At 32.8% G+C, this 72,089-nt stretch overlaps 4 protein-coding genes across 7 annotated transcripts; 3 read left to right on the top strand and 1 right to left on the bottom strand.

Moving 5' to 3' along the window:
- The first annotated feature begins 30,953 nt into the window (after window positions 1-30,953).
- On the top strand, window positions 30,954-33,374 carry RpL26 (ribosomal protein L26). The gene is made up of 4 exons (XM_068777713.1): window positions 30,954-31,032; window positions 31,262-31,440; window positions 32,062-32,202; window positions 33,201-33,374. Exons 2-4 carry the CDS (start codon window positions 31,273-31,275, stop codon window positions 33,336-33,338), a joined length of 447 nt encoding a protein of 148 aa, XP_068633814.1. The 5' UTR covers window positions 30,954-31,032; window positions 31,262-31,272; the 3' UTR covers window positions 33,339-33,374.
- A 3,128-nt stretch (window positions 33,375-36,502) lies between these two features.
- On the top strand, window positions 36,503-39,082 carry NO66 (Bifunctional lysine-specific demethylase and histidyl-hydroxylase NO66). The gene has a single exon (XM_068777760.1). It carries the CDS (start codon window positions 36,740-36,742, stop codon window positions 38,507-38,509), a length of 1,770 nt encoding a protein of 589 aa, XP_068633861.1. The 5' UTR covers window positions 36,503-36,739; the 3' UTR covers window positions 38,510-39,082.
- A 3,518-nt stretch (window positions 39,083-42,600) lies between these two features.
- Window positions 42,601-44,584, bottom strand: LOC137933752 (protein PBDC1). Its single transcript, XM_068777789.1, has 3 exons — window positions 44,425-44,584; window positions 44,249-44,347; window positions 42,601-43,198 (listed from the first exon to the last, which is right to left on the bottom strand). The coding sequence occupies exons 1-3, from the start codon at window positions 44,425-44,427 to the stop codon at window positions 42,809-42,811; spliced, it is 492 nt and encodes a 163-aa protein (XP_068633890.1). The 5' UTR covers window positions 44,428-44,584; the 3' UTR covers window positions 42,601-42,808.
- Window positions 44,585-45,773: 1,189 nt separating this feature from the next.
- Window positions 45,774-67,393, top strand: LOC137933751 (nucleolar protein dao-5-like). 4 transcript variants are annotated; one of them, XM_068777787.1, is made up of 10 exons: window positions 45,774-46,095; window positions 46,314-47,568; window positions 52,690-52,805; window positions 55,639-55,802; window positions 56,355-56,416; window positions 56,987-57,101; window positions 59,190-59,293; window positions 60,490-60,627; window positions 65,233-65,356; window positions 66,103-67,393. In XM_068777787.1, exons 2-10 carry the CDS (start codon window positions 46,357-46,359, stop codon window positions 66,189-66,191), a joined length of 2,124 nt encoding a protein of 707 aa, XP_068633888.1. In that variant the 5' UTR covers window positions 45,774-46,095; window positions 46,314-46,356; the 3' UTR covers window positions 66,192-67,393. The 4 variants fall into 4 exon arrangements, with proteins under 4 accessions (XP_068633888.1, XP_068633886.1, XP_068633887.1 ...); XM_068777785.1 differs by having other exon boundaries at window positions 60,490-60,657; XM_068777786.1 differs by having other exon boundaries at window positions 59,178-59,293.
- The last annotated feature ends 4,696 nt before the right edge of the window (window positions 67,394-72,089 follow it).

The raw sequence follows: 72,089 nt of genomic DNA, 5'->3' as shown, positions 1-72,089 counted from the left end.
TCCAGGCGCTTTGAAGTTATTGCAATCGTAAAAAGGATGGGATCATCCTAACATTCAATGTTCAGAATACAATAATGAACCTTTACATAATATATTTCCGAACAATGGTTTTGAATGTGAACAAAAAGAAAATATATATCCTTTGATACGTTAGTGTTCAGTGTTGGTGAGTTTCAATAATTATTTAAAGCGAATATAGAATGATTACTTATATATAAATATAGTCTAAGCTATATTCAATTGATGACGGCTGATGATTGACTGGTGGTTGCCTTAAACAGCCTATAACATTGGACGCCATCTTAATAAATTAAATTAAAAAAAAGAATCTATTAAAACAAATGAAAATGCTTTTTTATTCTAAGTTTGAATTTTTGTTATGTATATTGTTGTTATATATATAAAATCTGTATTTTAGTTTTTCATAGTGAACCCATAAATAATTTATATAAATCGCAATTTTGACATGTTGCGTTGTCAAAATGTCTTCCTCGTTATATACAGGGTGATCGGTTATAGTTATGAAAAGCCTTAATGTATTTAATGTATAGATTTATTTAATGAGCTACATATTACATATTCAAATTAATTATTATTTACTATTTATATCTAAATTACGTATGTTGTATCAAAATTATGTGTAGTTATACAAATCATGTACTGGTAGCAGTTATTGGCCTGTAGCATTCCAATACAGTTTCAGTGTGATGATTTTATACTCGGTGATCGGATATAGGTTAAAAACTTTTTTCTTTCAAATGACATTCAAACTTTTGAAGTTTTTATAGATAAAGCCAAACACTCTGTATATTATCAAACTATTTGAAACATTAGTAATAATGCATTCTAAAGGATGTATCATAAACATCACAGATATATAAAATATGAGAATACTGATGCAAGGCCAAAGAATTTATTTGAATTACTTCCCCTCTTGCCTCATTTCTCATGCTGAGAAGATAGCGGGCCATCCACGTATGCAACGCTCACCTCGAAACCTTCCCGGTTGCGGGAAATCGCGCAGACGTCGCCAGCATGTGCGATTTGTAGGTCACTAGGTCACGAAGTAAAATAAAAACGGCGCAATGGAACGCTAACATTTAAATTTTGTCAACTAACAAGATAAACATAATGTCGTAATATGTTCGAGACGAAATTTATTATTACCACAGTATTTATTTTGTCTTCATTTAGTTAATTGCATTCAAATGTGAAAAATGGAAGATCATGTATCAAATATGAAGGAAGAAACAGGAGAAAATTAAAAGAAATTGAAACCCGAAAGTAATTAAATTATTTAAGAAATCAATTTGCCCTATTTTAACTGTGATAGTGGGAATGAAATCAATCCAAAAAAGTGGCTATCTCACCCGCGTCTACTCGTTGTTACTCGAGAACCTTCGAACAGAGCGAAAGAGAAAGACAGAAGAATTGTGGTAAGAATGAAAAGAATGACAGATCATATGATGTATGAAAGAAGATAATGAAAATAAAAAAGTATGTGAAAAAATTAAATATATGTATAAATGTCTCTATCCCACACCAGATAGGAGGTACGAGAGGCTCCCAATAGCGGGGGCCATAAATAAAAAAAACCTTTGAACATCCTTCGATTACTGAAGATGTCAGGACCTGATATAAAATATGATAAATCTACAAAAATATTAAAAAATGGAAAATCGTAAGCAAAACAAAGAATTCTTTTAAACTATCACCTCGAACGACATGGCATAAGAGCGAAACTGTGGAAGGTTTATGATTCTTTCTTTCTTTTTTATATTATCTTATTTCATGTACTTTCATTAATTTACCTCTGCACTGCCTAAACGGTTAACTAGTAGAGAATGCCTTCAGCAGTAAGTTCGCCGCTATAAAGACATTGTATTAGAAGTGTTAATTAAATAAATAAAACGACTACAACTTATATGATGAAAGTCATCATCATTACCATTTTAGCCATATGGCCTTCACAGCTGGATATAGACTTTCCATAAGATTGCTATTAGGATCTTTTGGAAGCGTTTTTCAAAGGTAATAAGGTCCCACGCTGTTAGCCCGTGATAACTCTAGAATTTTAAGGCCCAAGCTGCCATCTTTTCAAGGTGCTATGTCTGTCTACTGTCCTCTTTCAACTTGCCATTCTACTGAGCTATGTAAGATAGTTTCTTTTAAGAATTTCCTCATACGTGATTCCAGCTCTAAAAGAAGGTAGGACGAAGGTAAATAAAATTATTTCTCCACCTACACACGAGGAAAGCATTTGTACATTTTCCACGTCTTTTTTTCTAAATCTATTTAAGCATCAGGCGACTGCGACACGATGTTGTTAAGTGAATTTCAATTACTGTCTCCGATGCAGCTGTGAGTAAGCGACTGGTATCTATTATCTTCATTAAAAAATCTTATATTTAGATTTCCAGTACTTTTAATATAGTTTTATTATTGTTTTATTATATAAAATATACATCAAACAATGTAAGACATCCTTCGTCCTATATATATATATATATATGTATGTATATATATCTTTATCTATATATATATATATATTACCGTACACAGTTTTCGCACAAAAGAGTCAATAAATTTAGCCATAAAGCCTAGAGAAAGTTCCAACAAACAAATCTTTATTTTCACTACTAACCTTATGTGTATCGCAGTTTATCTTAGTTTTTTTTATATTGTTGAATGGGAGAGATCATACCTTATATATCGATATACTCATAAAACATATCGACGTATCGAGTTTGTACCGTCTTATTTTCTTCACTTATGTTTTATGTCATTAATAAATAAATAAAACTATGAAGAAAAACCCCGTACTGACATACGAAAAATCAAAGCAAAGATATCTATCAGGGATATCCCATAATCGCCACGCTTAGCAGGCAAGTTGGTGATTACAGTTTCGTATATGGTACGCAAAGGACGCTGCTGCCCACCTTTTTATTATTAATTCTAATTGGTATCGCTAGTTTTTTTTTTCACAATATTTATTTTACGCTTAAACTAAACGCAGACAGTTGGGAGAGGGTTGCCGCTAATTGATACGGATCCTTCTTCTCCCAGCTGCGAGGCACGAGAGCGTTTTATAATTTTTTACAATTTTTCTTACACAATTTTTTCTTATGGGTGCTGCCCACCCTGTGGAAGCTTTTTTATAAGAAGTGGCAATCCTATATAATTAATGCACAGTGAATCGTAAAAGATTGTATAATGAGAATCGAATCCGAGACCTACTATCGTCATCCTTGTTCCTCTACCGTTGGGCTATAACTGCATATGGATCGGAATTTAATGGACTAAAATCATAGGAGATTGTCTTGAACTTGGACCTTGTCTTTTTACCAAAGTACTGTATGTTCTAAAAAGCGATTACACCTCCTCTTATATTCTTACATATATAGGATATAACAGAGCAATTAAGCACATGTCTGATTGATTGATAAAAAATAAAATTCGTGCAAGTTATAAAAAACATGACATGTTCTATTAGCGTAGCGCTGCTACGAGGCGTAGTGCTACGCTCCGTAGCACAATGGCTACGTTTTCACCGGGCCACATTTCCGCTCGTTGGACATGAGTTAGTATGAACTTTATACCTCTATATAAAGCATCATGCGTAAATAGAAGCAAAAATATTACTCATTACATTGCGTGCTATTGATGACTTTTTAATTACTCTACGCTTTACACAAAGAGCAATCGTTTAGCTAGCATACGTTTTCTACCGTTTGAAAATATGGTATAAAGGAATATTAATAGAACATTTTGCTGTTTACATTTCATACTGTTTCTTTATTATATTCTCTTTCTGCCACCTAACAATGATAAATGTTAATACGTAATATGCGATGTTTCATTTAGTAAGATCAACCCGTTTGGACCTTCTTTTTTTAACTTGGACAAGTTTCGTATAAGTGGATCAATTAGATACCAATTTCTATGAATTTATAATCTCCTGGTATTATTTCATCGATTCTCTGGACGTATACAAGACCACTATCAATATGACTCTAAATTGTTAACATTAAATTCTGGCAGCACAAAGTATCACAAGAAAACATCTTATTTTCGCCTATGGACGTTCACTACAAGTCATAAGGCTCTCACAAATATCCGGTTCTACGCTGCCTGCATCCAGAGACTTACCTTAACTTTGTTATCGGTCAACCAAGAAAGGGCCTATCCACACTGCTTGTGATCGCAATTGTTGTTGTGAATCAAAAAACTTGTGAATCAATTGCAAGAGTAATATGCCCTGATTACTGCCACTACAGACAAGCAATTGTTCGAGCTGTATCGATGATCTTGATTCTATCGCGGATCTCCTCATTCGTGGTTCAATCAAGGACATATAGTAAACAATAATTAATTTTAAAAGGTAATAATTCTAATTAAAAATAAATACATTTAAAAAACTTTTAAGTTAAACGGTTTTTTGATACCCCTATTGTGGTGGTTTTGGAAAAATATGTATCTAGTCCGCCATATTGAAACGGCGTCCATCTTGAATTTTAAATTTTGACATAACCATCGTGTTTTACTAGGGTCGCCCTTTCATTTGATACCCATATTGAGGGGGCTAAGGAAAAATATGTAATCCGCCATTTTGTATCGACGGCCATCTTAGATTTATAAAGTTATTGATTTTATTATATTGTATTGTCATCTAAATTAAGTGTGTGTACCAAATTTCAGATTAATCTGACAACGGGAAGGTGCTTAAATTTTAATTTCTACGGGTCGAACTAAATAAAACCGTTAAAAAATAGATTTTTATTACCATATTATTACGTTATTTATTATTTATAAAACAAACATCAGTTTGACGTCTTTATCCTTACAACCAATTCCTTAGAGTATTTTTTAATAAGGATAATCTCAAATATCTTTAATAAGTATGTAATCAATTCCGGTAATCATTCGGTTAGTAGGTTCTAAATTCAACTCGATGCTTTACCCTCTCTTTCTATCACATACCTAACCGTATCTTTTTAGCGTACCGCCATATATATATCACTACATTCATGCAAAGTCCATTTAAATTTTTCCTAATAGATATCAATTAAAAACTATTGTAAGTATTTGATATCTACGGTACTGTTTTTTAAAACATTTGCATGGCGGATATTTTTTCAGCATTTTTGCTAAATGTAACGGTGTTCCATCTGCAAGGTAAACAGACATTCTTATATCCCCGAAGACGCGGAATACAGGCTGCTTTGGAACGATACTGATCCAAATCTATAAGATAGGTCTACGAACTATATTATAACAAGCTATCCCTGCCAGTGGCATTACAAAAGTAAAAATAAATTTAATGAAAAATATTTCAGGTGATCACTACATTCATTGAAAAATTTAAAATAAATTAATTTATTTTATGTTCTATAATTATTATTGAAAGTGCAGCGCGTGAGCTGTAAAACTTGTGAAGTTAAATGAGAACTGTCAAAAGCGCTATTTAAGGCATGAAATTTTCTAAACTTTTCCGAAGTTTCTTTGCAATTTTTTTTGTAAAAACTTTGCACAAAGGTTAACTTATATAATGAAAATGAAGGAATTCTGTTAAAGTTCTCAAGTATAAATATGTACATTATTATATATATAAGGGGAACCGGAAAGTAATGTCGTTTCTGTCGACATATTTTCAAGAAAATCCGATTAATTTTTACCGCTCAAGCATTGAAAACTTGTATTAGATGGCAAAAGGTTGATAACTAAGGTAAATATACAGTTGATTAGAAATAAAAACTTATTAAAAATGTAGTCGTGTAAATTTAACTTAAGAAAGCGACATTACTTTCTGGTCTATATGATACAAATAATAGATTGATAGGCAATATCAGTTATTTAATTAAAAAAAATTCAGTCAATTTCGTAAAGGAAATGTGAATGAAAAGCCTTGCAGGGGGAATCCGATTTTCATTGATCGCACGTTGACACCTCGGCGCACCGGTAAAGACACGAGACACGAGTGCGACAACACTTTCTATTTAATACGGACAAAATATCGGTAGCCATTTTCTTATATTTATTTTCATCATTTTCCATATTCAATCAATTATAGATATGACGAACATATATCAAGAGAAGAGAAATTAGAGAGACCCTATTTGATTTAAATTATAATATAATCAATTGACTTAGTATTGCTATGTTAAACTTAAAATAAAGCTACTTGTGCTACTAACGCGTCGCGAGGAATTTTAAAATTTCAGTTAATTTTTCATAAAAATCTTTAAATTTTATTAATTAGTGATACCGATATCAAGTCAACGCAAGCAGCGCCTTCTTTATCTTCTTCTCCGCCCTCCCCCCCCCCCCCCCCTGCACTAACAGCGCTGTCATATCGTGGTGCAGCGGTTTTCGCAGCATTATAGTAGTTCGTTACCAAGATTATATGGATAAAAAATCCTTTACACTGTAAAAGGATGTTCTAATTATTCTTGTTATCGCCTCTTCTCACAAACGAACCTTTATTAAAAATAGAAACCTCTATGGGCATCCTTTTGCCACTTCACCCCGCACTTCTATTTTTCATCGTAGTAACACGATCGAATCGAATCTTCCAGTCCAGTGAAATAAGTTATGTTATAAGCAATATGTCCAGCAACGAACATTCTTTATGTAACAGCCCGTGTCAAGGTTTAACAAAAAGCAATTCGTATTAAAAACTTATTTATTGTAAAAATTTATAGGTTTATCACCAGCGTTTTGCCCCCTCAAAAAAACCGTGTGAACGGCATTTGTTGATCAAAAATAATAGATAAAAGAGAACTCTTTCTAACGATACTGTTACTAAAGCGATTATTTAGATTGGCTAGATGGTCAATATACTCTGCCTCTAGAAGGAGAACAGGGCTATGAAAAATTCCTACCCACTAAAAACTTCTTCGGTGGTAGTCCTCTGTACTGTGTGAGGTAGTCCAGTATCTCCTTGAGGATCTCTTTTATTATTCCCAAAGCTAGTCTAGTACTAGCTATATGCGTTGTTCACGCTACCCCTGAAATCCTTTCTAAGATATTGCCTAAGCTGTTTTGAGAATATTTAGAATTTCACATTCTAACTTCCGCCTGTATATCAAATATCCACTCCGCTGTCGCCTGTCTCCTATCTACCTCTGTAGCTTTAAGGTTCTAGTGGACACGGACCAGCAAGCGCAGTGTATGAGGTCCAACTACAAGACTGACAGGTGACTTTATAAAGGTGGTGGGAGACCGCTGGGACCAGGCCGGTCCTGTCAGACCTTATTGAAAATCTATGACTAATGCCAATGTTAAGGATTGAAGATTCTATGGCTTAAATGCAGGAAAATTTTAATAAAGAACTATAATTAATAGATGAATATTAAAGGTCACTTTCACTAATCGAAAGATGTAATATGTGTGAAAAAATATATACCAATTTTTTTACTTTTCAAGAGAAAGTGATGACAAATATAAAATATGTTGCGCAATATATTATGCAATCCGAAGTGCCCTTGAGGGAGGACATCCTTTGTAAACTGTTGCATACTTAAGTTACAAAGACGGTGAAATTTTATTATTGGATATTTCCTTTCGTAGCTCTACTTTCATGTATCGGATGCTTCTAAGGCAATGAAATGTTGAATCCTTGAGACAGATAACTCATCAATTACCTACAGTTTATTCAAAATCTAACTGTAAAAAGAAAACTAACTGTATTTAATTACTTTAAATTTTCAATAAGACTAATTAAAAACTTTATATTACACGATAAACCAGAAACATTACATGGAAGTATGTTGTCTAAAAAACATAGGTTCTACAAAAAGTACTGACATTATATTATAAAAACCTAGAGAAAGGCATTTATAAATATTTTTCACTTTTACTAATCTCAAGTTTCCGAATCACTTTTCTTATAACATTTTTCAAACAAGAAAATATATTTTCAATTTTCTCTTTCAGATCTGAAGATATAGTGACAGCTAACCCATTTTCAATTCGAGAAGAACAAATGTTACGAGAAATTCTATAAATAAGTTCAAACTTGCACGTCTATGCACTTCGAATTCCGAATAATTTGAAAAGCAATAAAATATATTCCAAAAATGAACACGTCATTAAAATTATAAATTATTAAAATGTTTATTTATCTTGGTCACGCCATAAATTGAGAATTATTCTACTAATGTATTATTAAATAAAACTACTTATATATTAAAAAAGGTTTTAAGGTAAAAGAAAAGATTTTTGCAAAGAAACTTAAAAGAAAAAAAAGAAAAACTTTCATGATTTATAATGACTTTCGAGACTTTCCACATTTGACATTTCGCTCTGAAGTTCGCGAGTGTGATCGTTTGACAGCTGTCAGTATTAGGCAACAAAAGAATTTAGTAATTCATTTTAAATTCAATCAATAAATATAAAGATCACTCTGGAATCCTGTACATTTATTACAGGATTCTTTATGGGGAATGCAATGCGGAACTTCACTATCTTATCCCTTATTCCCCGTTTCTACAGGACGAGTGGGAAGTCTACGTACTACTACCCTTACACTGTGGAGTTCCATTGACAGCGTACCAAGCGACTCAACGTTTCTAATCCAAACAGATCAAATATGGTACAACCTGCCGGCTTATATATTTTCCGAGAATTGTAACCCAAGTCTTTAGGATCAGAGTACATAGGTTTCCTACAGTCTGTTTGTTTTAATTTCGATCCCATCGTCACTTTACATCAGGGGAATTGGTTATACGCGAACAAGAAAGTATTTAAAAAAAAAACATTAGTTATTTTTTTTTCTGGACAATAACTTTTGACAGTATAATATATTGACAGCTAGTATTAAGATAACAAGTATGTAATAGTTGACTAAAAAAAAGCTTTAGTATTCGTGTACATAATTAAATTCAATTCAATGTCTTGTACACAAAACGGTTCGTAAAAAATTATTAATTTCAAATATATACAAGGCAAATGTGTCGAAACGGGGTAAAAGGAATGTTTCAAAAGTAAATTATTTTGGAAATAATAAATAGCGTAACTCTGCAGATTTTGTACTGCAAGAAATTATCAGAAATATAATGTTACATATATCAGATTGATCACTTTATTCAGAGTGACGTATCACATCGATAGACAATCACTCTGAGGCAAAAGCTTCCAAAAAGTCTAGCGCAGCCCGTATCAAGCGACTTGGCGCTTCCTTGATTATGTCGATATACTAAGTGAATATATATATATATATATATATATATATATATATATATATATATATATATATATATATATGTGTGTGTGTGTATATACATATATATTATTTTTATTATTGGTCAATTACACCACCATCCCTTTAATTAAAAATAATGAAATAATCTCATTAGAACTTTGATGATACACCTACACATTTAAACTTCCGTTTATATGAGACCAATGAGATATTTCATTTCGCGGAAAGGACGGAGTTATGAACCAGACTGTCCGAAAACATATTTCACCTGATAAGGGTCTCTGTCCATCTGGATCACTCGCGACCTTTTGCGAAATTCAACTCCTTCATCATTAAATCAATTTCCAATACACGTCACAAGTGTGTTGCCACCTTTATAAATGTATCAATCAAAACTGAATAGACATGATAGAAAATGTATGTTATTAAAAAAATATTAAATCAATTTATTTTATAAAATAAACGATATAATAAAACAGTTACTTTATACAGCCTAACTGGTTATAGGTGTTAAAGTTTTAAAAGTTTAAATGTACATCACATTTGCATGCAAAAGGCTTTAAAGTTCTTTCACTTATTTTTAATTAAAAAGTAATCATTTAGGTTGGACGGACGCAAACTGCTTACTTATCGGTATATATACGCAATTGTACAAGGTACATTTATATCGTTGATTTGTTTTTATTATTTACAAACAAAGCATTTGAACTCACCTGATTTTAAGTGACGAAGTCTACGCTGGTAAATGCTAACATAGAAGACACCTATTCACTCTGGACTTGGAGACTCCTGAGTTATAGCCTACTGTGATATTTTAAGAGGGAAAAAGAAGCAAGAAAGGTGATGTATAGAAGATTTGTAAGCCAAAAGAATGTGAGATGTTAGAGAAAATAGAGGAATGTATGGCTGTGATTGTGTCGGAAAAAAGAAAAGAAAAAAAAGTCAAAACAGAAGCGAAAAAATATTCGATTGTAAAAAATCCTATTCCTCCTAAAATAAGTCCAACTAGAGGAGACATTAAATTAAAAAAAAATACCGAAAAAAAAATATGACGCAGTTAGTCTAATAAATAAAAACTCTCAAAAATTGTTTTAATAATTCGATACGTGTTGAAATGTGTTTAAATTGATACGTCATGCCATTGATGACGATTCGCACCAACTTCTGATTTGTTCATTCCCAAAATTTACTAAATAGATAATATCAAATAGGCTTGGTTTTCACCTCTGAAGCTAATAAAAATGGGCCCTTGCAATGAAAGGGATTCAGAGACCCTAAACAAATACACTTATAAACTTATGTGTTACGAAAGTAAAAGTAATTAAATTATTTATTTATCTAATCTTAGATCCTCCACTAGTTGGAGTGACGATATAGTTAAAGTCACGAGAAGACGCTGAATGCCAGCAGCAGGGGACCAGTCACCATGCCATTGGGTGAGGCCTATACCTTGCAGTGGGCGTCCATCAGCTAAAAAGAAGAAGATCTTAAAGAGCGAGGCTGTAGTCAAGGAACCACATATCTTAAGACACTGACTTCTTCTTCTTGAAGTGCCTCTCCAACTAGTGGAGGTTGGCTATCAGCTTCCTGCTCTCTTCCTTATTTTTGATTCTGCGTAATAGCTCAGCAGCGCTGGCGATTCCGGTCCACTCTCTAATGTTACGACAATGACAATGGGACACAATTCATGAAGTCTCCATGCTTATTTGTGAAATGAAAGCGAAATTAGATATTCTCTCGTATGTTATTATAGCACTAAAATAAATACGAAAAGTTTTTTTTTCACAAACCACACGAGAAATGAACTAAAAACAGAATGTATGTTTTTTTAATTAATACACTCAAAATTTTTCCAGCCCGAAAACGTCGCACTCCGGTTCAAAAATTGTATTTTCACATCAAGCTCGCACCGGAGGCTTCACTTCATGAAAAATTCAAGTCGAAAAGTCTCGACGAATTTACATTTTAACTTTAGAGGTACGACCGACGATTTCGCGTGTGCGGAAACGGAAGCAGGATTAACTGGTTCACTTAAAACCTCCATCAATTGTTTTCAGGAGTCATTATCACGTAAAAAGGTTGTTTTTGAAGTATAAGTGTGGTCGACTTAGAAACAACTTTTTTATCTGATAATAACTTCTAAAAAAAATGCAATAAGTTATATCTAAGTATACATTAAATATTATATATTATATTAAGTATTCTATTAAAGATATATTCATGTATATATTGGTGATTTGTTATATGTATAAAACCTTTAAAGAATCCACCTCTTTATAGCTCATTTGTTAGCAGTATTTTGAGTCTTTTTTTAACTTTTTATAAAGTGTTCACTTTGAAATATTTCATATAATTTTTTATTTTCCGTACGAATTTTACAAGCTAATAACTTCTTATAATACCAAGTCTAGAGAGATAGATTTTCGTTTCAGCCCATAGATGCCCACTGCAAGATATAGACCGCCCAGAACGATATCTATGGAGGGATAATAAACATATCTGTCACTGATAGTGATACAGACCGTGTGGTATTATAATATGCAAAGGACTTTGCTGCCTATCTTCTGAAAACTTGTTTATGAGTTGTAGCAATCCTTTATAATTAATGTACAAAGTGTGAATTTTATATAAGACTTTATTACTAGAATCGAACCGGCAACCTACGATCACAAGTAACAGTCCTCTACCGCTGGGCCACCACAGCTTACTGACCTATTAAAGTAGATTAATAATTAAGAAAAAGACCAATATTTAGCCACTACCGCACATGCAGCTATAGTCGTGCAACAAAGTACATGTAAATGTTACACCGTTTAGTGCCAAACACAGAGTCACTTATCGGTGTAACATAAGTCCTGAAGATGCCCCGTGGAGGGGTGAAACACGTGTTGAGTGATTTGACGATGGCAGTTGTGTAATTCGCATTGCTTGCCGCATACGCATTTATCAGCGGACTGGCGGGCGGTGCACTTTGTTGCACGACTACCACTGCATGTGCGGAAGTGGCTAAATATTGGTCTTTTTCTAACTTAGGATGAACTTCCGCAAGGTAACGCCAGATTCCATTAAAGATTAATAATTTTAAGAAACTCAGCGGCTGTTAGTATAAACTTATATGTTCCATATTCAATAGATGCAGGAAGGCAACTGGAACCCCGTATATTTATTAGAGAAAAAGTCTGGGATCCTCTGGTCTAGAATGCTTTAAATAATCGCATATTTATTTATTTCCCTTAGAGATGCACGTGAACAAAAAGATACAGTAGTACAGTCCGTCGTGGATGTAACATAACATCATTAGCATACGCAAATAGTGGACAAACAATATCGTGTAGCCAACCATTAACCGCTCTCTATTCCCAACGACGAACGCGCTGTAATTAATTCGAATCTAACCAGCCGTGGAATCGGTGTAACTGACGAAGCACACAATTTACAAACGATAGCCAAATAACCGTATGTTGTGTAATTCGGTGCGCCGCGTTGATTTAGTTAAGCGTGAATTTTAAAGTAAATATTATTTTACCGACTGGCAGTTCGGACTTAGGTAAATAAGGTACAATTTCACTAATTTTAAATGAATTTACTTTTTTAAAATTCAAAAAACATGTTATGTTACTTATACGGAATGAACTTAAATCTCATTTTGCAACCGAACGCAAAAGCATTTCCGTGTTTTAGTTCGAAGGACGCCGTTGCTAATAAAATTTCTGTTTTATACTTTTGAAGGTGACACTATCGACATCTTAAGTGCTGTATTAAGTTGCGTATAGTTTAATAATTTATTTTATATCCTGTGATCGAATTTGGATCTCATAAATAGGCTCAATGTCACAGAGTGAGCAATGGAGAGAATAATGCGTGGTGTTTCTTCGAAATCGAATTAGAGATGAGATCTGTAGTAAAACCAAGGTCACCAAAGTAGATCAAAGAATTGCTCATATGATGTGGCAATTGGTTCGGTACATCGCTCGTGCAACTGATGGCTGTTGGTGTCAAAAGATTTTCAAGTGCTGGTAGACGCGGCGTGGGCTGACCTTCAACTAGGTGGATCATGACATAGTTAAAGTTAAGAGAAGTCACTGGATGCAGGCTGCTCAGGATCGCTCATCGTGGCGATCTTTGACCTATGCCTTTCAGTGGGCGTCTATTGTCTGAAAAGAAGAATAGGTAGAACAATTTGAAAAACCCGGACATCATAAATTCAATACATAAACTAAAGCATGTATACTTGTTTTCTTTAAGTTTGTTGTGAGTGGGAAATATATCTTGATTATGTCAAAACAAAACGTTTGATAATATTAGAGGCTTTATAGAAATCCTCGAACTGTGTTTCACTGTCCGTTCCATTATATATATATATATATATATTTATTACAACTATGAAAAGTAACTTGAACTTGTCATATAACTCCCGCACATTAGAAAGGCAGATATTTTATTCTAGGTTGGTAGGATTGATTTATCAAAAGGTTTAATTATCTCCGAGTTACACGTGTTTAGGTCAAATGTATCAATTTGTCCAACTCATCAAGTATCAACTCATATCGTTCCGCAAACACGGTAATCGCCTGATTTGTCTCCGTGCGACTTCTCTCTACTCAGCAAACTCTAAAGTCCAATGATATTTGACATGATTGGGGAGATTAAAACTAAATCACTGTAGGTCATGAAGGCTGTATCGGTAAAACACTATTCCTACTGTTTTTTGACGGAGATTGCTTTGAAAAGGAACTAAATTGATTTAGAAATATAAATAAAGAAATTACATTATATAAACAAATTCACTTTACTTTTTTAATAAATACATACATATTACATTTTTTGGTTTTAATATAGATTTTAACTTAATAAATACACTTACCTTACTTTACTTACCTTAGTTTTAATTATCTGTAACTAAATCTTTATTATTTAATGGAATCAGGCGTTACCTTATTGAAGTCTATCCTAAGTAAGAAAAGGACCGATATATAACCACTTCCGCACATGCAGTGGTAGTCGTGCAACAAAGTGCACCGCCCGCCAGCCCGCTGATAAATGCATATGCGGCAAACAATGCGAATCACACAACTGCCACCGCCAAATTACTCAACACGTGTTTCACCCATCCACGGGGCATCTTCAGGAGTTATGTTACACCGATTGTGTTTGGCACTAAATCTTTATTGTAATCTAATCTTCTTTGGTGACCAAATCCCGGCAAACGCAACATAGGTCATCCAGGACATAGTGGTCAGATGATCATGCTAAGATCGATGGAAAACAATGAATGCAGGCCACTTCTAGCTGGTCCTATTAGAAATTTATGGAGAAGACCTATGCCCAATAGTGGAAATTTAGATTAAATGATAATCTTTAATATATAAAATTTCCATGTCACAATATTAGTTACCGTACTCCTCCGAAACGGCTTGACCGATTTTTACCAAATTTTATATGCATATTCAGTAAATCTGGGAATCCGCTACTATCTATTTTCCATACCCCTAAGTGATAAGGGTGGTCCACCCCTAATTTTATTTTTTAATTTTTAGACATTTTTTGGTTTTTATTATATGTTACAGCATACGAAAATGCATACAACCCTAAATTTTCACCCCTCTACGATCAACCCTTATTTTGTATTTGTTATTAAAAAACTTTCAGCTAGTGATATTATATATTATACTTAAAACAACTTTAGTATATATTTTTATGTTAAAATTCTGAGCCGGTTGTAAATAGCACATGAAAATACCCAGCCCTTTTATACTGTACAGGTGTCGATGTTAAATTTACCGGAATGTAGAAGCTATTAATAGAATGTTAACTCAAAGCTTTATTTATAGTATAAAAAGCGAATGATTATTTTTCACGTCCCATTTCCTTGGATCGTATCAGCTATCCATTAAACAGAGATAGATGGAGCGCCGTGAAGTGTTTGCGCGAACATTATCGACCTATACCTCTCCCTTTCCCTCCGGCATCTATTATTCAAAGAGAAGTATCTACGGAATGGTTTTAAAAGTATAATGCTTTTATATTCTTTTAAAAATAAAGAAATGGCAACACTCCCGTTGTGGAATCATTAGAACTATTAACCTAACTTTTATAGCAGATGTTAGTGTTGCCGTTTCGAGTTTCACATTAGTGAAAATTAAAAAAGTAACTGTCAATATTGACATACAATTTTTGGCGGGAAGAAAAACATTTCAAACCAGAGAGAAATATTGTATTTAATATAGTCAGATGAGGTACTACAAAGTCTTTACCAGTAAATATAATGCTTCAAAAATCAAATGATCAATCTATATATATAAGTAAATTTATGTGTATATATACATAAATATACATATATATAGATAATAAATGAATCACTATTTCTCTAACACATGTCATAAATTGAAAACGACTTTACCGATTTCATATATACTTATTAAATGAATTTTCTAAAATGTAGTATAAGTTTAATGATAAAAAAGAATACGATAACCAATGGTGCTTGCTTGCAGTGTTAATAAATAAATCGCAAGGGCATTCGTTGAGAAAAATATCAACCTTTATCCTACTTTAAATTTTCATTTTATTATGACTGCTAGTTTTTCTTTCTATTATTTGAATACTAATTAACATAATAAATAGTTTTAAATTAAAAAAAAATATATATAGCTACAGGTCTTAACTTAAGATTGTAATCAAAAAGGAAAGTGAATTTATTTATAAAATGTAAATTCTTTATTCTTCTAAATCAATTTTATCCCTTTCAGAATAATCCCCGTTCAATTAAACGCACTTTTGCAAGTGCTTTTTGCCGTCCTCAAAACATTCGAAATAGTCTTTCTACGATTCGGATTTTATCTCTTCAATCCTGTCAAATAGCGTCCCCGCATTGGTCTTTTGAGTTTGCTGAATAACCATTAGTTTCACTAAGTCAAATCAGACGAATACGGTAGTTAGGAAACAATATGAGGCGAGTTTTTGGGCAAAATTTCGCGAGGAACCAATGCTGTATGACATCGATCAATCGGGACTTGAAGTGTTTAAAACACAAGTCATCCTTCAAAATGATTGAATAGATGTAGTACCGTACCCTAGTGAGAAACTCTGATGCTATACCCTTTGAGCTCGGTCCTATTGTGCTAGAGCAGTGATTCCCAAAGTGGTCTATATCGACCTCTAGGGGTCTATGACAACCTGCAAGGGGTCTACGTCAGCGAATTTTTTTTTTAGTGTTACATATATTTTACATAACAGATACAAAATTTTATTTTGAGTAGTTTTAATTTAAATTCAATTAATAAACGTATAAATTAACATGTGTTTTTACTTTAAGTTTTTAACACTAAACTTCACTACAGCTAGAAATTTACAGGAAATCAATATCAGGTAAGTAGGGGGTCTACCTAACACGAAAAAACCTGGCAAGGGGTCTACGACACAAAAAAGTTTGGGGAACTCTCTACTAGAGCACCTTCACGAAAATGTGTCTTCATTTACGCGAAGTAAGATAACCCAGCCTCTAACAGCGTTGTATTCTGTAGATACTGAAGTCCGTGATCCCCAGCCGCTGAACTACCAAGTCCGTACTAACTGGCATAGTATTTTTATTTTGTACTTCGTCAGCACCATACATGAGCGAGATTTTTTTACTTATCTCCATGATGTCGACGTTACGAGATAATGCGTCGATTTGTTGTTGCAGCAAGTGAAGAGAGACGAACTCCACTACTAACCTCGAAGTATCGCCTGGCGTATTTGGCGCCTTATCCTGATCACGTTCAAAAGAGGCTGTTCTATTTTAAAAATTTAGTTTCAATTCTCCAATATTGGCCCGTAAACCAGACTTCATTTTAGTGGAAAAAATGAAGCAAAAGTGAGATCATCAAAGGTGAATAAAAAGGGATGATTTAACAGAAGATAAACACTAGGCTCGACAGGTAGACTCATTAAACGATATCTACACACATAATAAGTACACTGTTTTACTTTTTACTAATTCAAATTAAAAATAATTACGGAGCAAAAACTAAAACCTTTCGTTTTCATAACTTAGTAAACAATTTATTGTTTAAACCTATGTGGTTTTTAAATTAGTATGTTATTGTTATATAATCAGGTATATTGACACATTATATATGTTATAATACAGAATGATATTTAGTAAAACTTATACAAAAACATTTTAACTTAAGTAAGAATATTCATGAATATTTCATCTGTTTCTAGAAAATTCTATTAATAATGCGACTATATAGTTTCTTTGTATACTTTTTCTTTTCTTGAACATTTATTCAGTAATTCATATCATTATTCACTTATCATCATTTATAAAGTTAGCATATTGCGTACAAAAAAAGAACCGCTGAAATCTTCTAGAACATTCTAGAATGAAAACTACAGCAAGCACGGCATACAGCATCTTAGGATACTGGATGCTACAATAGGTCGTTTCTGACCTATAGTGATGGAACAGATAACAGTGGATTAAACAGAATCAAAAACAGAAGTGAATAAAACTTATCCAAATGTCAAGACACATGCGCTAATTAACAAAGCCTGTCTGTTTGTAATATTATAATAATCGCTTTTTACTACATGCATATATGGTACATATGCCAAAATAGCATTTTAATTTTTATCTGTGTGTTTATTCCAGCTAATCTGTGAAATGGCTGAACCAATTTTAACTAACTTACACTTATTGGTAGTTGGGTAATTCGCAATGTTTGCCGCATGCGCATTTATCAGCGGGAGGGCGGGCGGTGCACTTTATTGCACGACTACTGCTACATAGCGGAAGTAGCTATATATTAGTTCTTTTCTTACTTAGGATGGACTTCCGCAAAGTAACGCCTGAATCCATTAGATAACTTACACTGGCAAGTAGCTGATGTAATAAGGAGTAACTAAGAATACTTTTATTTAATAAAAAAATCATGTTATATAATAATATTAATATCATTAATTATGTAAATACTCTCACAAAGCAGTTTGAGTTACGAAAACAGGCGCGGGATAGCAAATTAATAATAAATATGAAACGAACTTTAATTCAAAGGTCAAAGTAATCATTTTAATTATTGAACATCAAATTACAAGCCGGTAGATGCAGCGTGGGTCCCTTTCTAGATGGACCAACGACATAGTGAAGATCACGGGATGGAGGGAGACAGAGTCTTTAAATTAACAAGATCGGTGGTCGTGGCCATTTATGGAGAAGGCATTGGAATGGTCCTCTATTGGCAAAAAAAAGAAAAGAAATTACTTGTGCAGCATGTTAAGATACACAAACAATCCTTTTAATGCACATCCTGCTGTTAAAAATATTTAATTCTTTATGCTTTGTAAACAAATCTTAATAAAACCGAAACCACCAATCAATAACATATACATGTTGCTTATGTTGCGTTCATATTCCGTATTGCTTTCCACTACGGCTGCAATATTTTTATGTAAAATCATTCCTTTGCATTTGAATTTGAATTTCGAACGCCGATTTTATTCGAACTCCATCAGATATGTGGTCGATGCCGTTGTTAGGTTTCGTGTAAATTATAAATAATCTCTGTACATATGAGTATATAGCATTTCTATCACTCCTGGCTATTATCTTCCTCACCAATGTGTTCTGGAGGTAAATCAGTTCGTAAAAACGCGTGTACTTCATCTAAAGAAGATGAGATGCACGACATCACCGACGGCGTCTAAATTCAAAATGGCGTTCGAATTTTAATTCAAGAATGACTACACATAAAAGCATTGTGAGCGTAGTGGCCAGCTAAAAGGGTATGAATTGATAGTGATTTTTTATGCGGCGAAGGTAGGAATGAGAGGTATGACAGCAACTCTATCATCTGCTGAAGGATTGATTTCTGTTAGGAGGAATATCAGACCTCGGCCTGCTAATCGTGTACATATAAACCTTCAGAAAAAATATTATATGAATCATAATATAACGTTTTATTAAGAGGACCGGAAAGTAATATTGCTTTCTTAAATTAAATTCACACGACTACATTTTTAACAAGTTTATATTTTTTGTCAACTATATATTCACCTTCGCTATCAACAATATTTTGCCATCTAGTATACAACGTCTTTTAAGTACTAAGCTACTAAATGACAGTTAAATATCTACATGCGCAGAAACGACATTACTTTCCGGTCTCTCTTATATATATTACATACACATTAAAGGTTGTGCAAAATTAAAAAAACGAGTTGTTATTAATTACGTATTTAATGATAAAAATTGTATTAAAAAATTATGTACAGTATATATATTTATTGAAAATATATAAATAATAATACAAATTTTGAATATCGAATTTAGACATTATTTTTTTTATTCTCTAGAAATTTTTTAAGTAATTGGTGACAGGAGTACTCAGTGACTTTTTTTAATGCTAGTTCGTTGATATCGATGTTTAGATTTAAAAGAAAATCGAATATTGATGTGATATTGAAAAGCCACATAATCCAAAGAGCCACATGTGGCACGCTTGCCACAGATTGCTATGATACAAGTAGTCGCTTAAAGCTCTGCAGCAATTGAGAAATGAAATGATTTGTATTGCATTGTATGATATGCATTTTATACACAGGTCAGGCCTAATAGAGACCAGTGCTGATTAAAAAAAAACACCAATAAATATATAGCAGATGATGATAGTTGTAAAAGCTTTAAAGGAATCAATGCCTCTAAAATATTAATTAATTAAAATATAATTAGGAACTGTTAAAACATAGTATCATTTGATTCTTTTGATAACTATTTACATTCTTTATATAAAATACACGTTTTTTTATAAGTGGTACATATACACTACCATCCAGTAATATAATAAATAAAGGTTCTTATTTATTCAATACTTTAAAAGAGAAACATGTCTTTTAAGTTGGTTTAGGTTTCTAACTTTAAGGCGATAGTAAACCTATTTTTTTAAATATAACTCGGGTTAATTATTTTCGAATTCTTCTCACGTAATAGTTCTCTACGGATAGAGTTATATACCTTCCTTTGTTTTATTTGAACTTCTTTTTCAACTGATGAACGCCTACTGCATAGTCCTCACCTTCAAAGACACCAGGGTAACCGGTGCCTCACTGCTCGTCGTCCTAGTGGAAGGCCTACCCATGCTGCTATGACATAGCCTAATCTTAACTAATGATGTATGTTATACCTTCTTTGTTACATATTAAAGTCATTAGAGAATGTTATAAATCCTTCTTTGTGATTAAGCAAACGAAATATTTCATTTTACTTTTTGTAACAAAACATCGGGTTATCAATATTGTTATGGTTTGGTGGTATTTTTAATTACCACATAATGCAAGTAATACTTTGGATATATTTCGTATATTATTCCGCCTTTGACTACCAACTCGCTGTTGAAAAACGGCGATGTGGTCAAAGATGAAGCAAGCCGACCCAGTAAATATCCGTTCACTCTGACAAAAAAAAATAGTTTAGTTTAATATAGTTTAAAATAATTTAAGAAGAGACAAGAATAACTTGCTTTGTAAACAACACTAATATCTAAAAACGTGAGCATAAAAAAAATCGGAAATATTGAACGTAAATGTAAAACAAAGACACGGACGCTAATGTCTGTGAAATATAAATCTTAATAATTAAAAAAATCTTCCTTGCACCTTTCAGTTAAAATCATTTTTAAATTTAAATATAGAATACGAATTCCGTTTACGATTTAAACGTACACGTTTCGAATTAAAAATTATGTTTTAGACACTAGTCAACGAAATCTTAGATAACCTATTTATTATCTTTAACTATATGTTCTAAAATCAAATCCAAAGAAATCAACGCCAATGGAATTTTTATTGTGTATTACCTGTAATACATATTTGGCATTACGCCATATTTAGTTTACGTCATTGAAATATCCTGTTGATTAATATTAACCCTTTCCTTACCGAAGTCCGTTCCGCCGAAGTGACGCTACTGAACCGAGCATATGCGCCGCGAAGTGTGCACATTGCATGGCGGTAAGCTGATGTTATAATTTTCTCATTTATGTTACATATTTAAAGATTTTCCTGGTATATTAATTAAAAACAGAAATTAGGATAATTCTTAGTAATTTATTTGGGTGTGATAAATCTTAAAACAGGGATCTACACATAAGCCCACATTACAAGGTGTATGCCGCCTAATTCCGGCACTGGTAACGAAAGGGTTAAATTGCATATGATTATTACAGCATCATTCAAATATCTCATTTATGTTTTTTTTATTCAATTGGTTTTAATAACTTTTTAAATACATTTCACAATGGTTGTAAGTCATTTCACAAAGGAGTTTAATTTCAAGGCGCCCATAGTTACTGCAAAGTTAAGCATTATTTCTAATGTTAACAATATATATATATATATCATAACCGTTCTTATACATATAGACAAGGTAATTATATTTATTGTGACAGTATTTACTTTGAAGGAAATCAAAGTAGGCATAACCGCTGGATGTAAAGGTTACTACGCGTGTAGTTCAAAATTGAGCAGGAGGCTTTTAGCTGCCAAGTCTAATATAACATAACCTTTTTTTTGTATCGAGGAGGAAATTTACCAAATTTCCAAGATACTTTGCCTCTGAAGGGATCGCCTTCTGCGCGATGTGAGAGACCACGGTATCTCCCGGTCAGAGATCACCATGCAATCTTCTCTCGCGCTTTGCTATCTTAGATATCCCGTCCCGAGGTTATGCGTAGTTCATGCTATCTCCGAAACGCTTGTGGTGGATCCGTTGTCCACCCCAGAGTTGCTAAAGTTAGGAAGTTTAGGGCTAATATAACCTAACCAGTCTACAAAAACAGTAATCCGCCCAGTTGTGACCTATGCAAGTGAAACTTAGACGATAACAGAGAAAGACGAAATAAAACTAGCGAAACTAACTTAATTAAAATCTTAAGAAAAAAAATTAGACCCTGCACGAAAAGAAAACGGCTTGTATCATGTAAGGATGTGTCAGCAGCTAAACGATTCACAACAAAATAATTTTCAGGTCCATCAAGTCGCAAAGGCTTTGATGGCTAGGCCTAGGAAGAATGACCAATACCAGAGCTTTGAAGATCATCTCTTAGTAGACCGCGCAACAAAAAAGACCACGAGAAAGATAGAGAAGGAGTGGCTGGAATGAGTAGAAGAAGATCTAAGAAGTATCAGAAGGAAAAGAACTTGGTAAAGAACGACGAAGAACAGAGATGAATGAGGATCGTGGAAGAAGCCAAAACTCCTACAAGATTGCAGCGCCACAGGAAGAATAGTATATACTTCGGTCTTTTTATAAAGAGAGTTTAAGTGTTAAAATCTATAAATATTACTTACTTAAGTTTTTAATAAATCATAACTAGATAGTTCAATGTTGCCAATTTTTAATTCTCCTAGTGTTCAGAAACCTTATTGTAATATATTGTTATGTATTTTCATATATATAATATATACATGTTATATATTTTGAAATACAAAAATCTATTAAAGTAATTTTACTACATAAATTAATTAAATAATAAATTAAAGTTATAAATTCTTTATCGATTTTAAATTAACATTATTTACACAAGTTTTATGCTTGAATAGCTGTCTAGTAATAGATTTTATTAAAATAGATATGCAAGTTTTATTCCTATTAAGATCACTCTGTATAAAATGATCACTTTTAGAATATAATACATTACATTGATATGTTACTTTAATTTAGTTTTTCTACTGTAATGCGATAAAAAAATGACTTCTGGCAGTATAAAATCTACATGGACAGATTAAAAATTAAGACGCAATGATTAATTTTAACATTTCGTAATTTGAATTTTGAAATTACTTTTTCTTAATATCTTAATATGTCATAGTACCATGAAGTTTTTGGATAAGGTGTTTCATAGACTAAATAACAGAAAACAAGCTATGCATTCACCTTTTCTTTTACACCTATCACCAATCCAACCATGTATATGTAATAAATTTGTTTATATAATATTTAGAAACGCATGAATAACATTCTAGACGAATTCATGTAAGCCTTTTTTGAATATATAGCCTTCGTTTAATGTAAAATAAATGTTGTTGAGTAATTAATAAATTTGTTTAATTAAATAATCAACAAGTTTCGACGATTGCACGCCGTAATGAGCTTTGAATATGCGCGTTGTTATCCTAACGACATAATTCAATGTTCATCGTTCAAGGATCGTTAATAAACTCAGTGGTATAATTAAAAAACATTGCGTCGTTTCAAACGTCCGAGGTGGATGATCTCTGAAAGCGTGTGGTCAGGCTGGGTGTTGTTTATAGGGTGACCTTGAATGACTCACCTATAGAGTAGCACATGGTAGGTGGTCGCCGCGCTCAGAGGAGCTCGCGGCCATGACTTCACTCACACCAACCTCACCATCACATCACTCACGCCACTCATACTAAGTCCCGAGTATCGGAAGGGGAGTAGCGGTCTCACCCCACGACGGCGCTCCATTCACTGGCCGGCCCGGGCGACACGTGGTTACTGCGCAGGCTCGGACTCGCCGCGACAGTAGCGCCCTCTGCCCACCCTCCGCCACACATTGCCGGGTTAGGCACACTGCCTCAGAGGTCACAAGGTCGCTGACGGCCTGTGCCAAACGATCTTCCCATGTACCAATTATTTTCGACAACATTCCACCTTCCATAACCCCCTTAAAAATAAAATATTTCATATAACCTTACATCAGTTTAATTTAGCAAAAAACAATTCCATGGCAAAAGTATAACATTGGGATTTGTAAATTAAAACTGAATCATTATTTACTGGAGATATATCTTTCATTAAAAAAACTCTTATATTATTATTTTTTTAACCGAAAGATAAAGTATCAAAAAGGTACTTGTATATGTTACAAGATTGACAGGAGCATAATTTGATAGGAACAAAAATCAAATTGCGCCCTCCTGTAGTGGCGTGCCTCAGATTAAAGATACAAGGGTTCCAAACGCGAACAGATCTGAGAAGGGCGTACGAAAAACTCGGACAAGTTTTCTTTTGAAGCGGTCGCTTTTATAAGTAATTTAAACCGGAGCTTTATAATCACTTAAAATCCTTGACAGCCTTACAATTTTTCGTTAAATAAAAAAAATTGAAAAAATTATTACGTAATAATTCAGATATATTACATAAGACTTTATTGTAATATCGTATTTAAAAAAAATAGTAACACTTTTGAAGGCATTTGTAAACGGTAATACAGTGTAAAAATAACCACATAAAGTACATGCTAGTTTGTAGTGTACTTTTCTCGAAACGTTGAATCCTGCCTTTAAATTGAAAGATGTTGAAGATGAGCTTTACCTGGCTTTATCTTTCTTTTCACCCGATAGAAGCTCACTGCGAGGCATAGTCTTCGCTCAAAGATCTTTAAATACAAAATAGATACGAATACAATAAAGTTTAAATATACTAATATTTATAAATAGTATTTAATAAATAGTATAATATAAGATGATAATTACAGAGAAAATACTTGTTAAATATTTGAACAATAAATAATGTTGCAAAATAAAATAGTAAGGAAACCTAGAATGTAGTGGTTGAGGATGAATGTATGGCTAATGGAATGAAAGAGAAAGACTGGGAAAATTGTAGAATGAAAGAAACAGTACGACAGATAAGATGATAGAGAATGAAGATATGAAAGAGAAGAATGATAATAATAAAAAAAATTAATAAATTACTAGAATTAAAAAGTCCCTGTCCCACACGAGATAGGGGAACGAGAGGTCCCCAACAGCGGGGGCCATTTAAAAAAAAAAACTAATATAAATACAGTAGGCTACATCATGTTTAAAAACTTACTACACATATAAATACATAAAATAACTTATCGTTATTTTTCTTCTTTTCAGACAATGGAGGCTGCTTGCATGGTATAGGCCTCCCATAAAGATCTTCACCATGACCAGTCCTGCGTTACCTGTATCCAACGACTCCTGCGACTTTAAATATATCTTCGGTCTACCTAATGGGGTATATCGTTCTTATAATCTCACTATTGAGACACCTAGTGACTTTGACCGTGCACGCTAACTGCTTATATATGCCTGTAACTTTCTTGCATACTTCAATGATGTGCAGTTCAAAAGATGTACTATATTACAGTATCATCACTGTTTTAAAGCGGCGTCATTTACAAATGCGCCTTTAATATTTAATGGAATCAGGCGTTACCTCGCGGAAGTCCATCCTAAGTAAGAAAAGGACCAATATTTAGCCACTTCCGCACATGCAGTGGTAGTCGTGCAATAAAATGCACTGCCCGCCCAAGTTTATGTTACACCGATTAGTGCCTCTGTGTTTGGTACTAATCGGTGTAACATAACTCCTGAAGATGCCCCGTGGAGGGGTGAAAAACGTGTTGAATGATTTAATGGTAGTTGTGTAATTCGCATTGTTTGCCGCATGCGCATTTATCAGCGGGCTGGCGGGCGGTGCATTTCATTGCACGACTACCACTGCATGTGCGGAAGTGGCTAAATATTGGTCCTTTTCTTACCTTTAATATTCAGCAACTGTCATAATTTAAGCCGCAGATAAAAATTAAAACTAGCTACTGATAAACCTTCATCTCTCATTCATCAAACATATCCTTACGAAAATACTTTTGGACATTTTAAACTGCGTAACTATCTTTCCGTTTGTCATTGTTACCATGACGTGTCTACTATAGTCTATAGTCTCGTATGAAGTTTGTGCTGTTAGCCTTGCGGCTTTTACAGCTTCATCGGTAATGAGTTCACGGAACGGAGGGGTCCGTGAACTATTTTGACGTGTCTACCCGGATCCAGCTACCTTTATTAAGTCGCCAGTCACTAGAGAACCTTTTCACTCCAACGGCCATCGGTTGGCTGAGCGATCTGCCCCATCTACTGCCACTTTAGACGAACAATTCTTCGAACTATTCTGATTCCATCTCGCAGCGAAACACCGAACATAGCCCTCTCCATCTGGCTTCAATTTGCGAGTATATTGACTTTATCTCTTCTGATATTTACAACGTACTTATTTCACTGTAAATTATCCTAAATTAATATTAATATAAATAAACAGTTAATAAGTGACATAGAAAATTTATACAATTTACCGTAGAACATATTTTTAAATGGGTATTATCCGCACGAATCAACGCAGGAATGAAGAGCGATACTATTAAATTTCGTAGCGCGCTACGAGAGGGTCTACGCCGTTCTACATTGAATTATGTGATCTAATTCAATTTGCATATGATATACATCCTTGATATACAGGGAGATAACGAAGAAGGTTTAACATACATTATTGGTGCGTGTTTAATAATTATTACAAAGTATGTACAACGAGTTTTGCGACGTGTGTAGGACCCATTAGTCGGACCCACGATATAGTTAAGATCATCGGAAGACCCTGAATACAGGATGTATCTTTGAGGTCTATACCTTACAGCAGACGCCCAACAACTGATATGATAGTGAATAAAACTCTCACCTGGTTCTCCCATCTGGTTCTCGTTGAGGAAAAACACCAATACTCTGTAATTACATTTAACTTTATATAGCTGCTATTATCATTAAATCTTTTTAAACCATTAAGAAACATCTGTAACTTGATTTAGCTCTAACAGATACAAAATATAATGTAATCGAAATCGATTAAATAAGGAAACAAAGGTAAGTTAGCGATTATGGAAAACCTTATGTTATAAAGGAGAAAGAAAAGCTGTCTATGGGATGAGGTTCTTAATAAAAAGAACCAGGCAACGAGAATTGGGAATGATGATCTTAAAAAAGTAGGAGAATAGTGAAAAACCTAGAGTAATGAAAGACACGAGAATGCTTTTATATTCAAACTTTTGGAGCAATCCGATCGTTTAATGAAAAATAAAGATTATGTAAGAGGTAATATGTAATAATTAGAGTAACATTGAATAGGATAAACATGGTAGAACTTCATATGTTAATGATATCATGGGAACAGAATGACGCCGGCAGCAAGATACAGCCTCCCTCCTTCCCAAAGTTCGCCACAATGACCCGTCTTCCCCTGCCAGCATTTCGCAACTTGACGTACAGAACAGCACGTGGTCGGAATTCAAAAATCTTTCAGCTTCAACAGCAGTCATCTGTTCAAGAAATGTGCCCCATCCACTGTTACTTTTTCTTCTTCTGCGTAACTCCTCGTTTCTGGTTCGACCTCACAGTAAAGTTCCTAGGAGAGTGGTAGATATTGTGTATTGTTTTAAAGTTCTTAAACAGAAATGGTCAAATAAAGAACAAATTACTTCTCAACCTTTTAACTATCACAAAGCCATACTGGTAGTCTGTTAAAGTAAGCTCTTGTAAGAGTGTTAATTACTATGGGGTCGTAGCAGGGTTCTTCTCTCAACATCTTTTCCAGTCCAAGGAACTTTGTATTTTTTCAGGATCGATTTCCTTATCTGTTATGTCCATCGGATATCTGGAAGACCTTTGGATCTTGATACATTTACTCTGGACACTGGATTACCATGTACAATAATGAATGGAAATTTTAAGATTAAATATTTCGTGATAGAAGAAAGGAAACGTATTTAAAAATTGCATTCATTGTTATCAATGAACTGCGTTAAAAATCTTGTGAAGTATCTTGGTTATAACTCATTTTATCTCACTGAAATGATCTCAATCTAATACGGATGCTGCGATGACACTGTGTAAAGTATTCCGGAGGCTGCGAGTTACCGGTCGCGACTCCGAGACGTCGCGGAGAGAAACAGATAACCGCGAATAATCTGAAACTGTTTCACCGATATCCGAGACAAGTGTAACTCGATGGTACAAAATTACTTCAGTATTTGAATTAAAGAGAGGTATACTGATATAAACGCCCTCTAGATGGACTGACGACATTGTTAAAGTTATGTCAAGTTCGCTGGATGTGGGAGCGCAAGATCTGTCATGATGATGAAGGCGATCCTTGGGGAAGGTCATCATGTAAATGGTGAAATTTCTTCTACGAATTAATTCCTCTTATCAGTAAGAAAGCGGATGGTAGGAAATTTCAAAAATTGTAAATTCTTCGGACCAACACTTTCAGGCTTGTACATACTTCGCCATAAAACTTTAACCCTTTCCTTACCGCAGTCCGTTCAGCCGAAGTGACGCTACTGCACCGGGCATGTGTATGTTTCTTAATATAGTTTTTTTTTTTACTTTTTAGTTTCGAAATACGCACTTCACTGCCAAAGAATTGTTTTCAACTGAAAGCGCATTCAATGACGAAATTGATTGCAACCTAAGAGGAAACAATTACAATGCAATATAAGGAACGGCAAATGTATGTCACCTAACTCCGGCGCTGGTAAACACGGTTCATCTAGTGGACGTCATCTTGTAACGAAGGGGTTTATCGCGTATCATTATATTGCAGTAAATATTAACTAGTTATTAACATTATTTACTGATCACAATAAGCGTTTTATCGAATGAGAAATGAGGAGATTCGTAGAAGAACCAAGTCTGATGTGGCAATGAACAAGACACTTCATCCCTTTAACTGGCAGCCCTAGGAGTCGAACACCCTTGTGGTATCACACAACAGTATCGCTGTTTTACAGCGGCATCGTTTATTACGGCACTAGACCATGTCAGTTGGCTTAAACAGCAGTTCCATATTAAAATCTTGCTACTTACTTTTATCAGTTCATTTACATCAGGTAACTTCTTTAAAATAATCACTTTTGAGCACAGACCGTGCGAACTGTATAATGGATTAAGTAAATGAAAATAATAGTGGTCATTCAATTATAATTTTACAAAACTATAAAACAGTAGACTAATACGTAACAGACTGACAGAGAATGAACAAAAATAAAAAACGACAAAAACTGTCAATATATAAAGTATAAAAAAGAAATAAAATATAAAAATCTATTCTCTAAAATTCTCGTGTCACGGTGTGTGTGATTGAACTCCTTTCAAACGGCTCGACCGCTTTTCGTGAATCTTAGCGCTCCCCTGCATGTTAAGGGTCGTCCACCCCTAAATTTTTAATTATTTTTTAGACAAAATTTTTCTCTCTCTTTATGATACAGCATGCAAAAATACATACAACCCTAAATATTCACCCCTCTACGATCAACCCTTATCTTTAATTTGTTAATATTTTTTTTTTTTGCAAAACAACGTTTGGGGGATCAGCTATTTATAAATAAAAAAAGAGTTTCTCAGTCACTCGCCTACAGGCATTTTGTGTCAACTGTAACTTTCCGACTGCCATTTTCAAGATGACAAGTCTGTATTCAGCTACTTCTCGCAACTTGTCGTTGGTCCAGCTGGTAGAGAGATTACGAACGCCGCATTTACCGGCTGGTGGTCACCACTCAAGATTAATTTTGGCGCAAACATCCGCCGGCTGCAGGAACGTTGTGCCCGCTGCCACTTTAGACAAGCTATTACTCGACTCTAGTCGATGACCTTGATTCTTATGCAGATTTTCTTATTTCTAATTCGATAAAACACAAGAAATATAAGTCTTAAAGTGATATAAGGAAGTCCAAGACATTGTGGCCCGTAATTTTGGATATTAAAATTTTCTACCACCCGTTTTAATACTGATAAGGGAAATTAATTCATAAAAGAGAATTCACTAGTTACAAGACCACGGAAATTATCAAGTCTTTTTATAATTTTTTAAAGCTGTATTTATTACTTCTTTATTATTCATTAAAACGGTATATTAGTTCCAAAATAAAAAGAAGTGTTTTGTAAAAAAAATAATTAGACGCGATAATTTTATTGCTAAAAGAATGTTTAAGCCATTTTCACTGATTTATTTTACTAATATCATAACATTACGATTATGTTCTATCTCTATATATCAAAATCAGCTTAAGTAATAAAAGAATTTATAAAAGCGTCACCTAGCGGAATCGTATTAAACCAGTGTGGCGAAAGGTACTTTGTTTTATTTGTTAATACTAATTGATAAATTTTAGATACAGGTAACTTAAACATTTATTTTTCAAACTAGTCTTTCCGTTAACTATAAAAATAATTTTGTGGCAGATATAAATTGTTAAATAATATTTGATTGTATGAAAATTAAGCTTAAACGTTTTAATAATAGTAAAATAAAGTTGTGGAGAAGTTTTTCGCCCGAGTAAAAATATCATGATTAATAATATTCAGCCTGAAATAAGAATCTAAATGTTATTTTTAAATAAAGTACAATAAAATTAAGTATTTGACAAGTTTGACCAAAAATTTAAGAAAGTTGGAAAATGGGTTTAATAATTTTAAGTAAACAATTTATTTTATTTAGCAGAAATATTAATAGGTAAACATTATATTTTTTTTTAACTTTGATTAAAATGTAAGTACACCACTCATATCTCACAGTAAATTGAACCAATTCATAATACTTGTCACATAATTAGTTTAATATTGAAAAAGTTAAGTATTTTTTTGTTGACGGCTGAATTAACCTTTTTTTAATCTACTAATTTATTTACTTACTTAGTGCGGATTTTGAATTAATTATTATTATCCTTATACTGCCCATATTAAAATAGTTACTTTGTACAAGATACTCTTGTAAAGACTCGCACGATGTAGGACTAGTGTGAAGTACTTGGCAAAACATATCTATAAATAAAAAATAAATCGATTTAATACATAATAATAATTTTTTTTTTGAAGTAGTATACATTAAAATTTTATATTTATTTAAAATCTTTGTTGATATAAATAATTTTTTAATTTTTTGCACTGGCAATGATACGAACTGTCTGTATATGTTTGTAGTCTATGAGTCTTTCTTAACTTGATTCTTTGCCGTGTTGTTTCGGGTACGTTACTAAATCTTAAAAAATCCTCGGTCTCACATCTATGTAAATTATAAAGTCACTTGATTTCATCTCTTGTGTATATTTACTGTTATAAGTCATGGCTATTTCACAAAAATTGTATATTGGTGATCAAAATAAACGAATCGGCAGTTTGACGTTTCGCACGCAGAGACGGGGTAACCTAATGTTTTGGGATAGTGAAATAAAACGTGGTATTTTGGGTTTTCAGCAAGTGTCAGGATGAAGTACAACAGGCAAGTGACCTCCTCCAGGAGGAAGAACAGGAAGAGGCACTTCAGCGCGCCCTCGCACATTAGGCGAGTACTCATGTCCTCCCCACTATCCAAGGAATTGAGACAGAAATTCAACGTGAAATCCATGCCAATCCGTAAAGACGACGAAGTTCAGGTAATATATGCAGTGTTATAACAATTCAACTTTAACCTATTGTTTTACTATTGACAAAATTGATGTTTTACGCATTCGGTTAATCTTGGTTAGTAATAAAAAAGGTAACCTCTACATTTAAAGTTTTGTTACCTTTTTTCACACTACTTTGAAAACTATTTAAATTATAAATATCAATATACTAGTTTATAATTTGTTAATTAATTTATGGTCAGTGCAAAACGAAATGATGAAGACAAACCATTCACAGACCGCAGATGCAGCTTCCTCGGTGCTGATAAACTTGAGGTTTTCTCATGTGCGTCAATACCTTGGTTACGCAGCTCTGTGCCATGGTTCAAAAATTGGCTCTGATTGTTTTGCCTGACTACCTTAACTCTTACAAATACCATATGCTTAGTGTTTCTTTGTTAAGCCACTACTAGTGTTTAAAAACTACTCAGTCAAACTTAACTTAGTTAATACATTGTATTATCATTATATTAAACTAATCATCCTATTTAAAATAATATTATGTTCATATGTTAAAATATACCTTTGTTCTGATATTATAACTAAACAATACTTTGTAATACCATAAAATGGTATCCTAATGGTTCAACATTTTGTAATTGCTGGCAGGTTGTACGTGGTCACTACAAAGGCCAGCAAGTAGGTAAAGTGGTGCAGGTGTACCGAAAAAAGTTTGTGGTCTACATTGAGAGGATCCAGAGAGAGAAAGCCAACGGTGCCAGTGCGTATGTTGGCATCCACCCCTCAAAGGTAATTATCAAAATATTAACGGATTTTGTACTTAAAAGTAATAACATTTAGTTATATGAACATTGTAAACTAAATCAATATTTGCTTTAATCTTTCGAAATTTTTTAATATTTCAATATATCCATACTGAAGTCTTCAATCAGTATTTTAAAGGACTTTCCTTGAAAATAATTATATGCCAGGAGGAACATTTTCACATTGAGAGCTCTTTTCATGTCTGAAGCTATAAGCCAGATGTTTCCTCTTTTGTTTTGTTTTTTTGAAAGTTGTAAATTTTAAATGTATCACCTAAAAGAACCATTATTGATATAGCAACTTATGTGTACTGCTGGTGTACATAAATAAATACACAAAAAAATATGTTTGTGCATTGGTAAAATTTCTTATTGACATAATTCATTGTTTTAGAGATATTATTCACCTTTAATACATACAGTATTTATTTATGAATATTTGGCTTGTAAACCATCTTTTATTATAATCTGACAAAAAGTCCGAAAAGATATGCAATAGTTAATTATTAAATTTTGTTGGCTTTCTTCTATGTCTACATGTATTTAATTTTTTGCTGAAATACATTCAATTTTATTGATACATAACTTGCAATACAATAAAAGTATTTCAACTAACTTGTCTAAATTATGGCTCATTCAATAACACCTTGTTGTGTCCATATAATTTAGCCAGTTGAATTATTATATCATATGACATTTTAAAATATTATTTACGTATCAAAATGTACTGACAATGAAAAAGCAATAATGAAATAAAGATAAGAATTTTTGTAGATATACAATATGTATTTAGTATGATAGGTTCAAATAAAAATGATGATAACTTTATAACTTAGACCCCATCCAATCTCACTTGGCATTGTCTAGGTTTGATTTGAGATGCAGCTACTGCGGAAACACTTCCATGGCTCTGATCCAGATAAACTATTTAGTGTTATTACTAAATCCAAAGATCCAGTTACTAATAATGTCCATTGATTTCAGTGTGTAATTGTCAAGCTAAAAATGAACAAGGACCGCAAGGCGATCCTAGACCGCAGAGCAAAGGGCAGACTGGCAGCCCTTGGCAAGGACAAAGGAAAATACACAGAGGAGACTGCCACTGCTATGGAGACCTCGTGAACGTAGGGTTAAGAACATTAAAAAATCTAAAACTCACTATTGTGTATTATTTTTGTATAATAATTGAATATTTAATATACAAATTCATAAAACAAATATCCATTGTGTGACAAATACCATTGTCCAATATCCATCTAGTGGATTGGCTGTAGGCAAAGGCAGATTAATGAATTTGCCGCCATATACCCTGGTATTACGCCACATTAATACAGAAATTATTTTTTAATCTTTTAAGATAAATGTGGGTCCACATTGCTTTTGCCAAAATCCATCCATGATTATATATATAAAAGCTTTATATGGTAAATGTATAGTTCATTTTCCCAATTTATCTTACACTTAAAAATCAAAAGCTTCATAAATAATATAATGATAATGAAGTTAAAGCATCTTAATTCGAACTAGATATGAAAATTAACTGTTGTTTATTATCTATCCCTGCAGACTACTGCCAGAAGTTACTGACCAGTCACATTCTAGTAGAAAAAGTTTTTACTGACAAATGAGTTATTTATATTTACCCTCTTTAATAGTTTAAATGCCGTTCTGGATTCACGACGAAGGGAAGGAAAGCACGGATCGCCCGTCTCGTCTTGAGGCGGTCTCGCGGCGTTATGATTACTACGTTCTTGTTCGCTATTGTTTATTTTATAATTAAAATTTCTAAATAACTTCATCTCGCCCCAAGGCGAAAAAGGCATCCAGATTGACGATTTCATTCCAGACGCCTAAGGCGTGTTTTTAAAAATTGTATTATGCTAAAAAACAGACAAAAATACTTGAACGGCTCCCAACTAGCGGAGCCCTTATTGATCGGCAGTCAAACTGTTAAAGCTTCTACATTTATAACTTTGTCCTGGGATATGTATAGGCGAAAGAAATGAAGATATCGTCGCCTCCACCGAGTAAACACATATTATGTTATTACGGGCTTATTCCATTTCAGTCAACTTCTGCATCTACAGGTAGTCAACCTTGTGTTTTTTTTTTTGGAATTTTTATGTAAAATAAAGGAAGAGAGATTATCGCGAGTACGATATTCGCGGGTAAAATGGTGAATAGATTTTCAGTAATGGGTATAACTGGTTACTTTTGTACTTTTTTATGAATATATTTACTGTAACGTCTTATTACCATAGCTATTTACTACACACTATTTTAAAGAATTGATCACACTAAGTCAATGTGACTCGATAAAAACCATTGCGTTGATAGAGTTGTCATAAATGTACACATGAATTATATCGTATTGCAACTTTGCTAATGACGGTCAATGTAAAATTTCTCTCGAATAACATCGAAAAGGACATTACTGTCAACAATCACTCAGATAATTTCCAAAATATAAAGTTAGGCATAAAAATAGCTTTGATTTGGTATATAACTTACTCTTGTAAGTTATAATTAAAGACATTAAAGAAATTCGGTTTTTTGTTTCTCCTGTGTAATTTGATTTTTGCTGTTACGGATTTATGCAACGGAGTCGATGATATATGCCTATATGAATGCTCTAAAAATATATCATTATTTTAGTAAAATTAATATCTCCATAATTAGAAAAAAAAATGTTGTTATTAACAGAGTAACATACATCTATGATAAAATTTGTAAATTGAATAATACGTAATTTTTATTAGTTTACAGTAGACGTAAATTTAAATATGTCAAAACTAAAAATCTTAATAACTTTTTGTTTACACTTTTGGGAATATCTTACTTCATGTAATCTTCAGTTGTTGAGCCAATTAAAGTTTTTTTGGTCTTTTACCGTCGAAAACCTATCGGACGCCATTTGCTAAAACTATTGCAACGCTTTCACACTCACCGCAGTTTAACATCGCAAAATAGATCGGGAGCCCCAACCGTCGACCTTTCAAGCAAAAAATGAAAAGTCTTCTTGTTCACAGGCGACGGACTTCAAGTAACGACTAAAGTGCCACTCGGCTATAACTCGAGCATCACGCGATTAGAAAACCTTCATGATATTATTCCCGCAGGAGTAAAAATGGCTATATAACAATTAAAGCATTTCGTCTCAAACATCAAATATTCCATTTGAACAACAAAGCATTCAGTATGGAACAACCAAGCATTCAGTCCTAGCTATAGAAATGCCATTGTCTTATTATTAATAATGTGTCTAAATTAAAAAAATACAATAACAATGATTCATTTTATGTTTGATACTTTATTTATTATATTTAACTTTACCATTATCGAAAATCGTTAGTTTTTAAGTTATTAATTCAAATGGAAGCGCAAGTTGCTTCATGAAAGCTGAAAATTAGGTCCCATAAAGCTGAAAATGAGGTCCCATAAAACTGTTTTATAAAAATTTATAAGAAACCGATTTTAAGGGGCGTTTTAATTAAGACAAACTATAGAAAACGTATCCAACTAGATTAGTAAAAGAAAACCATAAAATAATATATTTTAAATTTATTCTTTTAATGGCTTTCGTTGTATTTTAGCAAAGACGAGGTGTGATGCAGATCTCCTTCAACATAATCATATACTTTTATCATAGTGTGTACAGCTTCTGTATAGTTCAGTTCCAGTTTATGGACTGCAAATTAGCAAACCTTTAGTTGTATAATGCAATAAAGTTCGACCGCACCAAATTTGAATAAATAGCAAAAAGAAATATTTTAACTAAGATTATTAGAGTGGAAACAATAGTTAAGATAATATAAACACTTTATCCTGCGCACCCTAAATTTATGAAATCTTCACGAACCTTAAACATTTTAATAGGACTTTTATTAAAAGAAATAGCTGTTTGTTTTTTTCATGGGCTATGAGTTGAACTATTGATATACAAATAGAGTAATGCTCAAGTTCGAATTCGACTTATTTATTTAACTGACTCTTGAAAGTAGTTTAGATAATTCGTCTGTGTACGCATCGAAGTGTTAATGATTTTTGGTCTGGACCCCTATTGAAATTTTGAGAATTTTTTAACTCGGGTATTATTTTCATTTATGCACAAAAGAGTACGAATTTGTTATTTAGGAATGATATTAATGGTTTTATTTATTAATATATAATTTTAAAAGATAGTAATTTATGACTATTAAATATTGGATTAAATTAACAAACGAGCAAACGATTGGTCTCTTTACTTTTGCCCAATTAATATTAAAAAAAAATCAACATGCTAAAATCGATGAAGTGTTTTCCGAAAAACCAGATGTTTTTAACCTACACCGGAAAAGTAATGTAATATACCTGTTGGATAGTGTCGCGAATAATTAAATATTTTATTATAATTCATATTGTAGTGGTTTAATAGTTTAGGAAGGAGTCTTTCATTTTAAATTAATGAAAACAATTCGATATAGGAAGGGGTTGTAATGTCTTATATATCTACACGCTTCTTTCAATAGATAATAATATCGATCATGGATTCGCCGGTGTCGGCATTTGCTATGTACAAAGCCAAAAATCAAATAAAGAAAACTACAACGAAACGAGACAAGAAGAAAAAGAAAAAAGCGTCTATTTCACCAAAGCCGCTACCGCAAAATTCAAACGAAAACGTTATTAAAAACATTGCTCATAAGGTGAAGCGCAAACAGAAGAAGGTAAAGGAGACCAAGAATATAATAAAAAAGAAAACACATAAAAAGAAGAAGTTGAAAGTGAGCAAGAAAGTAGAGGAGAGCGTAAACATAAAAGAAAGTAACAAGTTCAAACCGTCCGAAACTGAACATGTTCCCGCGTTAGTTCCTATAACATCAGACGAGAGATTCAACCTGCAAGATAATGAGGATGACATCTGCTCGAACTCGACGGAGGGCGGCGTTGTATTAACATCAGCCCTGACCGACAGTTGTGAGGAAGGACTCAAGGTGTTCAAGTGGATGATCGCACCGTATAACGTCAATGAGTTCTTCAAAAACATCTGGGAGAAGAAGCCATTGCATATTGCTAGGAACAAGCCTAAATATTACTATGATTTAATTACGACACCACTCATTGATAACATGCTGCGTAATGAAAATGTACAGTTCACCAAAAATGTGGATGTCACATCCTATGTTGATGGGAAAAGAGAGACACACAATCCTGTAGGAAGAGCCCTACCTCATTTAGTTTGGGACTTCTATTTAAATGGGTGCAGTGTTCGACTATTAAATCCTCAAACTTATATGCCAAAACTACATCTCCTCAATGCAACATTACAGGAATATTTTAATTCATTTGTTGGAGCAAATGCTTATTTAACACCGCCTGACAGTCAAGGCTTTGCACCGCATTATGATGATATTGAAGCCTTCATTCTACAAACAGAAGGTAAAAAACATTGGCGTATATACAAGCCACAGACCGAGAATGACTTACTACCAAGGGTGTCATCAAAGAATTTCTCCGAAGATGAAATAGGCGAGCCAATCTTGGAAGTTACATTAGAAGCAGGAGACATGCTCTACTTCCCACGAGGATACATTCATCAAGGTGTGACTATAGAAGGAGAACATTCTCTACATGTTACAATAAGCATGTACCAGAAGCATTCCTGGGGAGATCTGTTTGAAAGAATGGTGCCAGCTGCACTACAGATTGCAATCAGTGAAAATGTTGATTTTAGAAAGGGTCTACCATTTGATATCTATGATAATTTTGGCTTGGTCCACTCAGACATGAACACTCCAAGAAAAATAGAAATAGAGGAAATGATAAAGAATCTATTCTATCAGATTAAAAATCATCTACCAATGGACGAAGCTGTGGATCAGATGTGTAAGAAGTACCAACATGATGCCCTACCTCCTGTGCTTAGCGATATAGAAAAAGCATGCACGGTTTATGGAGATACAGATGTAATGGTTGAAAATGGAAAAGTAACTAATCGGGTTGAAATTGGACTTGACACAAAGATAAGATTGCTACGTAAGAATATATTGCGAATGGTTTCAGAGGATGGCATAAGGCTGTATTACTATACAGAAAACTCCTTAGAGTACCATGGAAATGATTTATCATACCTTGAGATCGAGGAAGATTTAGCACCAGCCATAGAGACCTTGATAACTACATATCCAAATTATGTAGCTGTTGAAAATCTTGAAGCGCCAGATGACTCGGATAAAATACAAATAGCTGATGCTCTTTGGGGCAGAGGCTTGATCATGACTGAGTACCCACTAGAAACCATATTTGATGATTAAATAGGACAAATATTTTTCCCATCTAAGTGTACCAAATGATAGATGTTTAAGATTAATGTTCAGCTTTGCAATTTTGTAGATTCTGTTTGAAATTTTTTTAAACGTCAAATGCTTTGCCTGATGTTATTTATAAGTTACATATAGAGCACATGCGAATGAACTGTTTATTTCTATCAAACTTATTTGTACATCACTGTAAAATCTAAGCTGAAATTTCTGTAGACCATTGTCATTTCAATGATTTAAAAAAAAAAAAACGATCTTTAACAACTGATTACTTTTAAATAGATTTTCTAAAATTACTTCTGTATGGGATATATAATTGAATTTGCGAAAAATGTCTGTCTGTCATATATGTGGTAAAAGATAGTTTGTAAGTCTTAAATAATCAGATTAGATTTGTCTTTACAAATAATTGTGACTTTCGCAAGAAAGGTTGTAAATCAGCATGGCTGATCTCTCTAAGTCATGATCACCTCATTCAATGTACTTTACAATTATGTATATGAAATGCTGTGAAATATCTGTGTAGTAAAACAATTGTGTCAAGAATTAAACTGTGGAATTTGTGTACGTGTAAATTTCTTTCATTGCTTACCTTAAAAACCTGTCTATGCTGATAGTGTCTTGTCTATGTTTTCTGGTGTCTAACCAAGTGGCAATTTGCTCATATTACTTCGGGGGTGCATATAACACTTTCAAATTAATATTACATTGTTATAGTATATTAAATACTAGCTGTCTGTAGCGGATCAATTTAGTGTACATGTATGTATGATAAAAGAATCCAAGAACCTAATTGAAAGATGGATTATAATTATGCTATATATAATGTCATCTTTGAACTTAAATATTAATGCACTCTGATCTGTATACCTCACAGTAAAATATGTCACTATTTTTTTTGATAATTCTTTCATCAAATATCCTTAATACATAAATAGAGCAATCATGATAAAGAATCCATACCATACAAGGAAGCTCGGAGAGCAATGGAGAGAGCTATATTTGGCTACTCTTCGAGATGAAAATAATTTTGCAGTAAATATTAATTAGTTATTTAAATAGTATATACTGGTAGTAATAAAGGTTTTGTTGAATTTGAAATCCACACAAGAACCAAGGTAACCGAATTAGCTTGAATCACTCTTCTGAAATGACAGTTGTGGGTGAACATAGCTCCTGAAGCTGCTGTTGGAGAAAAAAGGTTGTTAAGTGGACGTCACGAGTAGGCACGGCATGGGTAAACCTTCCACTAAGTTGACCTAGGACATAGTCCAAATCGCTGTATGCGGGCAGCGTAAGACCAGTCATTGTGGCGATCTATGGAGGAGGCCTGTCTCGGAGTGGGCAGGCCATTTATCGTGCAAAACAGATGGCCGCTGACACCTTAAGGTTTTGGAGTGAGGACCACGGACCGGCAAGCGTAGCATCGATGGATTCCAACTTATTTGATTGACGATATAGTCAAGATCGAAGTCACGGTATACCACCAGCTCAAGACAGTTCATCGAGGAGATTTTGAATGAAGGTCTATGGGCGTCTATGGGCTGACAAAATGATCAAAAATTCCATTACATTTAAATATTTACGAGTTCTTTTTACTTAAACTTGAGGTTACCTTACATTATAAGGCTTTTTTGATGACTTGCGAAACATGAGAAGCTAGCTTATATTACAGTATTGTAAATGTAAATACATAGTCTGCTAGTAATGAAAATTTTGATTCGGTAATGTAAAAATGAAAACCTTAATGCTCTCCTGTCTACTATATCTAACTTTAAGAATATTATTATATGCTAATACATTATAAGATTAAAAAAAAATACTGAAGCATAGCATGTAAGGCAATCATGTCTTTTTATATAAATTATGTCTTAGTTGATTTCATGTGACAAATGAGCTCTACTTTCATCCTTTTGAAACTTTTACACTTATTTCCAAACACCTCTAGATAAATATGTCACTAAAAAAGAAACTTTTTCTTAAAACTAAAAATATAAATTTACTGACTACTGTTACTAATATACCTTTAAATAAAAATGTTACTAGTAATATATAGAAACCAACTCAGATATAAAATTTATTATTATTTAATTTAACAGACTTCAGATCAGACAGACCTTCATAATTATTAGTTGTAAAAACTTTGGTTGAAAGAATATCCCATTTTTAAAAAAAGGTTTTAATGTTTTTCACCTATTTATAATCACCATATATACGGTGATGTATTTGAAATATCACAATAAGATATATTTTTTTCTATTGGAACACATCAGTCCTAAATTTTCGGCAATAGTAAAAATTAATATGAAACCATGTTATCTTACTACCATGACTCTTTTATTTCTGAATCCATTGATTTAAGATACACCATTAAACCTTTTAGACCCATTCCCAATCATCCTGTGTAATAAATAACCATTATATAATCATAATAGATGTTTTAATGGAAAATTCCCCGAAGCCTCATTGTAAAACAAATGGTGAATAAAATCAAACTAATAAATATAAAGTTACAAATTTATTCTTATATCAATATGTTTAATTCAATGGATCTTCCATTTTACATTTTCACAAATTCTTCTCAGAGTCAAATACAACCAATTAATTCAAGTAATACAATATTAATAATCCTACATATGGCTTTGGATCTGTGAGGTCCACCAGATAGTGCACCAAGGGCGGGCATTCCAATCTCTGGTCTATCTTCTTAAAATCTGACCACTGCAGTTAGTGCAGTACTAAACATGTAACTCACGAAAAATGGTCAAAAATTGTTTTTATTACAAAATATCTTGTTTTATATAAGCAAGAATGGGTTGACTCACAGAGGTGACACACATATAAACAAAGATATTACTACAAATCTCTGTTTATTGGTTAGCAAAAATGGTTTAAATAATTTGCAATAATTAAATACATAAGTACTTTATAATAAAACAATTCAAAACCCTTTTCCTTGCTAAGCCAACAATTTTTATGATGTCAAACCCCAGCATTGAAGTAACTTATAAAGGTACCATTGCATTGAATTGTAACATGAATTAAAGTAAAAGATATATTGTGTTATGCTTTATATTACCATAAATGTTTATATAACTTTATAATGGCAAGAAACAAGAAAATCATTCCTTGTTAAATAATAGAGATACATTAGGGAGACCGGAAAGTATTGTCATTTCTGTTGACATATTTTGATTGACTCTTTAAATATAATAAATTGATTCCTAAACTTAATGAAAATTATTCTTGTCATTACGTTGGAACTCAAGATATATGTGAACTGAATCAGCTCCATTATATATGACACGGATGTATAGTAACTGTCAAAATATTTTAAAAGGCACCCATACAGGCTCATCTCATGTTGCAAACACATAACACCTCAAATTATAACACAAGCTTTGGAATAATCCATAAACATCATATCAACCATATACTCTTACTAGAAGGCATATGTCTCCCCCTAAAGTCGCCACAGCGACTTTCCAAGATCTTAACTATGTTATCGATCCAACTAGTGGGGGACCTATCCACGCTGTTTCTACCCGCTCGAGATTGGCGCTCATAAATTTTTTTCTCTTCATAAATAGCACATCTAGTTTTAAATCAATCATCATGTGGACAGAAGACCAGATGCAGGCTGCTTCAAACCGGTCCTACATGAAATATATAAGACGTATGCCCAGCAGTGGACTTCTTATCGCTGAAATGATGAGGAAATCAGTTTTAACAATGATGGGTACTTTATGAAATTTACCAGTTAGGTTTTGTAGCAGAAGCATTTTAATATCTTAGCCGAACATGTAGATATAGATATACTGGTATGTTCCATGAATAAGAGGTAACTATAAACACTTGTATTGTAAAAGTGTATTTACACTTTTACTATAAAGTACTTTGTATACACAATAACATTTCTAAGTAATTTATGATTGAGATATGATATAATGGAAACTTAATTTTAAACATATTTATGAATGATTGTAATGACTTCATATAAAGCTTTATTCACTATGTATTTGACTAAATTATATTTTAGTTTGAGGCAAAAGAATAAAGATTTATAACATGGAGAAGAATTGAGTAAAGGTGATAATTTTATTTAAAAAAAAAACTTAGTTTTGAATAATTCTCAGAAGTTTACTATCACTGTTTTAGAGGTTTTAGTTGGAAATAAGTAATAATTATTAATTACATTTAAGGGAACACATTGTGTTCAAATATTCAATGTTTACCTATCCAGCATCCTTGTAATGAAGTGTTATGTGTGTCAATATAAAATGAGCATTTCTTTTATACAGAAACTTCTGTTTTATGTTCCAATTCCTCCATGTTTAACTTGGAAGCACATTTATATCGTTTCTTCACTTCATTGTTCAAACATTCTCTGTTCCTCGCTATCTCAACAGCATAGAACTGAACTCGTGGTACTAAAATAGTATTTTGTTCTGAATAATCTCCAGTTGTGTCAGCCCGCATCAGGGTTCCAAAGCTGTAGTCTTCGACAATGTTTTTGAATTTCTCGCAGAACATTCTCCATCTGGCTTTGTTCACACTGTTTTTTATTTCATTCTCCTTTATATATTTTACATCCATGTCGGGGAAATCCTGTCTGAAGTGTGTGTATATGAGGTCATCGTGTGGTGTCAGACGAAGCCATCTTGTGTCTACAGAACAGAGTACCTAATAAAAAGAAGGAAATTTATTAGTTTTAATTTAAAAAAAATAGTTTAAAATTAATGCTGTCAAAGTATTATTTAAAAATTATTAAATGAGTTATTTTAACGGGAACAGAATTGAAGATTGATGGATTAAACATATAAAAGGTTTAAAGCCTATTTCCGATTACAGTGTAAAAACTTTGACTTCAAAAAGTTAATCTAAAATATGTTACATTGAATTATATTTTTTTTTAGTATGTACCAGGTCAATAATTTTGGTAGAACAGTAAACATTAATTAATTTTTTACATATAGTAATCTAAATTTTAAAAATGCTTTATACAATATTATTACTACATTTATTATTTCTGAAACCATTGAACTTATGATAGGGTATTCTATACATGAACTGGATGCAAATGAGTTACACTTAGACCTCTATGAAATTTTTACACCCATGACTGACTTATCTGTATTAGTTAAAATCATATAAGGCAATAAGTTCAGTTAAAAAAATTCTTGCTCGCTGCTCCCCAATCATCTATCAAATGGTCATGTTTCTGAGCTTTAATGATTGGGGCACACCAAACTTGTAAATGGCTATATAACTGTTATTAAATGGTATGGTAGTATGGGATAAACGGGGATTAAGGATGAAATGGTGATAACATTTAACCTATCTAAAAATATTTCAAGAACAAAACTATAGCTAATACATGTTGCATTAGCAATAGTTGTAATACTTGCATATAGTTATGTTTAATTTTTTTCTTTAATTAAATAACGTCTTTTAAATTAAAATCCAAACATATGACAAAATATTATTTTAATGGTCTGGGAATATATGCCCCAAATATTAAAATAAAATTTGTAAGTATGTCTATTATTGAAATTCTTTTTTCTAAATATTTAAGAATGGAACAACCATTAAAATTAAATTACGAAAAAAAGTTTATCATTCATTTCAATTTTTCTATTAAACGTATTAGTCAAACGTCGTAGTTAATCTAAGTGAATTTGATGATGAGAATTAAAATAAATATAGCTGAAAGTAAACATAAATAATACAAACATTGAAATATATGTCACTATGTTCCATAGCTTTGGCCGCCCACAAATGTTCCAAAGTTTCATCGTTGCCGAATTCCTCAGCGGGTCTCGTTAAGACGTCCTGCAAATTTTAATTGAATTTAATTTGTACATTACAAAAATAATTATCACAATAATTTAAATATCAATTACACCGACCATAGTTTTTGCAGTTAGTTTAATTTACAACACCGAATTAAAACAACGTAATGTACGTTGTAAGTAGCACAAGTAACTAACCAAAAGTTTTGTTTAATTAAAAACTTATTAACGTTATTCGGTCGGCTTCAAATAACCTATGAAAATTCAAAGAAGAAAATGAAAAACTGAACCAGGATTTAATAGAGTTGTGCTAAACACGATTTAATTAATTTATCGCATCGGACTCCTGGTCGATATCGATATTTTGCAATTTTTTAATCAACGTTATAACATGATTTAGTAAAATTATAGAAATATTTTCTTACAAATATCTACAGATTTTTCTCTAAGTAATAACCTCGTAATGAAAAATAATTAAATTTATGAATAAGAATAAAATTTTTATATGAAATAAAACTCTTCGTTGCTTATATTAAAACCAAGGTCTTGGTTTTTTTAAGGTTTTCACTAAATATTTAATTGTACTTGTACTATACTTGGTTGCTAATAATTAAATGATTACTAAAGTTTCAATCGATGTAAACAAATAAAAATAAAAAATTGTAATATATACTAAAACTCAATGAATCCGAATTGCAAAATATATAATTAATGTTTTGAGCAATAACATTAGCTGTTATTCCGTATTAAAATATTTCAAATGTATTTTCTGTACTTTTATGAAAACTTTTTCAAATCAGTTTATTAGATTTTGTTCTGTCAAAATATAAATATATAAAAAAATTGAAACGTTTTCTACTAATTTTGGTTAAATTGTTAATTATAACAATATTTTCAGTAAATAATAATTTAAACACAAACTAATGTTTTTGAAAAAGTATCTCATATCTGTTTTTTATTTGTTAATTCTATTTGCAATAATAATTTTATAATATATAAAATTTAAGAGTAAAGCAAAATCTTTCATACCCTGAAACGTAACAGATTAATTAAGATTTTTGAAGATTTCCCAGATGAAAATTTAATATTTGTTTTAAACTATTTTTTTATTACATATAAAACAATACTTTCAGTTTTGAAATTATAAAATCTAAAAAATATATTTCTTAATGTTAAGATTTTTTGAAATGAGTTTTAGTTAGCAATGTTCGTTTTATTCGCAAAGAAATATCTCGTTTTTGTAAATTTTCCTGTAAATTAAATTTAACTCCTAAGCAAATTTAAATTTTAAAACGTATCTAATATTTATTCTAATACCGTTAGAATAAAAATGAACGCGACATTCTTGTTAGATCTAAAGAAGAGAAATATATATATAGAAGTGATGTAAGAAAGAGACGCAACATTCTTGGAATTATTCGTTTAGGCTTCGCTTCATACGACGTATTCATTGGACAAGAGGAAAAGAGGGTGGCGCATGCGCGTTGTGCCGACGCCATCTCTAAACTGCTGTGCATAATACTTGTTGAAAGACTTGGACGATCCGAACCAAACTTAGTTTATATTCATTTGTTGTTGAAAGTGTTAATTATGGAATTGCGTCGCCGTCAGTGAGGTTAAGTGCTTGTTCTGTGTTCATGACGTCGGTGCGCTTGTGCACTCCATGTACGGCGGTCGGAATCTTGCGGAAGTTTCTTAGAGCAACGCATATTTTTTTGCGGATGCTTGACCGCAGTTGCTACGCACACGCAGAGACTTTATGAGCGTTTGACGACGGAACTGTTACTGGTAACTCTCCCAAGCTAAATTGTTGCTCGAAATCGGCTTAGATAATAGAAAGTAGCGGTAAAGGCGGGGAATCGCGCTCGCGTACTTGCGCGCGTACGCCTATACATAGATACAGAATGTGTACTTGTGTTATGTATGAATTATTGTTTTGGGTCAAAGACATCGAGTGTTAACGTGCTTAACATCGGTTTCGTTAACGTATTGCCTTTATGTTTCAGTGTGAACGCTTGAGAATCGCATCAAGTTTTGTCGTCGTTTGATATGAATTCTGCTTTAAAGCCGGTGCTGCCCCAGCCGGGGGTCCCGCAGCCGGGCGGTCAGGCGAGCCCTGCCAAGGCCAACGTGGCGAGCGCCAACCACGCCGTTGGCCTCCCACAGGGTGCTCAGAACTCCCTGCACCACGGATCCAATAACCTCGTTGGTCAGAACTTGACGCATCACGTGAACGCGCCACAGCCGCCCGCTCATGCAGTACCCTCTATGGCGCCCGTGACGGCGAACATGGCACAGATGGCACAAAATATGAGTCACCATGGAAACCTATCACATGTCACGCAAAATTCAATTCCGCCTCCAAGTCCCAGCAAAACTGCCACAACCGGTTCTCCTCTTAGTTTAGTGCAGGAAAAAGCGAATACTTCCCAACCACTTGCTCTAACACGAACTCCAGAGAAGAAAGAGCCAGATTCAAGCAGTCATGCAAATGGTACTATTGAGTCCTCAAAATCGGGATCAAATGCACCTGCAGCTCTAAAAGCTCAGAATCCTGAAAGTAATAAAGATAAGCAGGATATTGCAAAGACTTCACCAAGTACTCCAAAGCCACCTGAGAAGTCACCAGAGAAACCATCCAGTACACAGTGTACACCACAAAAGAATGAAAGTCCAAATCCAGTTAATCAAACTGAAAGCACTACTCCACTGAAAGTTGCAACTGCCAATGAGGCTCCAGAAAAATCACCTTCCAAACCCTCAGAAGTTAAGCCAGCTCCTCCAGCAGATGTAGCTCCCACACAAAGTGACAACAAGCCATTCTTGGAAGCGGCAAATGACAGTCAAGATAAAGTCACAACATCCACTCCACAAGTACAAGATCCTGAATCAGAGAGTTCCCAACCTGATTCACCAACAAAACCCGAGGATAAAAAGATAGAGCCTAGTGAAAAACCCCAAGAGGAAAAAAGTGAAGAGGTCAAAGAAAATTCTGAACCTGTGAAACAAGAAGAACAAACAGAGAAAACTCCAAAGCATGAAGATAAAGTGGAGGAAAAGAAACCAGAGGTGAAAACTCCTCTGAAACCTGAAGTGAAGGTGACTCCAAAATCTACCATGAAATTAGCGACTGTTACTCCGCCAATGAGGAAGAGAAGACAATTGTCACCAACGAAAGCTGCTGATGGTGCCACTCCAGCCAAGAAATCATTGGATGTTGAATCAACACCTGATACAAGAATCAAAAGAAATAGGACTAAGGTGAGAATTTTTTGTTCATGAATTAAAATTTCTATTATGCTAACAATCATATTTTTATCAGATTTGAGTATTGTTTACATCTTGTCAATAGAAACCCAACATTTCTTTACACAATATATTAAATTTTCTAATTTATGACATATAATATATTGTCACAGACAATAAGTTTTAGTGATTTATTTTAACAGAAATATTTACACCAATATCTCTTTTAGTAATTCATTCATGTTATAAAAACTCGACACATTTTTCTATCATCAAAAAATTACACTGGTAATGATTATTTTTAAATAACCATTTTGTAACTGTATAAATTATGAGAAACTTATTTTTTATTTAATAACGCCAGATAAGTTAAAAAAAAGATTACTTTATGTGGAATACATCACAAAATCAAAAGAAAACAGCATATCTGTAATATTGATGATATTAAGACTTATATAATTTTGAGAAATGAATTTATTTTTAAAAAGATAACATAAACCATAGACTAGGTCAATGAACTATAAAGCGTCAAACATTAACGTCGAAGTTTTTGGCGGGAAACTGATGCGCCATGTTTTGTTTCTCCTTGCGGACTTTGTTTTGAACTATTATATTTTGAAATATTTATAAAGCTTCTTGTCTATTTATATTTTAGTTGCATTAAGTTTGCTTTGTTTAACTACATACTTTACTTAAATAATTTTAGACGCCTATTGTAAAAATAATCATACAATATTCGTTATAAAAAACCATACGAAATTTTAATTTTCATCTGCTATAAATTTAATAGGTCATTTATGATTACTATTAAATGATTGCAATTAATTTTCTATTTTCATCTCGCAATATGTTCAATTGTTTAATAAAATTATTCCGAAATCTGAAATTGAAATATTAAGAACAATAAAAACTCATTTCAACTAACAACTATTTACAAGAGTTGTATAATTTTGGCGCGAAAGTTACAAACGCGCCATTGTAGTTAGATTTATATGAAAGGAAATAAAGATTTTTGTTTGAAATATGTGTAATGTGTGTAAAATAATGTGTAATGTACCGATATTTTCGAAAAAAATAATTCTATTGGCTTTTTCTCTTTTTTTATCAATCATTAGTAAAATAAAACAAACTTAATTTGAAAATAACATGTATATAAAAATATTTAAAAGTATTCCTTTTGGTTTTTTAATTAAATATCGATTTTGTGTAAAATATTCCTTATTTCCATTTTTTGTAGGTGCTGATATTTGAGTACAGATTTATTATTAAAAATGTGGGATTAGTGATTTTTTAAATAGATACATTTTAATTTTGGAAGATATTGAAATTCTTAAATGTTTTGAATATCGAATACATTCTTTTATTACGAATATTACGATTACCGATTAGCACTTTTATTCTTTTATTTTTAAGCAGCACAGATCACACAATCTCCATTTAAAAAAAAATCTAGTATTTATGTTTCTCGGAAAAAAAAAGTTTTTTTTTAAAGTTTGACGTCAGCTTCGACATAAAATCATATTTGTGTACGTTATAATCAGAATGACAGTAGAGTCCAATTGGATACAAGTTAGAAACAGATTGAAATCTATAACACACGCCATGTTAGGTAGCGACCATAATAAGTAATTTTTTTTGTGGTCTTTTATATAATACCCTTAAACTGCTACAGCCCTTTTTTTAAGATATATTATCACTTAAAAGTCCTTTACACTACAAAAGGATTCTTTTACAGATGTGTACAATAATACAATACCGTTACCAATAAAAGTGTTACCAAATTTTATGACGCCTAAAAAAGGTATAGCAAGCTTTTGTTTATTTCTAGTGGCGACATAAGATAATGCCCTATTTAAATTCTTATGTACGTAAATCATAATGTCTGTTACTTTTTTTATAATCAGGTGACGTAATTGTTGTTTTATTCTACAATAATCAATTCTCAACAGTTACGTGAATTTACAAAACGGCTATATTCGATTGCGGCTGCACGCTGTTAGCCGTTTTGGCTTTTACAGCTTCTTTGGACTCAGGGCTAACGTAAAAACAAATCTACGACCGATGCGTCGCCTGACGTTTATATATATGCGTGTATGTATATATACACACAACCATAGACATTTTTAACTATCTTTTAGTCAGTTCCGTGTTAGTGTTTCCGTGTCAGTTTAGTATTCGAGTTATATTTAGCACAAAAGGGCTGGAGGCAAGCAGAACACGGAAATATACACCGCTTTGCTTTGTATCGTATTTACATTGTACATTACAAAATGTTAATCATAGACTCTATATTTTTTTTTGGTTATTCCTTGATAACCTTACCACGTTGAACGCTATGTGAAATAATAAGCCTCCGTGAATGATTTCAGTCATGGGGGTCACCCGTGACCCGTGTATAAGGTCCATCGGAAATGCCTCCCATATTGAAAGTAAAAAAAATACATATAGAAATGACCCGTATATTGTTCCATTGGACGGCGTGATTTCAAATCTAATAAAAACTTTTTGATCTTTTGCTATATCGCTTAAACTGGACTAAACAAAGACAGCACATACACTTTTGCAAGGCATGTTTCTATCTTTATGTATATACCATAATCGCCACATTTGGCAGGCGAGTTAGCGATTGCAATGTGGTATTATGGTACGCAGAGGACGGTGCTGCCAATCCTCTGGTAGCTTGTACGTGTTGCAATACTAAATAATTAATGCATAGTGTGGATTATAAAAGATTGTATCTTGAGAATCGAAGCCGCGACCTACGATCGAAATCGCACTAAAGCTAGACTGTAAAAGTCATTAATTTTCATTTTATGTATAAATAACGGTATTTTATATATTTTAAAATGTTAAATTTGGTTTTGGAATTAGCTATGACCTCTAAGATCGTAGGGGTCGTAAAGCATACATGTAACATATGAATAAATGTGAGTTTAATATATTTTTATATGTGGAGAATAGGGAACCGCACAGTCTCATATATAAAACAACTCAAAACCTTATAAATAGATATTTTTAAAAACACATGTGCAATTTTTTGTACTTGTTTTTTTTTTCTTACTGTATCATCTTTATGTTATTTATTATTACAAAAATCATTGATTTTTGTAAAGTGCATACCATACAGTACCCGGCGATGAATATTGCACATCGACCTTTGGAAAGAGACAATCAGCTAATTTCGGCTTCGTAGAGCATTATCTCTGTCTCACACTACCCATGTGACGCTTTGTCAGTCGTGCGACAAAGATAACGCTGTTCGAAGCTGAGATTAGCCGATTGTCCCTTTCCAAAGGTCGATGTGCAATATTTATCGCCGGGTACAGTACATTAATTGAAAGAAAACGAGCTATAAATTCACTTCTACACTATAAATATAACGAGCCACCCTATTCGCGAATTTAAAGAATTACACTAAATTGGCTTGCAGGAATTCGTAAAATTCGTTACTAGTACTAGGACCTCTAGTCGGCTAGAGAAATATTCCTGTCAAATCGAGTCGAGTCTTCAAGCCTATAAAAGCCTAAGCTATATATATATATATATATATAAAAATTACGGAAAATAAATTTTTATCTGACCTTTCAAATTCAATTCAAAATATCTTTATTCAAGTATGCATTTACTTTTGAATCGTCGATTTTTTTAACATTATAAGCAGTAGTAACCTACCACCAGCTCGAACCCTGATCTGTTGAGAAAAGTTGAGGAGAAACTCAACAGTTGTTATTTTTTCATGCGTACATTATAATATCAATCATGTAAATGATTCAACAAAGCGACACACATTTCAATCAACTAAAAACTCTTGAATAAGATTTAATAATATACTTTTAATTTTTGGTCTAAGATATCTTGCGGAACTTTATTATATATACATATAATTTTATTATATATACATAAATTTAGGCGATTTTTTTTTCTTTTAGAAGATATTCCTAATAAATTTTTAGTTTCTCAGCCTTTATATATATAGTTAGCACAAAGATGGCGATCTTGTATATATAGACAGATAAATAGATATACATCTTAAAAGTTAGCTAAATGTGATATTAATTAGTTATAATAAAATAAAAAAAGTAGGTTGGTAACCAAAATAAAACAAAAAAAAGTTTTATCTATCGCCAAATCTTATGCAAGCATGGTTCCGTTTAGATGCCTTAAACTAGTCAACCTATCTCGCTTAGGAGATACTATCTGATATCACAAACCAATGAACGGGGTATTGGATTACAAAGCTGTTATACCGCAGTCTATTAAATGCAGGTATCAATTACTACCTACACTTCTCTTATTGGTATTAAAAAGTAAATTATAAAAAATATGATAAGATAAAGTTCATTGAACCTGTTACGATCTTTGCAAGGTGACGAAAATATTTGTGTACTTGGGTTTATGTAATCTATTTTAGGTTAGAAATATTTATTATTTGTTTCATTAAAGTAGTAGACTGTGTTACAAATTTTGATTACTATTTATACATGGTGGTTAGGTGTAAAAACTTTTTGAATCCAAATATTTAATCTATCAATGGTTAATTGACGAGAGAAACAGTATAAAAATCTTCACGAAATAGCAGTACCGTACTTTAGAAGGACTTCTTGTTATTTTCAAAAATATTGAAGCGATATAAAAGTTACTGTTCCCTGAGAGTGAAGTAAAATACACAAAGAATTTTTTTTTAATTTAAATTTCTATTGTTTATTAGATATATCCGCGCATTGACCGCGTGAAATTTAACTAATTTTTTATTCATTTAATCATTTTTCTAAAATAAAAGCAGCCTTGGTTACTCCTTACATCAGCTAACCTGCCAGTCCCATCAAAATAGCTCCTGCCATTACAGAGAATAGCCGGAACAGACAGACAAGAATTTAAAAAAAAGTAGTTTTAGTGTATGTATCATGTATATATATATATTCATATGCATGCAGTTAATACTAAATATTTTAACATTACAAACATACTTTCCAATTTTATTTATTTGTGCCGATATTCCCTACAATTTGTTATGGTTTACAAATGTAAATACTTAATTTACAAGATTATTTAAATATAGTAATTTTAGTTTTAATAATATGACAAGTATAACACTGTATTTGAATATTGTATAAAAATATATATTTATCGTTTTAGGTCCAACTGTACCAGTCGCCGACGCCGGAGATAGCAATGGCGACCAAGCTGTCAGCATCAGCAGGACGATCCACGCCAACTAAGCAGAATGACGACAAACTGATCGTGTTCTATAAGTAAGTGTTATCAGCAGGGTAACAATGTTAGGCCTTCGCCATAGAAACTATGGTAGTATGCGAACGTATACTCGAAATTTTAACATAAGGCATCAAAGAAGACTGGGGTTTTATCCAGTAGGAGTCTGGCATAACTCTTTCATTTGCCCCATAGTAGAGGGGGTATGATTTCCTCATGAAAAAAAAGGGAACCAAACCAGTGGTACTAGAGCGATGAACTGTTTCTCGTGTAATTCGGTTTTGGTTTTTCTTCATACCATCACCTGATAATTTAAGTAACATGGTTTCGCTCTAGGTTTACATAAACCAAAGACATATTAGTTTTTGTTGATATCTTGGTATAAAATACCGGATATATCTGGTCAGGTTTTTTATAGGTGTAAAAGATTTAAATAGTTTTCCATTCAATTAATGTATGGTATACCTTATCCAAAAAATCACTAAGTTCAGAAATTATTAATAGCAAAATGATACTATAGTGAGAAAAAGTGATTAAAAAAATTCTGATTACTACATATTATAATTTATTATTGTTTATTATCTTTCTTTCATACTTTGCACTGCAATAAGTCATTGACCTGCTGCATTCCTATAGAAAATATAAATTAATGCAAAATCATTTCATAGTTTTTCACATATAAATCAACTAAGCTAATAATTTTTGTCAATAAATCTTTTCATTTCATTTTTTCATTTTTCAAGCATTCACCCCTTCAAAGTTTTCACACATATATAATAATCAGTTCTAAAAACCTTTTTTCCATTTAAAATAATTATTGTTTACTACCAGTTCATGTAGAACAGTATTTTTCACCTTTTATGTGCCATGCCCCACCTTGGTCTTTCTAAAACTCTTACGCCCCCTTATGTAACATATATATATTTATGTTAAATCAAAAAGCGCGCGTCGAGTTCACTTTCAAATTGTGCGCCTTAACCTTTAACAATGAAATTGCCTCCCCTGTGGGGCGTGGGCCGCTCGTTGGGTAACATCGAGGTAGATGTCTGTTTTGTCAGAAGATAGAAAATTTTATATAATTGATTTCAGACTGATTAATTTATACAGGGTAAATCCTTTTGAAGCTTTTATGCCAATAACCAATCATCCTATATACCAAAATATTTAAATAAATCAGTATTCTAAGATTTATTACTACAGTATTGACAAATCATAATATCATAATCAAATGTATAAAATATGTCATGATTAAGTGTATGCAATGCTACTTTGTTAGTGGTATTAAAATTCTGGGTAAAATCAAAAGAAACCTAAAGTTAGTATGCAATGAATGCGCGTGATTAATGCCCATGACCTTATCTGTGTTGTTTTCTATATCAGGCGGTGAATACCTTTGACCTATAAGATTAATTGTGAAAGTAATTACAAAAAAATGTGTTCAAATTTGGTATGGGACCTTGTTAGGGCGCGTTTGGAACTCTCAAACTGTTTAGTTTAAGGGTTTCATTATACAAGAGTTTAATATAACCCTAGTTTCTACCAAATAAGAGATCTATTTTAAGCATTATTATGACCTGTGATTATTACAAATTTTCATTGTCTTATCTTATCTCTGCGGGCTGGTTTCTGCAAACCTAACCCAACTGAGCAATCCTAGCAGACCCTTGATATCGGCGATTTCGGATAGGCACTGTGGTGACCCAAGATTGGTAACCCAGTACACCAAAGTGATACATGAGTAACAGTCTTGTCTTCCTGGCATGCCCTTTATAAGTTACTCTCAGTGAATAGTGATAAGTGGATAATAAAGAGGAAATAAATAAAATTAATGTACACTTCTTTTCAATATTAGAATGATCAATCAGTTGTTGAACATTCAAAGGGTTTACACTGTTGCTTATGGAATCACTACAATAATTTGATTTATAATATTTTTACATATATATGTGTATGTGCATATATAAATGAAAATATGCCGTTAAAGTTGGCTGTTGTCATTTATAAATAGATATCAAGTTTCTTCTTTAACTTGATTTTTCATTTTGTACTTGACCAATATTCAAAAAAATATGGAGGATGTTCCACAGGCTAACCTCCCAGAAACACAAGGTGTGACTATGGCTATATTTGCTGTCACAGTGTTAACAAGCAGTGCAGTGTTGCTATGCCATGATAATGTTAATGAATGGACTTAGAAATGAATAATCAAATTCAAAGCTTAATCTGTGTTTGTTATATTTATTTTGAGGAAGTTATACTCCAGTTAAAATAGGCTACAAGTTCAATATCTTGTTATAAAGACCACATAAATACAAAGCGAGATGAGTTGAGCATGTGATTCCGAGATATCTTTTGATTGATAGCACACAACTTCAAATTGTCAACTAAAAATAAACTTTCAATGTACTAAACATTTCTTAAATTAATATGAATTCAATATAATAAAATGGCTGCAACATGGTATTTAAGAACCATGTCAATCGCGCCCTGGTTTATCAAGAACAGAGACCTGTGATGCAATCAATATAAGTTCTATTAAGGCCCCTTCTTAAGTAGGTAGTAAATAGTTATTGCATTAGCAACCATCAACTATTCTAAACAACTGAATTGCTAGGACCTACAAAACCTACCAACCTACCAACTTGTTGACAGATGGGTGAAGGATTAGGTAACTTTTGCTGCAGAGTGCTTTAAACGACACAAAGGATGACACAAATAATTGAAGATATAGTTAAGAATTAAAATTTATGTACTGTCTAAATGTTTAAACGACACAAAATGCCTCCGGATTTTTCCATTAAGTTCTATAGACATTCCATCAGAAAAATTATCGACATGTAATTGCAAAGTTATTGATGATTTGATTTCCCATAGGAACGAGTACCTGGCAGTACGTAATGCAGAAGGTGGATTCTACGTCTGCCAAGCTGTTCAGAACGTGTACCGCACCACCAGGAAGATCAAGATCCGCTGGTTGTCCCAGGATAAGAGCGATTCATCCGGCGAGACTTACAAGCCTGACTTTTATGACGTCACAGGTTAGTTACTAGCTCCTGTTCTATTGTAACGCGCATATAAATATAAGCTAATGATTATATGAGAATAAACATTGCAAGATTCATAGTTTCAGTAGTTGTTGCAAGTCTATTAAAAATATTTAATTTATGGTGTTAATAGGGACTACAAAAATCACACTCTGAAAACAACTAAAAGCCTTATGAAATAACTAGGAATTGATAAAATATATAACTATTAAACTAAACGTCCTTGTGGTAAAACGATTTAAAATTGTTTTTGTTACTTGAATATGTTACCTTGCACTCGGGTGAACAGTTTCAGCGACAACCATTGTTTTAATAGATGCTTTTATGTCTCTGTAGCCAAACATACAAGATATGTAATTTTTTAGATCGATAACTTAGTCAATTATGTTCCTAAATCTTTGATATACATATATGCTTTAACTAGGAACAATGTTATAAAGAAACCGTCAATGTTTTATATGTAAGAATATAGTTGCAAGTAATTTAGACTTTCCTCGTAGAGTCTATTGAGAGATCTTCAAAACGGTTTAACTTTGTCTTTTGCAGATATGGAATGTGTACTTACAACCCTGTCGTTAACAAGGGCCCCCGGTGGAGGGGGAGCACAGGTAAATACTACGTTTTTACAGTTTCTGGTGACTACCATACGTAATTTCAGTCACAGAATGTCCACTGACAACTAGATAAGGTTGTCTGTCCACATTGTGGACTTCCTGCGCTGTATCCCAGTTTGTGTAGTCCTTTCCAGGGCAGCTTCACTGCCAATGTCTTGAACATGGGAGTCGGTGAGAAGCCAGCTTTCTTTTTTGTTGTTTATTTGTTTAAAAAGGATTCATACTGTACCATTTATATAAATAAGGTAATTAAAATAAATATCACACACCGGTGCTAGACCAGCACTGTAAAAGAAATAATGCCATCTCAAATCATACACACAATTTGCTATGCACTTAGACATGTAGAGCTACCGCCTTCCTTCAAGAACTCCGATTCGAAGAAGCTGTAAAAAGCCCCTGAGCTAACAGTGAAAACATCTTCATAAACAATTTATATGTATATTTACATATACATATATATGTATGTTGCATTTAAAAGTCTGATGTATCCACTCTAGAGATTTAAGGTCTTAAAGAACATTACACAGATATATTAAATTAATGTGTATGGTATGTTTACAGCTGCTCAAACCTGCTGAAGAGGCTCGGGCCAAGTCAATCCTTGAACGAGCAATCAAGGCAGAACAGAGCGGGGATGCCAATAACTTGGAGCTGACAGAGGAACACCCCGATGGTCGTAAGTACTATATATTTATTTCTCATGTACTTGCATAATCTGTGGTTTATCATCAATAGCTTTGTTTATTGAATTGAATTGAAATAAGATAGAAGGGTAGAATGGCAGGTATATTTAACTATATATGGATGTTGAGTTTTAAAGCAGAAATAAATTTGATTTACAACTTTAAAGGAGCTTGTTTGATGTTAATTATTGTGCTATCTATGATTTCGGAATATTATTTATAGTTATTAGAAGGACCGGAAAGTAATATTGCTTTCTTAAATTCACATGACTACGTTTTTAACTAGTTTTTATTTCTAATCACCAATATATTCACCTTCATTATAATCAAATGATTTTGTAGTATACAAATACTAGTATACAAATTTTCAATGCAGGAGCGGTAAAAATAAAATGGTTTTTCTGTAAAATATGCCAACATAATCGACATTACTTTCCAGTCTCACTAACATAGTAAAAAGCGTTTTTATGTCGCATTTCCAAAGAAAAATATAATTAAAGTAACTTATTTCATAGTGAACACTTTTTACTGGGTGATTTGAATTAGGTGTAAAAAATGTATATATTACAGATACGCTATACAATTATCTATTTAAAGCTTTTACATCGATTGATAGCATTGGTGAAAATTTACCATGCCTATGCATTTTGAAGAGTGCACAGAGGTGTTACACTAAATAATTTGCCCATCTCATGACATCTGAACACTGTTGAAATTACTTCCACCCATTAAACCATTCACTAAAACTTTCATTGGTGTCATTACATCCAGAATATTATAACTTAGGAGTTTTAAGGCAAAAGTGAATAGGTACCATCATATACCTTGTTATTGCTTAACATCAGATGAGACAGATGTCAAATACTTCGCCTGTTAATGATAAAACAATGGCCTGTGTCCATCAAAGTTCACCTATTGGCTAGATGTCCTCTAGAACCTCAATGCCCCAACTGAATTTGAATTATCTTTGCTGATGGTATCAATTGAAGTACCTCCAGTGCCCGTCGTCAAAGAACATAGACCTCCTCCATAGATTTCTAATAAGACCGCTTGGAAGTGGTATTTTGGAGAGTGCATCAGTATTACACCAAATAATTCTCCCATCTTCTTTCTTCTATTGCACCTCGACGCTTAACTTCAGGCTAGGCAGAGGTCAAATGCTTCCTCAAATTAAAAAAAAAAACTTGTAGACAAAGACATTGGGTTTGCAGTAAATAGTTTTTAAGTTTCATTATTTATCCTATTATAAAATTATTAGAAAGCCAAAAGACTAATAGTAAATATTTAATCTCAGGTAAAAACAAAGTTATCGATGAATAAACCATTAATGTTCATAAACTACCAACTAACGTAACTTCCTACCTTGCTACCAACTATGGGAACATACTGCCTTATTAAAAACTTAAACTACCAACTAAAGTATATATTCGCATGTAGTAAGGGAAATCATAATTTTTTGGGGAAAAAATTTAAAAGATATGTGAAATTTAATAAAAACAGTTAAAAAGAGAACTGTTTATTCTAGTAATATAAAAAAAACTAAAATTATTATGATTTTTTTCTTCTTCTCTCGCTTTTTTTTCTACTTCTTTGACTATCTAAATTTCGGTTTTCAAGTAGTCATATAACAGTTCACTGTGTTCCAATGTAAAAGGAATATTTTATTTTGTTTGCTACAAAAAACGTATTTTTTTGGATATAGATATGTATTAATAATACAAATCCACTTTGAATCAATTATAACAATGGTTTCTGTATGTAATAATGAAAATACAAAAAGAGCTATGTTTAGTAGAATCTGGATGTGATTTTCTGGACAATGGCCTCCCCCAAAATATTTCCAATAGAACCGAATGGAAACTGCTTGCATCCAATGACCTGCGACTTCCTTAAAAAGGCTGTCTGTCCATTTTATTACTAATATTTTTCACTAATTTTAAGTAACAAATCATTTACTTCCAACAATTTAACTTTAAGTTCAATAATTTAAATGCATGGTATGTAGCTTTGTTTATAACTATGCAGTATGCGACTAACAAAATATCGTTTGAATGATTGTTTGACGGTAGTTAACGTTGCAGTGGACCTATCACTGTACACAGACGAGTCGCAGCTGGAGAAGAAGGCAGGCAAGCGGAACAGCTCCAAAATGTCGCGCGGGAAGCCCGACGACGACGAGACTGCGGTCAGTTGCTCTCCCTTCACCAAGACCAGGACCTAGCTTACACACAGTTTCACAATATATACAGATGTATATAAGAGCTTTTAGCTTGATGATAAGATCCAAACCATTTAGCACTACCATCCGAAGAATTGATATATAATTACAAGTTTTAAAGTAATTTCCTCTCTCTCTCTCTTTCTAATTATGCTTTACATGTTCCTGGGGTAGGGTCATTTGATTACGTCATAATAATAAAATAAACATTTCGATAATTTAAGACTACCACAATATATATTTATTTACAAATAATATATAGCTCAATTCATAATTAATGGCTGAATAGAACATGACTGCAGTTGGTAGTGTTCCATGCAGCCGTCAATTTCAAATAGCTCCATTTGCCACACTGCACTGATGAAAATGTTCCAACATCCTCGCTTGGATCATTTAAGCTAGAGGAACTTGGACCATACTACAAGCATACTCCAATACAGTAGTGTTAACATTACTGTTTTTTGATTTGAATAACAAGATGTAGTATGAATAAGATGATGCATTGATCAGGCATATGAATGCTGATGGGAAGCTATACCATGTTTTATATTACAAAATATTATAATCATTTTGATATACAAAAAACTTTCATAGTGAAATACTTTGATGAACAACAAGTTCTAAATTATGTATGTATATATATATATATGAGAGAGAGAGAGCGAGATTTCCTGAGAGATGTTTTAAGGAAATTGGTATTGTAGCAGTTGCTTCTAAATTTAATTTTAATAACATATTATTGCTCCACAATTTTAAATTTTACATTAAAAATTGAATAGACACTTGATAAGTGTTAAAAATTAACTATGTAACAAAGTTCCACGAGATATCTTAGACCTGAAATTAAAAGTATTAAATAAACCTCATTATACTATGCAATAGTTTTTAGATGATCAATAATGTGTGGAATTCGGTTTGAACTCATTTCCAAGGTTGATATTAATCTGTACATGACAATATTCATAAATTTCAATTAAAAATACCAACTGTTCAGATTCTGTGTTGTAAATATGTAAGAAAAGGACCAATTATGTGGCTAAATATTGGTCCTTTTCTCACTTAGGATGGACTTCCGCGAGGTAACGCCTGATTCCATTAAATATTGTAAATATGTCATAGTTGTGTAACATAAGTATTAGTAATGAAGTATAATTTTATAACAGGAAGAGGAAACGCCGATCAAAAAGGCGCGTACAACACCAAAACGCAGTCCGAAGTCGTCGCGGAAGTCGAAAGGCAAGCAACACAACGCAAAGAGCAAACCGGCAGGTAGCACGCCCGTAGTGGCGGCCGCTAGCAAGGTAGGCATAGTACAACGGATATATAGAAATGTACGTATCAGCAATCATCCGCCATTTTACATTCGTGTCTGAGAGTGCGTGTGGCTGGCCCGCCCGCCCGCGGTCGCATGCGCGCCGGCGGCCGGGGGAACCTTTCCGTTTGGGTACTTGCTACATTCAATTTTAAAAAATATATTGTAAAAGTAACTTAAAACCTTTTTTTATATATTCAATAAAAAGTAAATAAAACCTATTTAGTATCTGTTATATATTTATTTCTTTAACAATATATATTTTGAATTTTATTCGTTGTATTTCATAAAAGTTTAGACGGTATTTACATATTATCACCATCGCAGAACAGTTGCAATAATGAAAACTTGTTTAAAGAAAGCAAAATTTAATTGAAAAAGTAAATAAAACCTTTTTAGTATCTGTTATATATGTATTTCTTTAATAATATTTATTTTGAATTTTATTCATTGTACTTTATAAAAGAGAAGACAGTACTTACATATTATCACTATCGCAGAACAGTTGCTATAATGAAAACTTGTTAAAGGACTCAAAATTTAATAAAAAGGTAAATAAAACCTTTTTTAGTATCTTTTATATATGTATTTCTTTAATAATATTTATTTTGAATTTTATTCATTGTACTTTATAAAAGAGAAGACAGTACTTACATATTATCACTATCGCAGAACAGTTGCTATAATGAAAACTTGTTAAAGGACTCAAAATTTAATAAAAAGGTAAATAAAACCTTTTTTAGTATCTTTTATATATGTATTTCTTTAATAATATTTATTTTGAATTTTATTCATTGTACTTCATAAAAGTTAGGAAGGTACTTATGTAGTATCACATTCGCAGAATATTTGCAATAGTGAAAACTTGTTTAAAGAAGGCAATATTTAATTAAAAAAGTAATTAAAACCTATTTAGTATCTGTTATATATGTATTTCTTTAATATTTATTTTGAATTTTATTTGTTGTACTTCATAAAAGTTAAGAAGGTACTTATATATTATCACCATTGCAGAACAGATGCAATAATGAAAATTTGTTTAAAGAAGGCAAAATTTAATTAAAAAAGTAAATAAAACCTAATTAAGTATCTTTTGTATATTTATTTCTTTAATAATATTTATTTTGAATATTATTTGTTATACTTCATAAAAGTTAAGAAGGTACTTATGTATCATCACCATTGCAGTAATGTTGCTCTAATAAAAACTGGCTTAAGTGAAACAAACTATAATTTTTTTTAAACCAGTTTTCTTACATTTTGTTCTCTTCCGTATTCAAATTTAAAAAAATCAACAAACAGTAAGGAATCTTTCTGAAATATGTTACATTACTTTATATTAAAATGTGATAGGCAAATCATTTCTGGCAGCACTAGTATGATTGTATATGTATTTATACATTGAAAATAAGTGTTGATTTCAAATAAATGTTTAAAAAATTCTTTGTAATGATTATTACGTATTTAAAACAATACGCATGTATATAATTGTGTAGGTACAATGAGACATAATTTTAACTAATATAACCGCTACCAGTCAATTTAATTAAGGCACATGAATGCAACTCTTTCTGTGATAGCATTAATACATAAGAACCACTAATTTATTTTCATTATCATTATTTTAAATTATAATATTCATATAATATAATTACGAAACACTTAGTGATAAATTGAATAAGCTACCCAAACAGAAAAATGCAGAGAATGATGGAATGGAGAAATTGGTTTTAGTTAGAAATGATGTTTGTTGAATTAGATATACATTTGAAAGTATTATGGGAGATATAGAGTGCATGCAGTTGTATAGTATATTCAAATATTTTTTAATCTTACAGCAACAAGAGAATGTTATATTTGGGTAGAGGTATTAATTTTTATTTTATTTCTCATGTGTCATCTATACCATCTATTGTAAGAAATAGTTTATAATTTGATTATATAGCAACCAATGAGGGTCAAAGTTCAGTCCTCCCAAACATCTTTGAACAAGTAATTTGATTGACAGCTGAAGTCCAATTTTAAGAGTTGTTTGGCCCAAACCCTCTAAAGGCCATTAGTATTAGAATCCGAACAATATGGTGGTCTCTCTGAAGTCAATGAACAATATTGGCCCAGCTGTGGTCTCTGTGGTACCCCATTAGCTTTGTTACTGTAAAGAGCTCTTTATTAAGTGCCATAAAACTTGGTAAAATCAACAATGTATATTATAAATTCATTATTGTCTGTATAATTTCTGCTGTGGGATGTCCACAGCTGGATCTGTAGAAATTGTTTTACATCCAATGTCTTCCAACCTTAACAAGGTTGTCTGTCCACCTTGTAAATCAGTGTTTACCAACCTTTTTTGTGCCATGCTTCACCATACCTTTTTAAAATTTCTTCGACCCCCTTTCTATATTAAACCGAAAAAGTTAAACTCTTATCGGATTCACTTTCGAATCACCCTTCTTAATAATCAAATTGCCCTTATGTGGAGCGTGGGCCCAACGCTGGGAAACACTGTTGTAGATGCTGTAGTTGCTGGTTCATGGTTTCCAATCCAGAACTTCAATATGTGGCTTTTCATTACTGCTTCAACTTGTCAATCCGCTGTCTATGTATCCCCTTAATCTTGATTAGATCTGAGAGAAATCTCCTCCATTAAAGATTAGGTAATAGATTGTCTGTTATAATATTAGGGTCTTCTTAAAGTCCAGAGATTTTAAAATTACATGATTTTTAAAAGCTTCATCATATAAGGTTAATAGAAGAAATTAGATGTGAAATGAGATGTAATAATCTGGGAGCTTTGAGTTCAAATCCATTTAAATGCGCTCTCAAATAGATTCTATTAATAAATAAAACCTCCATATTAGTACAGTATTAAAACATCGTTCACTCCATAATCATTGCTTGCTTTTGTATATTTTTTTTTGTTTGTGTTAATTGGCTGTATACTCTATGCAGTTTTTGATTTATGCATGGATATTGCATGCAAAAATATGTCTTATTACTGAACCGGTTGATTCACAATTGCATTTATTAACAAATATTAAAAAGAAAAAAATAATCTAGATTTTCTTTGATACAAATGCAATGTGATGAAGCCAAGCCAGCCTTTGTAATACATACAGATAAATTAAATTTAAATAACAATAGAGAATGCATGAATGAAAGTAGAAATACAAAGATGTATTTGTAAATTAATTTTAATGTGAATATTTTTTTAATTTGGCGAACACCGAACGTTGCCCAGCGATTATAAATAATAATGTACACTCATTGTATTTCTACATAATGTATTTCTTACAGTTCACTTTTAGTAATATTTGTTATTTTTTCAAATATACCTCTTTTTAAATTATATACAGCAAAATTGTCACGCTGGATACTAGTTTTTATTGTTAAATAAATATCCGAATAATGTATGCAGTTAAAGAGAACAACAAATAAGATTTTTTGAAACGTTTTCCAAATCGGATGCAAAGGCTTTATGTATACTTTGACCATCTTCGTCATACTTCCCACCTTCCTATAGATACGGCAATCTCCGCCAATATCCGGCAATCTCCGCCAATATTCGGCAATCTCCGCCAATATCCGGCAATCTCTGCTAATATCCGGCAATTTCTGCCAATATCCCGCAATCTCTGCCAATATCCCGCAATCTCTGCCAATATCCGGCAATCTCTGCCAATATCCGGCAATCTCCGCCAATATTCGTCAACCTTCGTTTACATTTAGTAACCTTCGGTTCGTTCCAGTTCGTTTGTTACCAGTATTCAGTAATCTTCGCCAGTATTCGGTAATCTTCGGCTATCTTCGCCAATATCCTGCAATTTTGCCAAGGACAATTTTTCTTTACATTCAGCAATCCTCAGTCACATTCGGCAATGTTCGCCAATGTTCAGTAATTTTCGATAATATTCGGGATTCTTCGCCAATATTCGACTATTTTCGTTCACATTCGGTAATCTTCGCCAATATATGGCAATTTGCAAACAACAAATTTGACTCTCTTTGTTTACATTCGACAATCCTCAGTCATATTCGGTAGTCTGCGATGATATTCACAATTGGTTAAGTTCATATCGATCTCATGAAGAGAATTTAAGTTTTTAGGGTAGCTAGCTTACCGATTGTGTACAAAATAAGTTGTCAAGTCCTACACTGACAAATTAACTTAATTTAAATTGAAACCGCTATACAATAGAAGCATATTGGTGAGTATATTGGTTCCTTAATTCCTGTGTAAATTTTTTCATGGGGATATATATAATCTAGACATTTTAAATTAACTTTACATGTAAATTTTCCGTAGACATCCAAGTCAACCCTGGGGTCATATCATTTGGGGTCTTTGGTCATTTATTTATAACTAATGTGAAAATACTTCTGTTTATCGCCGGCGCGTAGTTATTGTACTCACCAAAAAGACGTTCACTATTATTCGTCTACTCATAACAATTAATTTTTAACATTCAACCTAATTTACAACACTTTATTAAAAGTGAACTGATAGAAATGAAAAATAAAATAATAAATCTGTGTGTGTGTGTGTTTTTGTATGTATGTCTTAAATATGGTGTCTGAACATCGTCCGTGCCAACAGACCGCCACTGCTGTTACGGAAAAGACGAAGGGCAAGTCCACTCCCAAGCGTGCTGCAGCCAAGCCACAGAAGTCTGGCACACCTGCCAGTACGCCCACGAGAAAAGGACGGAGGTCTGGCAAAGGTGAGCCTTTATTTTGTAATCATCATTTCAACCATTAGATATTCTTTTTGGTCTGCCTTTATACAGCGTCTATATCAGTGTTTCCCAACGATGGGTCCACGCCCCGCAGGAGGGCAGTTTGATTGTTAAAGGTGGCAATTAGAAAGTGCAATCAACACAAGCTTAACCATTCACTTAATGTATATGTTACATGAAAGAGAAATTGAATTTTAATAAGGCTTAGGTGGGCACTGGCACAAAAAAGGTTGAGAACACTGTTTGGTTTAAGCTTTAAGATTGACATAAAATGGTTGTGTGAATTTCAAAATTGATATGTTTGTTTAGAAATTTGCACATTTTTTGGCCATAAATAAAGGCCAAGTACATGACAATTGCCTCAAAGGCTTACTTCACAGTAAGCTTTAAGGTCCCAATTGATAATTCGTATACAACAGGACCACGCCTGTCAGTCCAGCTGATATAAAATCAACGGAATTAGCGAAATTACTCAAAGCCTTACTCGAGTTTAGCAAGACATTCATCAAAACATTTATATTATGTCTGGTCTTCTTGATTTATTTTTATTAGTTAAATATTACAGAAGCAACTGAATGGTGCCAGTGGAATTTAGAAACCTTTAGGTAGTTGCTTCTACCCGACGTCAAATGATAGCGCGAGGCAATCTACTACTAACGCCATCTATAGGTTCCGTCCGAAGTTTCGTTCTGGCATATTAATAAATAGATAATGTATATTTTGTCTTGCAGATAGTAAACCATCACCAATCGTGCCCACCCCGTCTACATCCACGGGGAAAGCAACACGCACCCCCAGGAAGCCGCCCGCGAAGAAATAATATTAAATGTGGTACATGTGAGAGGACTCTAAGATGCCCACGCGGGCCCACAGCTGGGTGGTCACTAAGCTCCGCATAATCATGTTTATATACACGTTTTTATATTTTTATTGTATACCTTGATAGTGGTTACTTTTGTGACTTACCGTATCGTACAAGTGATTCTTATTTGTAGATATAAAACGACACAAATGCAAAACTATACTTTCTATGTTTCTAGCTTTCTTTCAAGATTGTTAATCAATTTGTTTAGCTTTTAGAATGTTTTTTTTTTTTGTTTTTCATCTACCCTCTTTTTATTTTTACATCATGTAAGTACAGATAGTCATATCAGTTTTTAGCACAATAATTTACTTTTTGACCGTTCTAGTTTGTAACGGTTTTTAATTGTGACAAGGGTTGATTGGCTGACATTTAAGTGTCTCTGGTAAATTTTCATCACAAATTAATAATTTTTAAAACCTGGACAGATTCTTAGATACTGTGGACTATTCAATAGTTATGAACGTAGCGGTGTATGTGTAAATATGAAGTTCAACTTTTACCTTATACGGTAGTATGTTTTTTTTTTGTTTCCAGTCTCGCTGGACTAACTCTATTTATTGACAGATTGGATAAAGAGCAATAGAAATTAAATCTTCCCTTTAATCATTTTAGAATTTAAATAAATCATTTTAGACTTTGAACACGATATATAAATTTTGATAGAAAAGTATATATACGTTTTAAAGTGTTAAGCAAATCTTTATTTATGTAAATAACTTGCTTATAAATATCTTACACGGTAATGAACTAAGCAATATGGTGTTGATCGGTGACATTCAGTCTCCAGGTGCAACGAATAAATAGGGTTACTCCGATACGTTGACTGCAAAGGAATAGGTCTATTGTACGGTGAGGTATTATTTACCTCAATTGATTAGTTTTATATTTATCCCATAAGACTAATATTAGAAATTTTAAAAGTTTTTTTTTTATTATTATTAGTATATTCCATTAAATTGCATCGGAATTATTGTATATTAGTACAAAGTGGCAAACGTTGACGTGTGGTTATAATCGGAGATTGTGTTTCCGGGTGTATATTTACTTAAATTAGTTTTGGTTAAGAAACTATAGAGACGGCTTCTTTAAAAAAAATGATAATTAACTCTGTGTTACTCTTACAAGCAAATTAGTTATTAATGATCAGTTATTATAATATTCAGATGGTTTTAATATTATTTTCGCAGTTAAATTAGCAAAAGGAACATTTTTTTTAAGTCAACCCTCATTTTATTACTTGCGTACGCCATGAAAAAGAATGCCAGATCAAAGACAGAGAGAAGTGTTAGACTCGGAAGGTTTTTATTTTGCTAATTACTTCACAATATCCTTAATACAGCAATTCCAATACGTACATGTGTAGTTGTCATTACACATGTACGTCTTGGAATTGTTACTAATTCTGGAAAATTCCATAACTTTTTGTACCTCCTCCCCTATGCCTTGCACGTTAAAAATCGAAATATACTATATTTTAATTGATTAACATTTGGAAATGAAATTATCTTAAAGAATGAACTCGATTTTGTTGTTTTTCCTTTAAGTATTTCAAAATCTATGCAAAAGTGGTTTCCATCATAAGCCAACATTAGTTTAAGTACATAAGCACCCGAATATTCGATCTTTGGTTGTTATATTGTGCATTGAGAGGAGGCGTTGCGGCCGAGCATCAATTACGTTACCTTTCGATTCGTTTTAGCAGTTCTTTCGATGTTGTCACACCTGGACCAATGTATAGGCGACGTTAACTGCTATAGTTTACTGTAAATGTTAAACTATTAATTTAATAGATCAATTTTGTTCGACCTAGGGAATTTGACAACGTCGTCTCTGCCCTCACTGTTCAGAGGGCAGTGTACCAATCTGATTTTTTTTTACTATGAATTTAAAACTACCCACAGCTTACATCGTCTGGAACATTTTAAACTGTTAAATAATTGATTTTATAGCTTTTTAAAATATGAAATACATACATTTGATTGGTACAAATGGAGAGGTGAATATTATAAGTGTTTTGGGTGTTTATGGCCAATTTTACCATATAATATCTATATAGAACGAAAATGGTTATATATTACGAAGCGATATAAAAAGACGTGTTTGAAACTTGTTACGGATTTTATTCTGAACATGAACTGCCAACACTGCCTTATTGTAAGTACATCGCTTCGACAGGTGTTGTGATGTGTCGATATCGATATCGTGAGATTGCATCACTATCGACACGCTCACATCACTAGTGACTTAACCTTACTTTGTTTTCTTGTACTTTTGCGCGCTTTCGCAGTTGTAAGTACCTAAGTTAGCGGTAATATTACCTAGGTATAATTTTTAAAGATTTCTAAGCATAGATTAAATTATTGTGTGTGCATTTTCTGTTCCCGACAGCGTGCGGAGCGAACGCTCCTCTGGTACAATAGATGTGAAACATATTTTAGCGTTTTATACAAAAAGATATCATTCGAGAGTACTATTGTAACAGAAAGTCCACAAATTTATATGCAATTCAGAACTAAATATAAATAAATTAAGACATATCGAGTGTTTTTATTTTAACCTTTATTATTAAGTCTTAACCGTTTCGTTACCAGCGCCGGAGTTTACCGGCGTCCACCTTATAATGTTGGCTTATGTGTAGATCCATGTTTTAAGATTTATCACAGCCAAATAAATTACTAAGAATTATCCTTATTCCTGTTTTTAATTAATATACCAGTTAAATCTCTAAATACGTAACGCAAATGAGAAAATTTGAACATCAGCTTACCGCCATGCAATGTGCACACTTCGCGGCGCACATGCCCGGTTCGGTAGCGTCACTTCGGCGGAACGTACTGCGGTAAGGAAAGGGTTAAGTGTCGATCGTGAGACAGGCGACGTCCTTCGACTAACGGCTGAAGCTAGAACAGGAATATTATAACCTGAAATACGCGACTGCGATACCAGCGTTCCGTATAGAACAGTCATGCGATCTTTTATTTCACATAAAATAGATCACTTTGTGGGATTCCTAAGGCCGGTAGCTAAGAAAGGGACTAATATATAACTATGCAGCCGCGTTTCTGCATAGCGGAAGTAGCTATATATATTAGTCCCTTAGGATGGACTTCCGCAAGGTAACGCCTGATTCTAATACATGTTTAAGGCCGATATGTCTTATTACCTAAATAACAACACGAAGTCCGAAGTAGAAGTGTGTATACTGATCAAGCATATCCCCCGCAAATGCACGGATGCGTAGTGCCCTAGAGACTGAAACAAAGCTAAAGATATACATAGAGAGCATCGCCGTTATGATGGGCGACGACAACCTTCGCCCATCATTCCTATCCATCGCTCGTGGGGTGGCGAGCGATATGGTTGAAAGAAATAAAACTGTATAGAATAAGGTACTTAATAAACTCTGCACAAAATAAATTGTTAACTAATAATAAGAAATAGAAAAAAAAATGTATAATAAAGAATTAAGAAGTAAAATAATGTGTAAATAAAGAAAAAATAAATGTAAGATAAAATTAAAGAATAAAAATAAATAAAATGTACCTAGCCACTTTAGAGTAAGAAGATGATGGAAAAAAGGCGAAGAAAGAAAGAAGGTATAATGTATATCTAATGTATGGGTAATAAAGAGCAAAACGAAAGATATTGTCAAGGACAAAAGTAAAGAATGAAAGATATTGTGACGCGTGAAAGAGAGTGATAAATAAAGAAAAGACTGAAAAAAAAATTATTATAAAGTCCCTGTTCCCAAAAAGTTAGGGGTACGACAGGCCCCCAATAGCGGGGGCCATAAAAAAAAGCATGTCCCATATTTATACCGATTTAAAGTATGAAAGCCAATCACATGTGGAGAAGCATTGTAGTGCGCTCTTTCGCCCGATGTACATAAAGAATTATATTTCTGTGGAATTCCCCTTTTCGATGCGTTACTGACGATGACGTAATGTAGCTATTACAACTTCTTTATTCTTTAAAATCTCTAACAAAAATACGAGATATATTCGGTTTTTAAAGGGGAGAGCACGGTACTGCTGAGGGCTGATAGAGCTTGTGTCACAAAAATCCAATGGCATACATTCGAGAAAATATCATGAAGGGTATAGATGGTAGCGCGGTCGTAATAAAATGCGCGCTGTTCGTTGCGGCGGTGTTCTACAAGGTGAACCGCATGTCGAACAAGGGACATCGATAGTACAAAGCGGGCCACCAGTTGGTTTTTTTTACCTTGAAGCAAGCGGGTCAAAATTTATTTGGTAGGTATTTTGGTGATAAATCGCATTGTAACAAATATAAATTATAGTAACATGTTTTGAAGTGATCACATTATTTTTTGATTATATATGAAATGAATAGCATATTTTTGTCATTCAATATTAACAAATTATGCAGTTAAACAACGATATAAATTTGAAACGCGCAAAAATCGTATCGAATTGTCAAACGAAAAAAAAACGCTTTGCGTCGTTTCGTTGTGCGTTTCTTTTTTGAAGTTGCATCGCTGCTTAATTAGTACTAATTTTTACTGTGCGTCGTTAGATAGTAGTAGTAGTAGTAGTAGGTAGTTGTTTTGGGTTCGAGTCTAATTTTTTTTGAAATTTTCTTTTTTTTCCAAAAGATGGCAACATTTTTCTTTCTAATAGCGCCATGCCATCAAAACTCGAGGATTCCTTTTCTGACTAAAAATCAACGCAATTTTAATACAGTTTTATTTTCACCTTGTTTTGCTAATTTAACAAAAAAGTATATATTTTTCCAATCGATTTATTGGCAGAGTTATATTATTTTTGTTTTTTAAATGTTTACTTTGTTCAATTTTCTTTTTAAAAATTTATTTACATTGTTTGCTATAGAAAATCTTAAATCACTTTGCGGCGTTTCAATTTGCGTCGTGTTTTTTTTGAAACGTAACCACGACGCAAAGTGAGGTATTGATGTATGTAAATATAAAAAAATATAAATTTATAAAAAGAATAAGAATTTTATAAAAATAAAGTGTAGAGTTACAGAGGGAAGTAGGTATATATATAATAGATTTTCCGTTATGTACTGACTTATTGCGGTATCTCTCGAATCATAAGGCTTAAGAGACTTAAACTTTGACAGATATATTCCTTGCGCAGAGTAAATGTCAGCTAGGAACAGATTATAATAAATGCCACTCGCAAGGAAGCTCCGAACTTAAGTTCGCAAAGCGCGCAGGCGACAGTAAGTTTTTAAAAATTGATGTTTAGGATGTGTGTATCGATGAGAAATTAATGTATTCATATATTTAAGTTGTATAAACACTAGTGATAGTGTTTTTACTGGCAGGGAATAATGGTTCTGTGATACTATTTGACGGAAATTTCATGTCAAAAATACCTACCTTTACCTGTTTTTCTTATATAGCCCTTTTATTAGGGCCGTTCCCAGTGGCGTACCTAGAACTTTTGCCGCCCGGGGCGGTCTCCAGTTTGCCGCCCTTTCTATTATAAGTCAATCAAATAGTGGTTTTTATAAATTAATAAATAAATAAATAATTAACACATAAATAAATTATTAAGTTATTTAATCAATATTAATTAATACACAGAGTAATTTTTTTAGACATATTTGTATGCACTCGTAAATATATTTATAAATATAATATCTACTCTTCTAGCTTTCATACTAGAAAAATCGTGTATAATGCTCTCACAATTTATATTATTTGTAATTTCTTGTTCTATTGACAATATTGCAAGATTTTGCAATCTTAATGGACTTATTGAAGAACGAAGTTTAATTTCAATTTTGAGAAGCTTCTTTCGCAACTAGCGACACTGATTGAAATTGTTAAAAAAATTCTCAACAAAATTACAATGTTGGGAACAG

Source organism: Battus philenor, unplaced genomic scaffold, assembly GCF_028537555.1.
Source record: "Battus philenor isolate CCGP_79_NKW_IND1 unplaced genomic scaffold, ilBatPhil1.0.hap1 SCAF_14, whole genome shotgun sequence".
NCBI lineage: Eukaryota > Metazoa > Arthropoda > Insecta > Lepidoptera > Papilionidae > Battus > Battus philenor.
This window is presented reverse-complemented; position numbering and strand designations above follow the sequence as displayed.

Excerpts from the sequence above, each read along its gene's own strand:
- LOC137933751 (XM_068777784.1), top strand. The coding sequence starts at position 46,357 with ATGAATTCTGCTTTAAAGCCGGTGCTGCCCCAGCCGGGGGTCCCGCAG. Across the intron at positions 56,417-56,986 it reads CCGGTGGAGGGGGAGCACAG|CTGCTCAAACCTGCTGAAGA; the intron begins GTAAATACTACG and ends GTATGTTTACAG. Across the intron at positions 57,102-59,177 it reads AGAGGAACACCCCGATGGTC|TTAACGTTGCAGTGGACCTA; the intron begins GTAAGTACTATA and ends GTTTGACGGTAG.
- LOC137933752 (XM_068777789.1), bottom strand. Across the intron at positions 43,199-44,248 it reads ATAGTGACATATATTTCAAT|GTACTCTGTTCTGTAGACAC; the intron begins GTTTGTATTATT and ends TCTTTTTATTAG.
- NO66 (XM_068777760.1), top strand. The coding sequence starts at position 36,740 with ATGGATTCGCCGGTGTCGGCATTTGCTATGTACAAAGCCAAAAATCAA.
- RpL26 (XM_068777713.1), top strand. The coding sequence starts at position 31,273 with ATGAAGTACAACAGGCAAGTGACCTCCTCCAGGAGGAAGAACAGGAAG. Across the intron at positions 31,441-32,061 it reads GTAAAGACGACGAAGTTCAG|GTTGTACGTGGTCACTACAA; the intron begins GTAATATATGCA and ends AATTGCTGGCAG. Across the intron at positions 32,203-33,200 it reads TTGGCATCCACCCCTCAAAG|TGTGTAATTGTCAAGCTAAA; the intron begins GTAATTATCAAA and ends CATTGATTTCAG.